Consider the following 72,089-nt stretch of genomic DNA (forward strand, 5'->3'; position numbering starts at 1 on the left):
CTCCTGCCACTGCCAGACCCTTCCAGATGCCCACTCAGCAAGTCCCCCCATGTGGGGAGCAGCTGGGTTCCAGGAGAGCTCCACCTGCTCCCTAAAGTCCAGCCACGAGTTGCAGGGCAGCAAGAGGTGCCAGCCCCCAAACTGAGGGGCATGTTAACCTCCAAGGAGAGAGGCCTCACCACAAAGCCAGAGATCCTGGGCCCCACCTGACAGAGATTGCAAGGACCCAGGGAGCCAGCATCCCTTGCCCTTGGGGGGGAAGTGCAACTTTGGGGTACACACACACTCATTTGTCCTCCTGGCACCAGACGCAGGAAGCATCTTTGTCCCCACCTCCATGATGGGCAACAGAATTGGGGGCCAGAGAGAGTGAGACACCTGTCCAGGTGGCGCAGCCAGGAGAGACGGAGCAGGCCACTAACAGTAGCCACTGGCCAGTGATGTGGGCCTGCTGTGGGTCAGGCCTTCCGCTTCCGTAACAGCTTTGGGAGGGGAGGGCTAACTGTCACCCCCATGCTGCATAGGAGAAAACTGCTCACGGAGAAGCTTGAGGACTTGAACAAAGTCACTCAGCGAGAGGGATAGAGCTGGTTCAGTGGCCAATGTGTGGACCGCCGCCCTGTGGTGGCCTTTCAGCACCCTGGACAGGGCTCAGCATTCCCTCCAGATTGACAAACTGGTGCAACCTGCCTTTCAGGATGACAAGCTTCAGGTGATAGCTACTCTCCTCCCCCACCCCCACTCCTCACCTCCCACCCTTGTGCGGGAGACACAGACACACACACTGACACACACTATTTCTGCCAAGTCCACTTCCTCACTTTTCTAGAATGTGCCAGCCCTTTCCTACCTCAGAAGCAGGGAGGAGGGTCTTGCCTTTGTAGCCCCAGCTGCCAAGATGCACCCATTCCCCTCCCCCTGCTCTCAGACACCCCTCCCCCAGGTGAGGGAGAACAGAGGAGAGGGTCACATCCAGGGATTCTGGACTTTCTCCCAGGAAAGCAGCTGGGGGTGCTCCTCTTGGGCACTGGGCCAGCAGGGTTAATTGCTCATACAATTTCAGCTTGCACAGGGGCCTCATTCATTACTGAGAAGCATTTCCTTGGGAGTGTTTACAAACCACCTGGAAAACCAGTGACAAAGAACCAACTCCCCACATTTTCCTACCCGCTTCCCACAGAAGACAGAACCAAGGATTGAGGGCAGATGGAGTCCAGAGCTGATGAGGGATGGGGGGAGGGGGGAGGTTTCTGCTCCAAAGACAGCTGACCCCAACAGGAACTGGGGCTGCCTTAAGGACAAGAACATCTTGATTTCATCAACCAGGGGCTGGATTTTGGATGATGGTTTGGATGAGACAGAAAAATGGTGCTTGTCCAGTTCAGTTGTAGTGGGGGAGGGGGCAGAACAATAGTAGGAATGCAAACAGGGGGCAGAGATGAACCCCAGGGAGTGGACTACCTAGACATTAGAGACCACCGAGGCCTCTCACCAGACCTTGTTACGGTCACTCTCTATAGGACATCACCCTGTCCTTAGACTGCTCTCATCACCCTGTCCTTAGACTGCACACATGTCTGAATTCCACTGGATCAGGAAATGGGGAAAGGAAAGGGACATGGAGGGAGGGGAGAGGCAAGGAGAGTATGGGAGGGAACGAGGTAGGGCTTCTGTCCTTGCTGGTGAAAGGCACATTGTGGAACTACTCTGAATCATGATTGACCATTCTCATTCCAGAAACTCACTCCCACACCCCCCAAAATTATGTGCCCCGGGAAATGTGTCTAAGAAAGCTCACAGCAGCATCATTTTTAAACAGAAAAAAAATCTTGGAAACAATCCATGTGTCCACCCACATTAGAATGGACAAATAAATAATGGTATATTCAACCAATGGAATTCCATACAATCCTGAAGATGATTGATCTGCAGGTACACACATCAATGTGAAAGAATCTCAGAAACAATGTCACCCAAGAGAATGAAGTCACAGAAGAATGCACAAGTCTGGTTTCATTTATACAAAGTTTTAAAAAAATGGAAAGCCTAAACAATATGTTGTTCAGGGTGCATTCCTAGGTGGTAAGCTCTACAATACACTGGGGTGATTAACACAAACTTGACAATAGCGGTTACAGGTTGGGGGGTACGAAGCAGGAGCAGGGAGGGTGCACAGAGGACGCCAAAACCTAGGAATATTTCTATTCATTATACACTCATTTTAGTATTCTTTAAACCACACATATACATTCTATACCCTTGACTGTGTGATATATTCCATAATAAAAATTTTTTAATAAGAAAAGAATATAAAACTGGGGGTGGTTTGAAGAAAAGTCAGTATCAGGAGGGAGAGGAGCAGGGGAGGGGAAATGACAGAGACAGAGCCCAAGGACTACAAGGTGCATACACACACACATACACACACACAAACAAGATACAGGCAGGCAGCCTTAGAGGCTGAGACATGGTCTGGTCCCTCTTCTCTCTCACCTGCCTTCAGCCTATTTACTGCCAGCATTGGTGTCTGAAGAACTCTGCCCACCACCTTCCAAGCCAATCCTCAGTGTGTAGTGGCCAGGCTTTCCTACCTACCCCACCATGATGCAGTGATTTCAACTCTGTGTCAGCCCGCAGCTCCATCATCACCTTCCCCTACCCTGCTTGCTTGCTTCCTCAGCCCACCTCCCAGCAGGGACACTATCTGAGGACTCCTGCTGTGCCATGCACCTTCTCCTCCATGAAACCCCTTTAACTATGGATGTCTACTCTGGCTGGGCCAGCACTCCACCACACCTGTTCAGCACCCCAATACTGGCACCCTTAACAATATTTAAGGAATGCCTTAACCACATGGATGGTCCTTCACCACATGGATGGATGGTGTCACTAGAGAAGAGAAACAGCTTGCCCCACATAGTGAGTTACAGGCAGCACTCGTAAAGCCACATGACTCCGTGGACAATGATCCATAGCAGGTAGGACTGGAGCCCCCACCGTGCCCTCTTCAGCATCAGAACTCCAGCAAGGAAGGGAAACCACAAGATCTCCAGAAGGCCAGGCTGAAGGGCAGGAGGATCAGAGCAATCTTCCCACCCCCACACTAGCTCAGCCAGCGACCCTTGGGCCTCTGGGACCCAGAGTCACTCCTGCTACTGCTCTCCTCTCTGTCAATGCCTACCCGTTGTCCTTTGAGCTATGGCATAGGAGCCTGAGGCAGCATAGTGTGGGTCACAGCCATGTGGTAACATTTGACACTATAGTCCGGCCAGCTTTGGCCTGCCTCTGCTCTGCACAAAACATGTACCTTGGCTGACCAGCATGTGCCCCATGCAGGGATCCTAGGGAACAGGCCAGAAGAGCACGCTGGCTGGTGAACACCCTCAGGGAGCCCAAGGCATCCCTACTCCACCTAGGAACCAGCTTCTCCCCATGTGGCCTGAAGCTCCTGTCCGGGAGGCCCACATAGGTGGGCCAATCACCAATTCCTAGTTGCCAGCAATGTCCAGCCTCAGGGCTACAGTCTGGGATGACTGTTGATTGGTCTAGGTGGTTCTCAAGAAAACTCTTACACAGAATTCAGGGCATATGGAGTCAGGCTAGACTTGAGTATGTGTAACAGAGCTCCTCATTTCTTAAGGAGAGCCAGTGGCTCTCCTAGATAGCCACTTCTACCCCACTCCCCAGATAGATGGCTACAGCTGCAGAAGGAGTCTGGGGCCTTGGCCTTATCTGTTTGCTTCTACAAGGAACTGCCTAGCACCCCAGAAGCCTTGACACTTGAAAATTTATCAAGATACAACATGCATTAGTGCACAAATCTTAAGCCTTTTCTCATATAGAAACTTACATGTGTGTACACTCACATAGCAATTGCCCAGGTCCATATTTAGAACCCTTCTGGGCTCTAGAAGCGGCCTGTGCTTACCTTCCCACATGTTACCTGCTTCTGAACACGATATAAACGGAATCAGGCTGAGTGTGCTTTTGTATCTGGATTATCGTTGCACATCATTCCTTCTGAGGCTTTCCGTGTCTCCTGCAACAATAGGTCAATCTCTGTCACTGCTGTGCAGCAGGCATTGCATTGTTCCATCCCAATCAACTTCCCCATCTTGCAGTTGATGAACATTTTGGTTGCTTCTATTTGGTGGCTCTTACGAATAAGGCTGCTAAGAATATTTTTGTCCATGTTACTCTGGTGAAAAAAATGCATTCACATCTTTCGGGCATATTCCTATTGGTAGAATTGTATGTCATATAAACACACATTTAATTTTAGAAAGAAATGCCGAACAGCTTTGCAAAGTGGTTGTATCATTTTACATCCTCTCCAACAATGGAAGAGCTCCAGTTGCTCTGCATTCTTGTCAACACTTGGTATTGTCATTTTTTTTTTAATGGAGCTATAATTCATGTACCATATGATTCATCTTTTTGAAATATACAAATCAGTGTATTTTAGAATATTCACAAAGCTGTTAAGTTGTCACGACCATCTAGTTGAAAAACATTTTATCACCCCAAAAAGAAACTATACCTGTTAACAGTCACATAGAATTGCCCCCTTCCCTAGCTCTTAATAATATCTAATTCTTTTTTTGTCTCAATCATGGATATTGTATATAAATGAAGTCATATTATGCATGGCCCTTTTTAACTGACTTCTTTTAGTTAATGTTTTTGAGTTTAATCCATGTCATAGCATGTATCAGTACTTCATCCATTTTTGATGGCTAATTAATCTTCCACTATATAGATATACCACACTTTGCTTATCCATTCATAAGGTAATGGACATTTGGGGGTGCCTGGGTGGCTCAGTGGGTTAAGCATCTGCCTTCAGCTTAGGTCATGATCCCAAGGTCCTGGGATCAAACCCCACATCGGGCTCCCTGCTCAGCGGAGAGCCTGCTTCTCCCTCTCCTTCTGCCTGCTGCTTTGCCTACTTGTGCTCTCTCTCTCTTTCTCTGTCAAATAAATAAATAAAATCTTTTTTAAAAATGGACATTTGGGTTGTTTCACTGTTAAGCAAGTGAGTGATGTTGCTGTGTATGTTTATGTATGAGTCTTTGCATGGACATACATTTTTGGTTCTCTCAAGTATATACTTAGGAGTGGAAATGCCAGATCATATGGTAACCCTATGTTTAACTTTTTGAAGAATTTCCAAACTGTTTTCCATAGCAGCTGCACCATTTTATTCCCACCAGCACTATATGAAGTTTCTAATTTTTCCCCATCTTCACCAGCATTTGTTGTCTGTCTTTTGAATTATAGCCATCCTGTTGGGTGTGAAGAAATATTTCATTGTAGTTTTTATTTGCATTTCCCTTATGGATAATGGTGTTGAGCATCTTATCATGTGCTTGCTGGCTATTTGTCCATCTTTGGAGAAAAGTCTATTCAAGCCCTTTGTCCGTTCTTAAAAACTGAGTTATTTGTCTTTTCTGTTGCTGAGTTATGTTTTTTAAAAAATACATTCTAGATACATGACCTCTTTCGTATATAGTCTGTAAATATTCTCTCCCATTATGTAGGTTGTCTTTCCACTTTCTTCATATGTCATTTGAAGCACAAAAGTTCTAAATTTCAATGGAATCCTATTTATCTATATTTTCATTGGTTAAAAGCAACCAAAGCAAAGACACTTTAGTTGTCATTGCCAGATCTAAGATCACAAATATTTACATGTTTCCTTGTAACAGGCTTCTAGTTTTAGCTCTGATATTTAGATCTTTGGTCCATTTTGAGTTAATTTTTGCATATGCTGTGAGGTAGGGGTCCAATTTCATTGTTTTGCATGCAGTTGTCCCACGATAGTTTGTTGGAAAAAATGGACTTGGCACCTTTGTTGAAAATCAATTGGTATTAGATTTAAGAACTCATTTCTGGACTCTCAATTCTAATCCAGTGGTCTATATGTCTATTATATGCCAGAACCATACTATCTTGACTACTGTAACTTTGTAGAGAGTTTTGTAATTGGGATGCTGTGAGCCTTCCTCCTTTGTTCTGCTTTTCCAACATTGTTTTGGCTATTGTTTCCTTGCATTTCTATATAAATTTGTGGTGGCTAATTTTATGTGTAAACTTGACTAGGCTGTGACACCCACAGTACCCAGTTTTTGTCAAACACCAGACTAGGTGTTGCTGTAAACACAATTTTTAGATGTGATCAACATTCAGATCAGTACACTTTGAGTAAAGCAAACTATTTTCCATTATGTGGATAGTTTTCATCCAATAAGATTCAGGCATTGAGAATAAAAGACCAAGGTCCTCCAAGGAAAAAGGAATTCTGCTTCCAGACTGCCTTCAGGCTCTCCGTACAACATCAACTCCTCCCTGAGTCTCCAGCCTGTGGGCCTGCCCTGCAGAATTCAGACTTGTCAGCTCACACAATCACATGAGCCATTTCCTTAAAGTGAATCTCTGCCTCAATAGATAGGTTGGTAGATAGATAAATAAATACTGGTTTTTTGGTTTCTGTTTCTTGGAGAAGCCTGACTAATACACTTTTTGGATCAGCTTCCTAACTTTTTCAAAAAAGACAGCTAGAATTTTCATAGAGGGATTATGTGGAATCTGTTGAATCTATAGAAAAATTTAGGAAATACTGCTATCTTAACAATATTAGGTCTTCCAGTCCATGAACATGGGATGCCTTTCCTTTTATTTTGATCCCCTTTAATTTCTTTCAACAGTGTTTTTATAGTTTTTAATATACAGATCTTATACTTCTTTTGTTAAACTTATTCCTAGTGTGTTATTCTTTTTAACGCTATTATAAATGGAATTTTTCTTAATTTTATTTTTGAGTTGTTTACTTCTAGTGTATAAAAATATGTTTAATCTTTGTAAATTGATCCTATATCCTATAATCTTGATGAACTTTATCAGCTCTAATAGTCACTTTGTGAATTCCTTAAGGTTTTCTATATGCAATATCACGTTGTCTATACATAAGAATAGTTTTACTTCTTCTTTTACAACTAGATGTCCTTTCTTTCTTTCGTTCCTTTTTTTCTTTAATTTCCTTGGCTAGAACATCTAACATAATGCTGAGTACTAGTGGTGAGTGTAGTTCCATCCTTTTAGTTCTCACCATTGTTCTGGGTGTGGCAGCTTCTCATTATAGCTTTAATTTGCATTTCCTTGTTGGCTATCACATTTTATCTCACATCTCCATTGGATAAAAGATTTGAGCGTGCACATCAATATATATACATTAATATATGCACATCAGTATATCTTCTGATGTCTACCTAAAGCTCAATTTATGTCATTTTGTGAGAAAATTCTAATATTATATTTCTGCACCTTCACAGAGTGTGAAGGTCCTCCTAGGCACACCCCTCTCAGAGGCTTCTCAGTGATACTGTGTTAATAGCATGATCCATGGGGGCTTTCCTGAAGGAAGCTGAGTACTCTGTAGTGGAGACGAATGGTGGAATCATCCCAACTCTCTCATCTGAGCTTTCCCTTGTGAGGTGGATGGCTGATTGGACTTGGGTTGCTCAGACCAGAATCTGGCCCCAGCCCAACTCCATTTGGCTCCTGGAGAGTATTCTCTTCCTGGCTTGCAGACAGCCACCATCTCACTGCCTCCTTAAACAGCAAAAACAGAGAAACAGAGCTCCAGCCCCTTCTTCCTCTTTTTCTAGGAACGCTAATCCTATCATGGAGGATCGCCCAAAGGATCTCACCTAAACTAGTCACCTCCCAAAGGTCCCCACATCCGAATGCCACCATGATAGGGGTTTGGGCTTCAGCCTATGAATTTGGGGAGGAGGTACATGATCATTCAGTCTATAATAGCTTAAAAGAACAAAATCATCAAATTTCAGTCTCCTTATATGGAAGACAGGACTGAGAAGCTGCCCACCTCTGGAGATTAGCTGGGAGGACTGGAGGTTTGGATTGGAAGTTTTGTGGAATAGCTGCTGGCCAACTGGCACTCTGCTGTTGGCTGTGCCCTACAAGCCAGCCACAACAGGAGCCCCAATCCCTCATGTTCTTGCAGTGGCCTACCAACACTCTTCCCTTCAGCGGGTGGAGGAACCACCCAGAGCCTCACCAAGGTCCAGCTGACAGCCGGTGTCAACCAGCAGACACAGGAGGAAGTGAGCCTAAGATGATTCCACCCCAGCCCCCATATGACTGCAACTGTGTGAGACCCTGAACCTGGGCGGCAACCACGCAAAGGAGCTCATCCAGCCACAGAACCAGGAGAGATAAGGATTAAATGATTTTATTCTTTTTTTAAAAAAAGATTTTATTTATTTATTAGAGAGAGAGAGAGCGAGTGAGAGAGAGCAGCCACGTGAGTGGAGGAAGGGGGGAGGCTCAGGGTAGAGGGAGAGAAGCAGACTCTCTGCTGAGCAAGGAGCCCAATTATGGGCTCCATCCCAGGATGATGACCTGAGCTGAAGGCAGATGTTTAACTGACTGAGCCACCCGGGCACCCCTGATTTTGTTCTTTTAAGCTATTATAGACTGAATGATTATGTACTTCCTCCCCAAATTCATAGGCTGAAGCCCAAACTGCTATCATGGTGGCATTCGGATGTGGGGACCTTTGGGAGGTGACTAGTTTAGGTGAGATCCTTTGGGCGATCCTCCATGATAGGATTAGCGTTCCTAGAAGAAGAGGAAGAAGGGGCTGGAGCTCTGTTTCTCTGTTTTTGCTGTGTAAGGACGCGGTGAGATGGTGGCTTCCTGCAAGCCTGGAAGAGAGTCCTCTCCAGGAACCAAATGTGCTTGCACCTTGATCTGGGATCCTGGATCTCCAGAACTGTGTGAAATAAATTTCTGTTGTGTTAGCCACCCAATCTAGGCAATTTATTATTGCAGCCGGAGCTAAGACAGGAGCTGTTAAACATTGGGATGGTTCACAGATAGCCGGAACAGTAAGGGCTAGATATTGGAATACTGGCAAATGGCTGGGGTTTATAATTTTAGCTGTACCACTTGCAAACACCAATTGGGCGAGAGACTGAGCCTCTGTTTTCTCACCTGTAAAAGGGGGTAATAATTGTTCTTCTCACATCGCCTGATGGGAGGGTAAAATGAGTGAATACGGGTCTAGTGCTTAGAGGGCACCAGGCACATAGGAAATATGCCCAAACAATGTTAAGTTGTGACGGCGGATGACACAGCGGGAGGTGTGAGCAGCAGCAGCCTCACACGGATTAGAAATGATGTGTGGACGTTCTTTGAAATCAGTGAGTGCCATGATGAGGGGACCAAGCATGAATGATAGGGTGAGGGCTGGGTAGGCAGTTTCATGGAGAGGGGGAGTAGAAGGACGCAGGCTTATAGGGCAGGCTCAGAGGGAGGCTGGATGGTCCAGCCTTGGCCCAGGGAGGTGGGAGTAGGGGGTTCTCAGGCCAACCTGAGCCCCAGACTAACTGTCCTCTTGGCTATCTCCTAGCTTTCCTACTGGCCTTGGGAGGGGGCATACCTGCCCAGCCTGAGGCACAAAATAGGGCAAGAGACCTGTAGCTGGCCCCTGCTCCGACCTGTGCCCCCAAATTCAGACGCCTGGGCCAATCTGACAACCTCTGCAGCAGGGGCTTGGACAGAACATCTTTCCTGGGACTTCCTGCCAAAACCTCGGTGACACAGGTGGCCCCGGCAGGAGTCTGGAGGAGCAAAGAATATTTCCAAACCTGCAAGTAATTTACTATGTTTATTAAGTGGTTATTGTAGGTTAAATAACCAACCCTGCCTTATTAAAAATACTTGAAGATGATAATCACCCAAGTCTACTGTTTGCTCCCGGCAGCCAGAAGCAAGCTGTCCTGCTGGGAGCGTCTTTAATAATGACTCGGCACAGAGCAGCATCCAGCAAGACTTCAGGAACCTCTGTCTCCGTCTGTCTGACAGCTTTATGCTCCATAAATACTCAGAGATTATTAAAAACATATTTATTTAAGATGAACAGCTCTCCTGCAGATACAAATCTAAGCCGATAAGGCTCATAAGCCCACTTACAATAATCAATGGAGTATTTAAACACCTGAACAGCTTTGCTTAAACTTGAGGCCCCAGGCTTCACGGGGCAAGGGGAGGCCAGGCTAAGGGCAGGGATTACCCAGAGGCCAGCAGATCCCGGGAGACCAAGCCCAGCACCTAAAATCCCTCCTCCCTCGCCCCCTGACCATCTCATCTTTCAGGGCCTCCGTTGCCTCATCTGAAGTGAGGCCCTTCAGCTCTCAAACCCTATCAGCGGGAAATAAAGGCTACCCAACAGAAGAGTGATGCGGTTAAATGAGGACATGGGTATTAAAGCCCTCAGGGCTCTCCAGGCTCCTCCCGAAGGTTGGGTCCCCTTCCACCTCCCCATATTCATCCCACCTTTCTGCTTCCAGGCAAGACTGTACACACATATACCTCTCCTCCCTAGAACACCACCACCATCACAGTGCACACCTTGCCTGGCGTATACAAGTCACCTTCAGATCCCCAGCAAAAACCGCCTCTTCCAAGAAGCCTTCCCGGGCACCTCACCCTACCACTCCCTTCCTGTGCAGCATGCCCACCCCATTTTTTTCATCATGGCTCATTATCACCATTTGAAAGTGGCCATACAATTACTTTGTCCCCTGTGCTGGGAGCTCTGGGAGCACTGCGTGCAAGCTCCAGGCCCGGGGCTGGTTGGGCAGTCGTCACTCAAGCCAAGATCCCTGCATGATGGTAGGGCCGAGGCTGCTGAGCACACAGAAGGGCAGCTTTGTTAAACAGGGACATCCGACACCTGCCTGTGCCAGGCCTGGGAGGATTTTTAGACTCGTGTTCTGTGCCTGTGCCTGTCTCTGTCTCTTAATGACCGTAGCTTTGCAAGGTGCACTGTAATCTGTTAGGGCAGGTGGGCCCTCTTTTCTCAGCCTTTTGAAAATAGGCTTCACTATTTAAACAATTTGATCCTTGTAGATAAATTTGAGAATAACTTTGTTATGTTCCCTAAATATTTTGCTGCAATTTTTTTTTGTGATAGGTCGTTTTTTGGTAATTTTGTGTTTTGTTTTGTTTTAAAGAAGTTGGACTTCAAGTGTAGAGGGTTGTATTAATGACACTCCTTGATTTATAGCTAATTAGTATTGTCAGGCCCTAAAAGGCTCCTCTCTTTCGCTCTCTTTCGGGTTATGGATCATGATTCCCTTCCCCCCTTTTCCTGCTTCACTACCCGAAGGTGACCAGCCTGTGTTTAATGGACATTGTACATGTGCTTTCAAAATGAGCATTGCTCTTTCGTGCATATTTTTAATTTACAGAAATAGTACTATGTTTAGATCTCATGCTGTCTTTTTCCCCACTCAGCACTATTTTTAAGATCGTTTCATGCTCATCTGCTGTGACTTTCCCCCTGCCCCATCTACCGCCTACGTGCGCATGTGCCCCATCGGCATGGTGTGAGATCTCTCTGAGATGTGTACCAGGATCGGCTTGCGGGCTCGAGTCCTGGGTGCACATGCCACCTGACCAGGTACTGTGAGATCTCCTTCCCGCGAGGCGGCACGTACCCGCCTTCCCACCTGAGGTCCGGGGAGCCCACAGCCCCGCCACACTCCGCAGCACCCAGCATTCCCATTTTTGCCGGTTCCGCAGGTGAAGGTGACCTCTTCCGTTTTAACCTACGTTTCTCTGCATGGTGGTATGAGCCTGCTTGTGTCTGAATTTCCTGTAATTCTGGGTCATAGCCTTTAGCTATTTTCCTCTTTTGTTCTTGTTGATTGGCAGGGCTTTCCCTTGGCGATACTATACAGTCCGGCTGTGCACAGACCAGAGTAGATTCTCGCCTCTTGTCAGTTTCAGACATTGCGGGTATCTTCTTCCGGGCCACTTCCTGTCTCTGAGCTTTCCTTAGTGTCTTTCAATGAACAGAAATGCTTAATGCGGATGTTAATATAGTCACTCGTTTTTAAGAATCTTGCAGCCTGTGCTTTTTGGAATTGGGTATAAGACCTCACGCAGCCCTGCGTCACAAAGATATGCACCTAGATGGCTCTGAACTTAACAGATTTAAGGATAACTGGTATTTTTTCAGTCTTAGCGATGCCACCCAGGCCTGAAGTCCAGACAGAGGAAAACAGTGTTTTCAGCTGAAGTTATTAAAGGAATAAGAGATCCTGTAGCTGCCCCACCTGCCACCACGGACCCTGGCCATCCCTGCTCTGGACAGCCCAGTGTGGGCTGGGAAGCTGGCCCTGTCCCCAAGGTAGCCTCTCACATCTTTGCTCAAACAGAACTTACTGTGTGCCCCACGGTGATGGGGGCATTGTGAGGACAGAGAGCTGGCTTGGCCATTAACAGGGAGACAGACACTGTTGAAAAATAATAAACACGAGGAGTATAATTTCAGATTGTGTTGTCCATCTTGACAGAGGCATATACAGAAGTCTGCCCACGTCCAAAGTCTCCGAGCTGTACACGTAAAATGTGGGCCCTTTCCTATATGTGTATCATTTTTCCATTAAAAAAAAAAAAGTTTAAGCGCTCTCTCCCACCAAAGAGGTCACTAACAGGGAAGACAAGTCAACAGAGACTTCCAGAAGAAAACAGAACGAGAGACTCTCCGATGCCAAAGCCTCAGAGCGCCTGGATCCCAAAGGGTTTATGGAGTCCTACACAGAGGCAGCTGATACAGGGGTGGGAGAGTCAGGCTGGGAAGTCATGCCCACCTGGACTCCAGTCCCAACTCTGCCGCTCAGCAAGTGTGATCTCAGGGGAGCTGTGTAACTCCCAGGGCCTCAGTGGCCCCGTCTATGTAATGGGCTAGTGCCATCTCCATTCCAGGTGACTGAGCTGAGTGTCTTCCACAGGAGCAAGATGAGCTGGGGATTCCTCCTTAAACGGTGACATTTCTGCCACAGCGGACCCTCCTTGTCCCCTTGACACCCGATGTCCTGGCAGTCTTGCCTCACCATAGCAAACAACTCCTGGTGTTAAGAAAGATGTTAAGAAACATAACACATCAGCTTCATCTACAGAGGAACCACTCAATAACTATGTGATCAGTCCCTTTCCAGAAATAGCCTCCCCAGGTGCATAGGCTTTAGGGCAGGGTCTTGCTTGCATACTGGGCCAGGCATGGCTGGGGAAAGCCGACAGAGGCTGTGAGAGTTGGAGCGGGATGCCCCACCAGCAGAGGCAGCTCTCCTCACTCAAATGTTGCCCCAGGCAACAGAAAACAGTTCCCAGAGCAAAAGACCATCTTTCACAAGTTGCTGAAATATGGCTTTTTAGGAGAAATCTCCCTATTTTAAAATTTTGGCAAGTCATTGAAATTGTTTATAACACTGTGGACCAAACAAAACCCATGTCTGGGCTGCCAGATTGCCACGATAAAATATGTCTCTACCACCCCTATGTTATAAGGGACACACAGAAAGAATGGCCATCTGGGCCGGGGTTACACAGTGAGCAAGTTAGCAGACAACTGGTACCTAAAATCTATCCCTCCATCCATCACCCATCTATCCATCCATCATCCACCATCCATCCATCCATCACCTGCCTTCCATCATCATTTGCCATCCATTTATCATTTATCCATCATCCACCCATCATTCAACCCTCCCTCTCTCCCTCCCTCTTTCTCTCCTTCCCTACCTCCATCTAACCAGCCATTCAACCATCCATCCATCATCCATACATACATACATACATCAACCATTCATTCATTCATTCAGGTATTTGTTGAGTGTCTACGGCATGCCAGGGTCCTTAGGCTAGAGGCAAAGAATACAACAATGAGCAGATAAATGGATGAAAATGGGCAGATCCTTCTACCTATGCTGTTATTTTCTGGGGGAAGCTGACATATAAAACATTAAGTTATAGTGTGTATCAGGAGCAACGATGTGAAGAGAAATAAAGCAGGGAAGAAGTAGAGAGTGGAAGGGTAGAGTTGCAATTTTAAATAGAGTGGCCAAGGAAGGCCTTGTTGAGACATGGCATTAGAGGGAAGACCTACAGGAAGTGAGAGAGAAGCTGGCAGGGGAAACACTGAGAGTGAGTCCCACCACCGCACTATGGGGGGAATGGTAAGGAAGCTGGGTAGAGGGAGGCAGCAGGGGTGGGGTTGAGGGGGGGTGAAGGCAGGAGTGTACAGATCACACACAGGTGTTGTGAGCATGGCTTTCAGTAGAAGTGGGACTTGCTTTAAGGTGTGACCAGGATATCTGTGCAATGGGAAGATGGGATAGAAGGGAGCGGAGGGGAGGAGGAACCCAGGGAGGAAGGACAACTGGTGTGTGTGACAACTGGTGAGAGAAGGCAGTGGCTGAGAAGATGGTGGAGCAGTGGAGGTGGGGAAATTAGAGTCTTGGCAAGGTGAAGATGCCCAGCTGTGGACGAGAGGAGGCAAGGGTGGCATCAAGATGGCATCAAGTCTTCAAGCCTGGGCATCTGGGGGCAGGGAGGTAGAGCAAGGTGGGCACATGGCACAGCCATGTGAAGGCAGAGAGGGCAACCTGGTGTTCCAAGTAGAGCCGTTCAGGCAGCAACGGGCACTCAGGGAGAGCCTATGTCACATTCCCTGGGCCTCCCCCTGGGCTACCACACAGTGGTGCTTAATTAATTCAGCTATCTCCCCAGGAGGCCAGGGCACCAGCTCCCCCTTCTTCTCCAGGCCAGCCAGCATCAACTCTTTGCCCTGCTCAGGGTGGCCAGATTTAGGGGACAAAAACCCAGACACCCAATTCAAATTTCACAAAAGCAATAAAGAATTGGATCGGATATTCTTCTACTAAAAAAAAAAAAAAAAATGCTCTTTGTTGATCTGAAATTCAAATTTATCTCAGAGTCCTTTGTCTGGCAATCCTACCCAGAATCCCCAAGGGGCATGACACACAGATGCCAGACAGTGGTGGTGCTCAGTCCCTCCCCAGGGTCCTCACAAGGACTAGGGTAGGGACATCATTTTTCTCTTTTGAAGATAAGGAAGTTGAGCCTCAGAGAGAGGGCAAAATCTGTGAAGTCTTCACAGAGGTGAGGAATAGGAGAGGGACCTGGGTGCAGGGGACCTGTCTCTAAAGTCCAGGTTGGGCAGCTTGCCTGCACTTAGGGATCCCAGGTCCTACACGGACCTCTCCCCACTGTTGGAGGTGAATGGCTACGTAGTCCTGCACACAGAATACAGATTCACAGGTCACTGGCAAGTGCAAAGGGGCTGCCCAGGGCTCGGTCGGCACCAGGAAGGATCAGTAGAGACAGTGAACAGGCATTTGGGAACTGTGGATGCCTCACCTAGAAACACGAACATGGAGAAGACCAGTGTGGATCTCTGAAGATCTCTGAAGCTGCATTTGTTACTTCCTTTATAGGTCCCATCCACAGTTCCAACGCAGTTGTGTTCTTAACTGAGTTCCCCCTGTCTCCAGACTGTCACCATTATGCATGACATCAGGGTAGACTATAAAAACGGCTCCAATCTTCACCCCTTCCTTCTAACCTGTCCTCTGCAATGGGATTGTGTAGCTCCTCCCATCAGTTTCCCCCACCCCTTTAACTAATAGAATATACTGGAAATAATACTGGGCCTGTTCTAAGCCAAGGCCTCAAGAGGCTTACATGTTTCTGATGTCAGTCTTCGAAGTCGGCCACCAGCATGGGATGAAGCCCAGGACAGCTCCCTGGGAGGTAAGAGGCCCCATGGAGAAAGTCCCCACCATCACAGCTGAGGCCCCAAAAATGTGAGTGTGCCTGCCAAGAATGGATCGGCCCAAATGGTCAAGCCACAGAGTTATGAGCTAAATAAATAATGGCTATTTGAATCCACAGAATTTGGAGATAGTTTGTTATGCAGCAAAAGCTAGCTGATACAGCCTCTACCTTCTCTCTGTTCCTCGGGTTCAAAACTTTAGATTCCTCTTTGACTGGCAAGAGCCCTCACTCCATCTCTCTGCTACCAGGCCTCTCCTTCCCACTCCAGGCTGAGAGTACTCCTTTCTCTGAGTCAGCCGAGATCACACAGCTGGCCCTGAGCCAGCTAGGATTCACTGCCCCACACTCTGTCTCCAGAGCCGCCCTCCTGAGTGCTCTCCAAAACCTGCCGTGAGGAAAGGCTGTGCCCTTGATGTGCCCTTACGTTCCCCAGGAGACCCTCAGCTCTGCCAGCCAGGGGGAGGACTGATCTTGGTCATCTCTGTTGCCCCAGGAGCAAGACTGGGGCCAGCTGTGTGTGCAGGGGGAGGGGGCTTCAAGGGATAATCATACTAATGATACATCCAGGTGGAGTAGTGGGAAAGAGCAGGGGCAACAAGCTGCCTATGTTCAGATCCTGGCTGTGCTTCAAAACTGGGTGCCTCGGGCAGGTAGCTAAATCCCAGGGCCTTGGTTTCCCTCTCTGCAAAATTGGGAACCTAGTGTCTTCATCACAGAGTTGTTTTTAAGGGGTAAATAAAGGAAATACTCGAACAGTGCCTTGCACACAGCAAGTTAGTTCTGATGGTTGGTGTCTAACAGTCAACCCTGTGGCTGGTGAAAGGTCTTGTTCAAGTTCACTCAGCAGTGGCAGAGGCACGTGGCTCTTCATGGCTCCATCTCATCCTCATTTCATCCTTGGGGACATCTTGAAATATGGGTCCTGCTTTTGGGTCCCAGCTGTCGTGAGTCAGATCTCCGGACAAGGGCCCTCTCCCTTCTCCCCGGGGGGGGGGGTGTGGCAGCCCTGGCCTCCCCACTGCTTCCGCCCTGGTCCACTGCTGGGCCCTGGCTGTCCTCCCCTGCTCCCTCAGCCTGTCAGCCCCCCTCTGACATCCTTCCTCCCCTCCTGTTCTCACCTCCTCCCAGGAAATGTCACTGCGACAACATTGATAAATATTTATAAAGGCAGCCGAGGAGATAGGGCGCAAACAAGCCAAATAAATAAGCACATTTTAAAATACTGTGCTTGACAGTTGACTTTCCCCAGTTGAGGATCTGTGTGTGCGCACACGCGTGTGTGCATGAACACACGTGCACGCATTCACACACAAGCTGCACGTCCTCACACATCAACTCACAGAATGCTGGCTCCTATGAGGTCGTCCGTGGGGACCCATGGGGGTTGCTCCCTCCACAGACGGGGAAACTGAGGCCTTGGGGGGAGGCTGCCCAGGATGGCTCAGCTGGACAGTGGCAGTGGGGACCTATGCCAGCTTCACGCGTGCTGAGGTCCCTGCTTGGCCTGGTGTCTCTAAACAGAGAACAGCTGTTAGCAAATGCATTAAGGGGTTTCGTGTTTACTCTGCTCTTCTCTGCGGCAATGACTGTGGGTTTAGGGGAGATAGCCACAGTCTGTTCCGCAGCCCTGCCTGGCAGCCGGCGGCCGCACTGGAGTCTGTGCGCACGCCCAAGTTGCCTGCAGCCTCCCAGCAGGGTTTTTTCAAGGAAGGACAGTTCCCAGTAGGGCTCAAGGCCGGATTAGCCTTCTCATGGGACCTGCACGCAGGCTTCCCTGTGCTTGGGAGGAGGCCTGGGGCCTTGGAGAAGTCCTTGCACCTGGGTCTATGTTTTCCCATTAGCTGGTGAGGTTTCTTTCTTTCTTTCTTTCTCTCTTTCTTTCTTTTAAGGATTTTATTTATTTGACAGAGAGCGATCACAAGTAGGCAGAGAGGCAGGCAGAGAGAGAGAGGGGGAAGAAGGCTCCCTACTGAGCAGAGAGCCCCATGAGGGACTCAATCCCAGGACCCTGGGATCATGACCTGAGCCGAAGCCCGAGGCTTTAACCCATTGAGCCACCCAGGCGCCCGTAGCCGGTGAGGTTTCTATAAAGACACTGAAGCTAACAGCCTCCGTGTGGGTTCCCTAATTACCACTCTGTCCCCACCCCCACCCCAAGAGGAAACCCAGGTCCATCTCCGTCTAGTTCACATCAGATACTAGTCTTTGGGCTCTGTGATACCCTGCCACCCAGACCCCACCCCGCAGCTCAAGGAGAGGCCCGGCAGGGAAGGCGGGGTCACCTCTGACTGATCCTGATGAGTGTCCCGTGCCAAGCTCGGCACAGGAAACTCATTTACAAACACTCTGCGACCCGGCTTTATCATAACCAACCCCCACCCAATTAACAGAGAGAAGCCAGGGACTCTGAGATCCTCCAGGGACTCAGCCCCCAGCGGCAAGGAGCCCGGCAAGGATGGCAGGCATGTGTGCCCAGAGCTTAGGGGGTGCTCCTGAGTGCCAGACCCACACGCTGGCCCGCTTCCCACCTGAACTGAACAGGGCAGAGAGACACGACCATCATTTGATCAGGTTTTATAGAAGACAGCCCGGCCTCCAGAGTCTGGGTCATTGGACAGGTGGGGTGGGGATGCCGATGCTCAGGCTTCCTGGGCAGGAGCGGCTGCCCTTTGCTCGTGGATAGGAGGGCCGGAGCCCGAGATGAGCTGTGTGGGAGGTGCCAGCACAGCTCTGGGGCCAGGACAGGCAGGACTGTAGTTTGCTCTGTCCTTCTCCCCAGATGTGAGACACAGGCTCTCACAGCACCTCGCCCCAGACTCCACTCCCTCTGGCCGCGCGCCCACCAAGTTAGCCCGCCCTCTGTCCCCCACCCCATCCAAGGCACCTGCCACGCAGAGACTCCCTAGCACACACAGGCCCTCTCTAGCTCGCCCGCCAGCTTGCTCGCACCCGCCCTCGGCCTGCAAGCTGCACCTCCCCCTCCATCCCTCCACCCACCACCACGGGACGCCGGTCCTGACCCCCATTATCTTGATTTCCATTTTTTCTTTGTTTTTCTTCTTTCAAGATTTTATTTAAATTCAAGCAAGTTAACATACAGTGTAGTATTATTTTCAGGGGTAGAATTTAGTGATTTATCACTCACATCGAACACCTAGTGCTCATTCCATCAAGTGCCCCCCTTAATGCCCATCACCCAGTGACCCCCACACACACACCTCCCCTCCGAAAAACCGTAAGAGACTCTTAACCATAGGGGACAAACTGAGGGTCGTGGTTTTCTTGCATCTTCCCAGCCTGTCTTCACCGGGACAGTATTATTCTGGGTGTAGAGATGTGGAAAGGGTTTCAGGGAGGCGACCAGCAGCCCCAGGGAGCTGGGATGGGGATGGGTGGGGAGCAGGACAGGTGGGACAGGGACTGGGGCAGCAGAACCCTCCAACCTGTCCAAGCCAGGCCACTTCTGAGGTACTTGCAGGGACAGCGGGCTGGCGGGGGGCACAACACCCCATGTCACTTGGCTCCTGTGACTGGGATGTCCGCAACAGCGGCCCTGGCAGAGGCAGCCTAAACCAGGAGAGAGACAAAAGACCCGAGCAGGGGAGGAAGGGGGAGAGTGGAGAAGGGGAGAAGGGAGGAAGGCAGGGAGGGTATATGCCCTGGGCACTGGGCACAGGACCCTTTTTCAGTTCTGGTTCTCCCGGCGCTTGCTGGACTCCTTTGGCCTCCTCCTCCCTCGGGCCTCACTCTTCAACTCCCCCCCTCTCCACAGCACCCTGAAGTCCCTCCTCCGGAGTGCCCCCTCCTGCCCTTCACCAGGCTGGGGTCCAAAATGTCCCATGTCTCCTCCCAAGGACCCACCTCCCCCCCCCCCGCCCCCCCCCCCGCTGCCTTTGGCTTCCTGTGGAAAAATGCAAGGCAGCTAGCTTGCTCGTGGCCTCGCCCACCCATCCATCCAGGGACTGTGCTCAGAGCCCTGTCCTGGGCCGAACCTGGGCCCCTAGACATAGCAGAGGCTTAGTGGACACACTTGGCTCCCGGGTCTTCTCTGTTCTCAGGATGGGGGAGGGCATGTCCTGGAGGAACTGCCCAGAGCTTCCCCTAATTGCCCCTGTACTGGGCCCCCGGGGCGCATCCATACCCTGGAGCATTAGTCACTGGGGTTTCCTGCCCAGGAGCTCCGAGGCCCACAGAGCCTGTAAGCCTGCGTCCCCAGGCCCAGGACCCTCAGTAGGCCCATGCTTTCAGCTGCGGCACAGCACGCGGCTGCCTCACGAGCCCCTGAAGGCCCCAGTCCTCGGGGGAAATGAGATTTTCTTTTATTTCTCTTTTATTCCCTGATTTCAGAATGATTTTTTATGTTTAATAAAGAGGTTATTTTAAAAGGACAACAGCCGTGGGAAGACCTGGCTCTGAGCTTGCTGGGACCCCCCAGGCAGGCCCACCCCCACGCTCCTTGCTGGGAAGCAGGGCAGAGCCACCCGGGGGCCCCCATATGTTCCTTTGTGCAGCAAATGACCTTGGGGCCCTGGCGCAGCTTTCCTAGGAACCAGCCCTGCAGGGGTCTGCTGCAGTGGCTTTGCTTGGGGACCTGGAGGAAGGGAGGGAGAGGGAGGGAAGGGAAAGGGCAGAGGAAGAAGCTGGGAGGGACAGGTTCCAGCTACATTTGCCTTTGCCAGATCTGTGGGAGCAACGGAGCCTGAGATGGCGCAGAGCCGTCCCGGACGGGGATGGTACCACGTTTGGAGTCTCGAAGCCCAAACCCCAAACCAGTCCATAACTGGCTACACACCATCCACCCCGCAGGAAGGACGGGAGTCTCAGTGCCCCAGAGGCCTCTCAGCAAGGAGGGGCCTATCATCCCTGACTGAGGGGAGAAGGGGCAGCCGTGAGCTTCCCGGGGATGGGCCTGGGGCACCACCAGTAGCCACTACTGAGCCCTCCCTATGCCTGGTCCCGCCTGTCCCCAGGTCTCAGGGAACACACACGTCCCAAGGACTGAGGTGGCAGTGGGGCATGGAAAGGGAGGCGATCCCTGCTGTGACATTTAACAGAGGCCGGCCAGCTCTGCAGAGAAGGCCTGACCCCAGCCCCTTCGCTCCTTGCGGTGTGGTCCACGTGGTCCATGCAGCCTCCCAAGCCGCTCCCCTCCCCAGAGCTGTGAGCCAGCGGGGTCACTGAGAAGCAGTGCCCAACTGACCGCCCCCAGGTGCCTGCACCCAGCCCTCCCTGGGGGAGACAGAATTCCCTGGCACTCATCCAGGAAGCCTTCGGCAAAAGGAAGACACACACAAAGGACACACAGAGAGGATGCCACAAAGCTCAACAACTCTCACTGACCACGTGGCCAGGACTGGGTGGGCCAGGCTCAGGGGAGCTGCGCGGGCCGCTCGAGGGCTGGGCCCCAGCAGCTGGTGGCCAGCAGTGACCCCCTTGGGGCTCCTATCTGTCTATCCCCAAACCCAGGCCTGGGATGCTCTGAACAACCAGCTGTGGCTAGGTCCGGCAAGGTGAGCCAAAAGCCCAGGTGGTCTCCTTGACCCCGCCGGCACCCCCGCACCCTAACCTGCCCCACCCCTGCCTCCTTTCAGCCCCAGCAGGGATTCTGCCTCCTCGGTCTCCTCATGCCTGGCCCCTGCAGTTGTCCCTCTTGGCCTCCCCGCCTCCCAACTCTTCCCCCTCTAACACAGCTATAAGAGAAAAGGAGCCCATGCAGACCATGGCTCAGCCCCCGAGGAGCCCTCATCTGCTCCCTACTCCCAGGCCCACTTTCCTCCCCAGCCTTGCTCCCCACACCAGGCCCAGAGCCCATGCACTTCTCTGGCAGAAGGGGGTCATGCTAGAACAGGCTGCCCAGCCTCCTTTTGGCTTCAGCGCCCTTCGGGAAACCTGCCAGGTACCCAGGTACCCAGTCTGCAGGACTCCCTGGAAGGTGCTTTCCGCAGGCGAGATCCTGTGTTTGTCTGTGTTGCTGTTTGTTCAGCGGCTGCCTTCTTTCCCCCCTAACCCCGGCAGGCGAGGAGCTTCCCCTGTGGCTGGCCCGTTGCCCCCCTTGAGCCTGGTGCAGAGAAGGGGCTGCGAAGATGAGGGTGGCTTGAAACGTCTGCCCTTTGAGGTCAGAGCTCCCCTCCTCCAGGCCCCTCTAGCGTGACCCAGTGTGACATCAGGGTCCACATAAGGGCACACTGTGGGTGTGCCCAGGATGTGGGTAAGGGACTCCAAGCTTGCCATGGGGCCGGTCCAGGTGGGCCAGGATGAAGCAGGAGCTCAGAGGAGGGGCTGGCTGATCAGAAGGGCCATGATCTCCGTGGGGATCCAGGGAGCACCAGCTGTCTCGGGGCCACAGCCAAGTGACAGGCCTCCCACTGCTACATAGGATGGGGCCCTCTGCACCAGGGAGAACTCCAGAGATTCAGGACATAAACACATACACGTAGACATACACGCCCAGGGCACAAACCTCACCCACAGAAATAAATACATACACAGGAACCAGGACACATGTCATAAAAGCACGTTCTCGGAGACACACAAATTCAGACACAAACCCATAGACACACCTAAGGCACAAATGTACTCATGCTCACAAAACACACAGAAATAAATAATATACAGGCACATGCCTGCAGGATACCAAAGACAGAAAAGCATACACACACGTGTGCAAATGCATGAATAAAACTTGGCCGCAAACCTAGGCAGATCCACACATACACACACCTGTACCACGTGGACCTCTGTCTCTTGCTCCCCTCTGTCTCTCTCCCCAGCCCACCCCCTCCTCCGCTGCCCCCACATCCACACTCGCTCACCATTGTCATGAGACAGCCCGGTGCCTCCAGTCTGAGCCCAGAATAGTGTCCCCCACCTCTGGCTCCCCCTCCCCTTCCCCAATTAGCCCTGGAAACAGGGGCTGCAGGAACAGCCAATTCAGCCTGGGCCTTGGGCGCGCCTGGAGCTAAGAAGCACCTGTCACTTGGAGGATCCCTCTCTGCTCGCTGACATCTCCCGCCCCAGCACAGCCCAGAAATGTTCATGGGGCCAGAGCAGCTTCAGAAAGAGAGGCAGGAACGCTCACTGTGGGAGCCCTTCCCAGCCCTTCCACAGCCCAGAAATCCTCCCTGCAACTGTCTGCCCATCTAGCATATATTTACTGGGCACCTACTGTGTGACAGGCACTCACCAGCCTCTGGGGACAAGACGGGGAGCAGAGACAGTGCAGCCCTCACAGAGCTGACGGTTTAGCGCAAGACGGACAAGCTCATCAAACCATCACAAGAGCGATGGTGGGATCACCACTGGGCCTGGAGTGACCCCAGCCTAGGGGAGGTCAGGGTCGCTCTCCCTGGGTCTGAAGCACCACCTGGGTGAGGAGGGGTGAAGAGGATGCTGGGAGATCCTGGGAGGAGGTCAGCGTGAGTGCACAGACCTTGACCTGGTTTGGAAGGAGGGAGAAAACTGGGCAGCCATCTCTCTCTCTCCTCGCCACTCCTCAGAGCTGCAGGCTAGGCCTCATTTTGCATCACAGTCCTGTTCTTCAAGACCCTCCCCACCTGGCCACACCTCTCTGGTCCTTTGTGATCCAGGAGCTTACCCCAGCTTTGGGAGCTGGATTGGAGGCTTGGAGCTGGGAGATCCATTGCAGAGATGTGAACACTGAGACCCTGAAACCCAAGCGCCAAGGCACGAGGTCACGGCAAGGGAAAGAATCATCTAAGACAACAGAGCCAGTTAGCCATAGTGCCTTCTGAAGAAGCTGGTTCAGTCTCCTTGTGCAGATGGGGAAACTAAGGCCACATCCACTCTCCCTCCCTGGACGACAGGTGTGCAGCAGGGACACAAGTGAGACTGGCTGGTATGGGCCTCGTGGGATGGAAGGGGTCCCAGTGGAGCACATATGTGGGTACATGTGTGCACGTGTACGTGACATGGCATGGAGGAGCCAAGGACATGAACAGGCTGGCTTGATCTGATTGGTCCGTGCTCATACCATGAACTTGCTCCACATTTGGCAAAGCACCCCGGTCCCAGGTCAGAGAGTGAGGGTCTAGGGAACCTACTGCCAGGGCATCTGGCCCCTGGGCCAGCTGAGACAGGGAGTCGTGGGCCCTCAGCGGGCCGGGCACAGAGCATGTGTGGGCTGCCATGTTTAGGGCTGGTGCTGAAATACACAAGCCCTGCAGAGGTCACATGTGGGACACTTTCTGAGTGGACTTCCCTGGAAGAGTCCTGCTGGGCTTCTGTGCACCCGGCACAGGTGTGAGATGTGTGGCAGAGAGGTCCTGACTGCGCATTGTCCATGTCCCCTCCTAAGTGCACAGAACCTCTCCTGTAGAATCAGAGGGTCCCCGGAATAGGCTGGAGTTCAACCCCACATGGGGACAGGGCTGCCGGACAGTCCCATGGGAGTGGTACTGGAAGGAGGGGGTGTCACTTGCCTTGGCAGGAGGAACAAAGACTTCTCCTGGGAGCCCCTTCTTCTCTAGGGTCACTGCTTGCTCGCTGGGCACAAACACAATGCAGCAGCTAGTTTTTGCTGTGTAACAAATCATCCCAAAACTCCACGTCTTAGAACAATGACCCTTTCTTATTTAGCATTCCACTCTGCTGGTAGCTGGGCGCTGGTCTGACCCCGCTCTGCCAGGCTCTCCCAAGTGTCTGTGATTAATACCAAGTTCAAGAGTGGCTCACTGCCATGTCTGGTTGGTTGCCGTTCTTTTGGCCATTGCACCTTGCCTCTCCATTGGCTTCTTAGTCTCTGGCTGCAGGTTAGCTCAGGCTCATCCCCATGACAGTCTTGGGTTCCAGGGTAGCAAGAGAGAGCCAGCTCTAGCATACAGGTCATTTTCCAGTCTCTGCCAGCAGCACGTTTGCTGCTGTCCCATTGGCCAGACAAGTGATGGGACTTGCCTGCGTTGCAGAGGTGGAGAAGTAGACCCTGGCTGGACAAGAGGAACCACAGAGTCTTGCTGGGAACGGGCAGAAGGAGGTGGGACTTGTGGTCATTGCTGCAATCAGTCAATTGGGACCACACTAGAGGAGACAGATGAGATGAGACGGCCCCTTTCAGACCTCCTAGGGGTCGCAGCCAGATGCCCAGAAGAGTTGGGCTGGCAACGCTCTTGGGGAAGACGTGTCAGGCATGGCACCAGAAGAAGCGGCAGGGACTGTGGCTTAGCTGGGTCGCAGCCCTACTGAGAACAAGGCCCCGGGCTGCCTGAGCTCTGGTGTCTCGAGAGAACACGGAGACCTGTATTTTTATGTGAAATCTACTGAACTGTCGTCAAGCGATTAAACATTCTTAGTAGACTGCAGAATGCATTCACACATTGAGATCCTTACATAACAATAAGGATTGAGGCACCGGCCCCCCAGGTGGAGCTCACAGACGTGATGTTTACTGAAAGAGCCCGGGGCACCTGCTCCAGAGCACCTCTGGCCAGATCAGCCTAGCGGCTGGCTCCACTGGGCAGCCACTTCCCTGAGACCCTTTCGAGGGGCAGGCAATGTCCCCTCCCTCGATCGGGCTGGGCGTCCCCCAAGGGATACACACGTGGAGCATCAGTGCATTTGCTGGAACTGACACCTTAATAAAAACTAAAAATACAAAGCTCGTTCTACCTGGGAGGCTAAGCACACCTTCAGACTGGCCACGACCCAGGGAGCAGCCTGTCCTTCTGCTCTAAGCTTGCGGCAGGACGGGGTCAGAGAGGGCGGGGTTGACTAGCTGGAGGCCACAGAGGGGAGTTACATATGGTGGTGCCTGGCAAGGAGAGGCGTGGGACAGAGGAACCGTGACGGAAAGTTTACCACGTGCTGGCAGCCTTCTTGTAAGTGCAGTTTGTGAACTCATTTAAGTTGGACTTCGCAACACTGGGTGAGGAAGGATCTATTATTACCATCATCATCATCCCATTCTACAGAGGAGGAAACCCAGGAGAGGGGCAGGGAGGTGAGCTCATAGGATCTGGGCTATGGCTGAAGCCTGTTGCGCTTTGCCTCTCTAGTCAGGGGCTGACATATGCCGTATCGGCCCGGCAGGGGTACTGAGGTGGCCTAAAGGGGATAGCTCTCCAGGGACACACCAGAGGGACACAAGGGATGGTGCACAGGGCCAAATCTGGTCCCCCTTGCAGTTGCCCTCCCAGCAGGTTGGGGGCATTGTTCTGGTAGGAGCAGAGGGATAGGACGAGGCAGGGTGTGGAGGCCCAGAGGGCAGGTGGGAGGCCAAGATCAGGGGGCGGGGGGTGGGGGGGTGGCTGAGTTAAATACCAAGAAAGTCCCCAAGTCCCTAGCAGCCTGCACTTGGAGTCTCACCCAGTGAGGCCTCTTGGGAGATGGGCATGAGGGCTTAGTCCAGCTCCACTTCCAGTACCAGGAGTCCATGCACCAGGAAGCAGGACATCTAACGCCGTCCCCACGGCTCTCCTGCGATGAGGCCATGCACAATGGGGCTTAACCTGGTTTCTGGGTCCCAGGCAGCCCCAAGCAGGCATCGGCCCTCTCATGGCTCCCACAGGTATTGTAGTGTTCCTGGAGCCCAGCCCCATCTAGGACAAGGGCTGCTCGGTGCATCCTGCAGGAAGGCAAGGGTTCGCTGGCCTGGGGAATGGTGCACATTGCAGGGTAGTATGGGTTCTGGGGAAGGGACAGGGTCCCCCTGGGGAAGTAAGAGTCTCAGAGGCCAAGGAGATGGGTGGGAGGAGCCAGGGAGACTAACTGCCAACTTCAGGCCCCCTGGCAGGAATAGAGAAAGCCTCTGGCCAGGCCATCCTCTAGGAGCTAGTAAGGATCCAATACCCGCCCCCCAACCCCTCTCCTGGGGAGAGGGCCCAGCCACGCGGAGGAAGACAAAGTGCTTTTGTTCCTGGTCATGTTCATCAGGAAGCCAAAGTTAACCTGAACAAAGCAGAGAGGGGCGAACCTCCCACAGGGGACCCACCTGGGTATCACCACTGTGCCTGGAGCTTTCCATTTGTCACCTGGGCAGCCTCATGACGGCTTATCAAGCTCAGGCAGAGACCCAGGAGTTCAAGGCCTGGAGAAATGGCCCCAGGGCCCTTGATCTGCCCCCAGGACAGCTGGCTTGCCATCCCAGACCCCGTCCCAGAGCAGGGAGCAGCCTCTCCCTCAACCATCTCCCACAGTGGCCTGGGGGGGGGGGGGGGGCGGAGCAGGGGCTCAGAGCCAGCCTACTCCGAGTTTGAGAGAAAATGATGAACAGTGGAAATTAGGTCAGCTTCTTAAGGAGGAGGAAGAGAAACCGGAATCCGTGGGACTGCGAAGGGGCGAGAGGCGGGCGCCGCGTTGCAGAGACAGCGGGTAATGGGAAAACTTTCTTCAATTATGTGAAGAAGAGCGAGCGTGCGTCAGCCGGGCTACAGGCGAGCACGGAACCGATAACAGATGACTGGGAGAGGCAGCTGCTTAATGGGTTTTTCCCTCCATCAGTTAACCCGAGCCAGTGGCCCCGGTGACAGCGAGGGGCGAGGCGCTGGGGGAAGGGCACGGGCTCAAGGGCCCCTCATGCTAGCTGTTTTCCTGTCCTCTGCCTGGTGACAAGGATCTCACGGTGGGGGGACATGGGGCAGGGTTCTCGTGTTCAGCACAGCATCCCGGGAGGGGGCGCAGGGCTCGGCGGGAGGGGGCTGCCAGGGCACCCAGGCTCCCTACCTGAGCTGAGCGCACCTCCCCAGGGCCACACACAGATGTGACTGCTCCCACCCAAGTCACACATGCACCAACCTTCACACACGGATGCCCAGACCCAGACATGTAGACACACAGCTGGACAGGCAAAGCACATCTGCTCATACTCTCTCGTGGCCACACACACGCTTGTTCCCAGATAGTCACTCAGCATACCCAGACACCAAACACACACATGCTCACAAAATGCCCCCAGACATAATGCCCACGAAACACTCTCAGACCCGGCCACAGAGATGCACAAGCAAACGCATGTGAATGTACAGGGACGCAGATCACACGCATGCACACACGCATACCCAGATGCTCAGACTCTAACCGGCAGAAACATAGACACACTTATGTGCTCACAGAGCTCACCACACAATCAACATTCCTAAGTACACATACACGTCGTACCCCAGACACACATTCCTGAAGTCCCCACTCACATGGGCACAGGGACCAAAGCACCCTCCTCATGGGCAGGTCCACAAAGCCACGTACACCAGGTGCCCGGAGCCCACAGTGACTTGCACCCCTCACTGACCCGTTTAGCGCATGGTCCTGAGGACCTGTCAGGTTCCAGGACTATATTCCGGTCCGGGTATGTTGCAAACAGCAGGGGCCACACCGCACCTCATGAGACTCGCATTCTGATGGGGAAGACAGTGTGCGGGAATCGAGACACCGAAGGGGAACCGAGCACGTGAGAGGAGCCAGTTGCACTGCAGAAGCGAAACGGAGCAGCTGAGGGAGGGCCCACAGGGTGGGGGACCAGATGCTCCTGAAAGGCCCCCCTGAGAAAGGGGTAAGGGGTTCCAGGCAGATGCAACACCAGTGCAGAGAGCCAGGGGGCCACCCTGGGAACATGGCGGGCTCAGCCAGAAGGAACAGGCAGTACCCCGTGGGAGGCTGAACGGCCGCTCTGAGGGTCTGGCCACAAGAGACCAGCCAGAGGCTATGGTATTAACCAGTGCCAGTGACGGGAGTGACTGGGTTCTTGGTAGATTTCCATGGCAGAGCCAAGAGCTTTCCCTGAGGGCCTGCACAAGAGCAGCAGGGAGCAAGTGGAGGGAAGCTGGCGGTGGCCATTGTCTGAGAAGAGGAAGAACTGAGGGGGACAGAGGACAGGAGTTCCCTTGGGACACTGGGGCAGGCAGAATAAGGCCCCCTGCAAAGCTATCCTGACCCCCAGAATATGTCACCCCCCAGGGCAAAAGGGACTCTGCCAGTGTAATTCAATTAAGGGTGTTGAGATGAGGAGATTATTCTGGATTAACCAAGTGGGTTCAATGGCATCACATGGGTTCTTGAAAGGAGGCATAAGGCGGCAAGAGGGTCAGAGTCAGGAAAGGAAACCGAGAGAGGCCGATTGGAAGCTGCTTCCCTGGCTTTGAAGGAAGGAGTCCAACAGCCAGGGAACACAGGGGTCTCTAGAAGCTGGAAAGGCAAAGGAACAGATTCGCTCCTAGAGCCCCCAGAAGGGATCGCCGTCCTGCTGACACCTGGATGCTAGGACTTCTGACCCCTAGAACTGTAAGAGAATAACATATCGCATAAGCCACACCATGTGTGGTCATTTGTTACAGCAGCAGGAGGAGACGAAGGCAGACGTGTTCAGCAGGAGAGTAAGCAGGACCTGTACGTACAAGTGCGGGGTTCCTGGGAGGGGGCCTGGCAGAAGCTGTGAATCTGGGAGACCCTGCAGCATAGCGGGGGGGCGGGGTGTTGGGAGGCCTGACACTGGGTAAGGCTGGGGCACCCGTGTGATAGGCATGGGAAGGGGATCCAGCCGGAGCACGGCCCCAGCGTGAAGAAGTCAGAAAGGAAAGAAATCAGAGGAGGCGGAGAAGGACGTTTTCTCCTGTAAGCCAAATGGAGAAAGTGCTTCAAAGAGAAAGAGGAGATGAGAGAAAGTGTCGTTCATCTGTCTGTGCGGCAGAAACGGCTTGGCAACAGGAAAGACTTCACTACCGATACAAGCCACCCCCTGGGTGAGCCTCAAAACCACGGTGCTGAGCGAGACAGGCTCTAGGCAGGGGAACGCGTGCTGTGTCGTCCCATTCCTGTGCTGTCTGGCACACACAGAGTGTCCTCCAGTCACAGAGCACAGACCTGCGGCTGCTGGAGCTGGGGTTGGGGTCGTGGGAGGGGACTTGGGGGGCCGATGCAGGCCTCCTGCAGCTCAAGCATGGTGGTGGTCACTTGGGCAAATGCGTCTGTAAACACCCATGAACTTGCGCACGTCTGTGGGTGTAATTGCTTACATGTAAATGACACCTCTGCGAAGTTAACTTTTAAAAAATCAGCAGAGGGCACGATCCCTTTCAACTGCTACCGGTTGAGAAAGCAGGATGAGGCGAAGAATCCCTAATCCTGTGCCACCCTGTGGTGGATACAAGCCAGAGGGAGGGGGATTGTGACTGTCTAGGGCCATCAGGACAGTCTGTCACGGGGACTGGTGGTTGGCTGAAGCATGGGCCTGGGATCCAGCAAGGGGCACTGCTCTATGGTGTTTCTGGAGGAGAATCTCTCCTAGTATAAGACCTGGCAATACAGGAAGTTCCCACCTTTCTGTGCCCTGGTGGGGAAGCTGTCAGACGAGCCTGGATACCTACTGCTGTAGCAGACACCTTCCGACCACAATGAGAAGGCAGAATTTCGGGGACTCTGACACACACTGTGGTTTTGCAGATCCCCAGAACAACCCCAGACTGGTGTCCCTCCATTCTCCAACCCCTACCCACACTTTCTGAGCCCAGGAGGCCCACCCCACACACCCCCATCAGCTCAGGGCCCTCCCAGTGACGCTGGCCCATGGGAGGTAGGGAAAGAGATCAGAGAGAGGTACAGAGGTCAGGATGTTTCTCCCGCTCCCTCCATTCTCTGGGCTCTCTTACCTGGAGTGGCCGCACCCCTCTTTCCCAGAACACATCTTCTGTTGAGGACTCCTCCCACCCTCCCCTTCCTCTGGTTTCTGGCAACATGATTTCCTTCCCTGGTCTTTTGGGCCTGGAGGAAGTAATAGCTCCCAGCTCCCGCTAATTTTTTGATGACACTGTGAGTTCCTTTGACCCCGTCCATCCCACAAAAAGTCCTTTCAATTCAATTCCACACAACTGTCTGTCTCCAGACTTACTGTTAGCTAAGATCGTCAAATATGAGTATGTCTCAAAGCGTGGCCACGAGCGTTCCTAACAGACTCACCCAGTTAGGTCCCCCACTAGTGGGGAGACAGACCTTCAAGCAGGTCATTATAACATAACATATGAACAGGGCTGAGGATGTCGACCCAAGCCCCCTAGACCTGGTCTCATCAGAAGCCACCGCATCCCTGCATCGGCGATTAAGAGAGCCAATGCATCCACTTGGAATGAAGGCACTCTGTTCAGACATCTGTCTCTTACAACCAAAAACACAAAAAAATTCTGATAGTTGTTTTAAATAGGGGGACCCCAAAAGTGCTATGTTTGATTACTGAATCTGGCAACTAGAAAAGAAGGGCAAAAGAACAGGTCAAAAAAGCTGAAAAGAGTTAAGCTAAAAACAGAACACGTAAAGTCCCCCAAACCTTGAAAGACATAAAAAGCAAATACAATGGCAATAAAATGTGAAGGGGAAGAAAAAGCAGAAACCAGAAAGGAAGGTGACAGCAGCGAGCCTGAATTACTAATTACAACAATACGAGTTTAACTTCTTGTTTTACAGTAAGCCTAAAGCGCACCCGAATATAGAATCCACTTTTCATATTGAGCAAAACAAAATCAAGCTGCACACTGTTCAGGAGAGACCTTTCCAAAGCAAAGTTGCCAAAGATAAATATATACCAGGGTATAAAATCAGGAAGAAAGCGTGGGTCAAATATTAATTTCAGATGTAGCCACAGATAAGACAACAAGCATTACATGGACAGGGAGCACCAAACTGTCGTGAAATTTTATGCACCAAATTACATCGCATTTAAATATAGAAAGTAAAAACTCGTGGAAATATGAGGGAGTTTGGTGAATATACTCGACTAATTGAGGACTATAATTCATTTCTCACCATCTTGATAGACCAAGCAGGCAGGAAGAAAGAAGGCAATAAAGATTCTGAATAATATGATTAACAGCATGTGTGGGTGTGTTTGTGGAGAGGAAGAGGGTGCGTGTGATAAACCTTGAACCTCACAAACAGAAAACATGTCTTCCTTTGCAACACCCCTGGAATTAACTGGCCAGATATTTTACGTTCAGAATTTGTAAACAAATACCTGTTAAAAAAGCCAAAAACAGAGGAACCATAGAGACCACCTTCCCTGGTCTCGCTGCAATGCAACTGAAGTTTTCGTTTTTAACTACAAAGGTTTCCAGAAAGATCTTTCAGAAATTTTATTTTTTTTTTAAAGATTTTATGTATTTATTTGACAGAGAAAGACACAGAGAGAGAGGGAACACAAGCAGGGGTTGCAGAGGAGAGAGAAGGAGGCTTCCCACCAAGCAGGGAGCCTCATGTGGGACTCGATCCCAGGACCCTGGGATCATGACCCGAACCGAAGGCAGCCGCTTAACAACTGAGCCACCCAGGCATGCAAGATCTTTCAGAAATTTTAAGGAAGACTTGAATACATAGAGACATGTGCCTTATCCTTGTTTGGTAAGATTTAATCTTTGTGTGGTATTTATATAAGTTCCACCCAGACTGACCTCTCAAGATGATACAATTCGACTTGAAATCCAAATGAGATTTTTATCTTTTTGACTTTGAAGAAATCATTGTAAAGTGGACCCGGAAGATTTCGCTCATGAATGGACGGGGGAATGCTGAAAAGAAGTCAACTGAGGAGGCGCTTGCTCTCCCAGATATTAAAACCTGCCATAAAGCCGTAATCTATGGATGTCGTGCGTTGAAGCAGAACCATGAGGCCCATGGGACGGGCCCACGCATGAGGAGACTGCCGGCACTCACACGGTACCCCCGGTGACACGGGGCCTTTCTGGGTGGGGAGAAGTGGGGGTCTAGGCAATAATCAAATGAAATCAAAATGAAATAAATTCCAGGGAAAAAAAGACATAGTAACTTAAACCATAAAATATCAATGAGCATCTGTAAACCTTGGGGTGGGAAACGCTATCTTAAGCATGAGACCAAAAGCAGAAATCACAAAAGATTCACAGGTTTGACTACAAAAATCTTTAGCTTCTGTATGTTTTAGTTTAAACAGATGAAATGAACAAAAAGAAAAATGACACAGAATGAAAAGGAGGGGATGAATTTGGGAGAAGAATTGCAATCTGTGTATCCAGGTAAAGGGTTAATGTTCTTAATATACAAATAATCCAGCCAGTATTAACATACAAATAGAAAAATGAGCAAAGAGTATGAATGGTTTTCAATAGGAAAAATACAAATACCAAAAGGCATTTGAAAAAATTGTTCAGCCTCATTAGTATTCAAGTACATGCAAATTAAAGCAACAAGCTATCATTTTTCACCTATAAAATTGGCACTTTATTATTACTATCATTATATTCAGCGTTAGCAAGGGTATGGAAGTATGGGCGTTTGTACTTTCTTGGTGGAAACACAAAGTGGCCGAGTTTTTTAGAGGGCAATTTCATTTTCCACGTCCGAACGCATTTTGCCTACCTTTTGACCCACCCATTCTTCTTGGAGAAATTCGTACTAAAAAAATAATTAGCTACAAGGCTGTTGATTGCAGTGTTTTTTGAATGGCGAAATAAGGAGCCTAAATGTCAACTAATAGGCAATCATCGGTTATATAAAATCATGTATTTTCAATACAATGAAATTCTCTGCCGCCATCAGTAATGGTGTCATACAAGTATGGACACGATCGCTGTATTGTGAAGTGAAAAGAGTGAGTAATAAAATAGTATATACCAGCAATTTTCTCATTTTTGTAAGGAAAGTAAGAAAGGATATACATTAAAATATTAACACCAATTACTCGTGGTTGGGGAGATTGCAGGCGATGTATACTCACTACATTGTGGTTATTTTAATTCTAACACTTTCCTACAATACACACACATTAATTGCTAAATAAAAATAAATGTTTAAGGAGCGATAGGGGATTGGGTAAATTATAATACAATCACACCGTCACAGTCAACAGCTGGGAATATTTGTGTGGCAGAATTATATTCGTTGATATGAAAAGATGGTCATCATACATCGTTCAATGAAAATAATACATTACAAAACAGTGTGTGCACTATAATCTCATTTTGTTTAAAAATAGAAAATGTGTCTATTTATATGCATAGAAAAATGGGAGAAGATTATAAAATGAAATATTAAGAACAGTTATCTCTGGTGGGTGCAGTGGGGTGAGTCTTTTTTGGGCTTTGTGGATTTCTGCATTTTCTAAGTTTTCTGCTGCTACAACGTATTAATTTAGTTTCTAGAAATTACACTTATTTTTAAGAAAATGTTTATACTCTCACATCCCATAATTCTAAGATTTTCATCCCGAGGAAATAGCCTGTCCTTCTACTTGTTTCATCGAGCCAGCAGTTCCGACCTAGGAGGATAGCATCCCCCAGGACAGGTGGCAGTGTCTGGGACATTTCTGGTTTTCATACTGGGGGATGGGAACACTAGTGGCACTCAGTGAGGGAGGAGGATTGCAGCTAAACATCCTACAATGCGCAGGACCATCCCTACAGCAAGGAACGATCCGGCCCCAAATGTCAGTGGTGCTGAGGTTGAGACACCTGCTTTATACCATTATTTCTTCTTTTATCACTCAAAAGACAAAACATGCCTCGCCACCTTGCCTCAAATCTTTCAAGAAAGTCACATTCAGAAAATCCCAGAAGCTAAAGGCATCTAAAAAGTCTGCCCAAACTTGGCCTCCATCCACAAATGGGCTTCCAACGGCACTGGTTCATAACCCAGGGACACTTCTCAGAATCACCACCCCTTCTATCCCATGTGGACTGCAAAGCCAGCTCCCCCATACCCACCCAGGGGCACCCCAGGTCTCATCCCATCCCTCCCCAGCTCTCTGCCAAAGTGGCCCACTTTCCCCAGCATCTCTGGCTCTACTCGCTTCTGTTCATGCTCTAGATCCTTCACCACACAGATAGAGCAGGGAAGGAAAGACAATACTTTCTTCTTTTCTTGTCTTTTTACTGGAGGGCAGCAGGCACCAACTGTGCATGACAAATGAAACATCTGGAGATATAGGACCCAATGAGTAGGCAAGAAACGAAGCTTTGCTAATATTTATATGGTTGACTTTAGGATATGTATGTAATCTATGCATAAATGTATATACGTTGGAGGTGTTGCACTCAAGAAATCATTTCTGGTGGGCACCTGGGTGGCTCAGTGGGTTAAGCCTCTGCCTTCAGCTCAGGTCATGATCTCAGGGTCCTGGAATCGAGCCCCACGTCAGGCTTTCTGCTCAGCAGGGAGCCTGCTTCCCCCTTTCCTTCTGCCTGCTTCTCTGCCTACTTGTGACCTCTCTTTCTGTCAAATAAATAACTAAAATCTTAAAAAAAAAAAAAAGAAATCATTTCTGGTGAGTTGTGCAGCTCTAATTATTTAAGGGTGACAGGGACAGAGGAACAGGGAAAGGAAGGCCTCTGCTCTTTTGGCAGTTGACTGGGATAGAAGGCAAGAATACAAAATAATGTAACTCTTGTCCCCATCACAGTGTGATTCTCAGAGTAATTCTGAAACGTCTACAACTTAGCCATAGTTAGTACACATTAATTCTATCTGCTTTGCCATTCAGAAATTATTTCCTCTAGCCCCAACGCCATCCTGGAACTGAGACCGTAGCTGGTCTCCTCGGACTGGTGGCCATGCCTGGGACATTTCTGGTTTTCATGCTGGGGGATGGGAAGCCTAGTGGCACTCAGTGCCACCTGTGCGTTGAGACCAACTGGGCCATGGCTGGTCCCTTCCCCCTAGGCTGTGTATGGGATGAGGGAAGGTGACTTCTGAATGTAGCTGTGGACAAATCAAGTTTTTGCTCATCATTTTATCCCTAGCGCCTAGCACCGCAACAGCCACTTAGGCATTCCATACGTATTTGTTGATTGGGTGGCTGGATGAATAGACATGCAGGTGGTTGGATGGGTGGAACAATGGATAGATACACAAAGGGAAGAATGGGTGGATGCTGAGTGGACAGGCAAATGAGTGGATGGATGGACAGATGAATGGGTGGATGGACAGGTGGGTGGATGAACAGACAAGTGAATGAGTGAGGGGCTGAATGAATAGGCAGATGGATCGGCAGACAGAAAAACAGACAGACAGTTGATGGATGGATGGATGGATGGAAGCACACAAGCAGATGGGCAAATGGATTGTCCCGAGCATTCGGTGATACAGATACAGTCCTGAACACAGACCCAGACACACAGTAGGCCCACAGTAAATGATCCCTATAAGGACAAGCTGTGAGAAAATAAAGGGAGCCTCTAGTTGCAAAGGTGGGTAGAGGACTCCTGAAGGAAGTGATGCTTGAAGGATACGTAGAATTTTCCAGGCATGTGGGGTATTTGGGGGAGGCTGCCCCAGGTAGAAGGAAAGCCTTTGGGAGAGGGGGAGGGAGCGCAGTAGAGGCTGCTGTCAGAGAGATCTGTGCGGGTCCTTGCAAGGCACCAGTTTAGGTGGTTGGTTCCCCCATCTTTTCCAGAATGGGACCCCGTGAATAATCTAACTCAATCACAGAGTCCCATTCCCTTGCCAGTGACTGGTTTAGGATGGGATGGGTCACTCTAATCTGACCGGTGAAACTTGAAAAATCTGTGGGAGGATAGAGGTACTGCTGGAAAACGCTTTCCCACTCCTAACGGGTACATACATGTGTATCTTCCCCCTTGAGTCATTCTTGGGTCTGGCCATCAAACTGGGACAATGAAGATCCACCCAGAGGGAGGGCACAGCAAAGAAAGGGAAGACCTGAATCCTCAGTGGCTTCCCTGGGCTGCTGAATTAACCAGCCTGAAACTAACTCGACCGCTAGATTTCTTTCCACCTACAATAAATTCCAACATTGTTTCAGCTACCGGGAGCTGGGAGCCCAAGACATACAATCTACTACACCAGACTCAGGAGTCAGTACTTGAACCCATGTATGTCTTCCTGCAATCTCCTCGCCGCCGGTTCTAAGGAAGGTCTTGTTCTCCCCAAAGCATCAGCTGTGGCTCGTGAATAAATATACAGTTATACCTCTGGCCATCTCTCCAGCCAGTCCGAATGGACACACAGGTTCTGCGCTGAGCTGAAGCCCTCCAGCTAGCATGCAGAAGTATCCGTAACCTGTGGCCAAGTTTCTTGTCTATCATGTGGTCATTTGAGAATTTCCATGAAGTCATAACTTATCTTCTCCTGGTCAAATTTTGGACTTGTTTCTTGGAGGCTACTGGGCTCTGAGAACAGCAAGCAGCACAGGGTAATTCTTGGGGAGAACAAGCACCCTCTTGCGAGGAGATTGGTTCATGGGAGATTGTTGTAGGTTTTCCAAGAAGGGAAGGATGCGTCTGTTTAGACAAGGAGAAGTGGCTATTTTCAGGCTCTTCTGAGTTCGATAAGATCCCCCCGTTCCAATTCTCAGTGTTCCTCTCTTTTCCAATCAGTGCCTCAACATTTATGTAACAGATCTGTCACAGCTGTTAATTCAGTTTATGCTGTGATTCTGCAACCCGTGATCAAATTTGGAGTCTGATTTTCAGCTATCTCAGCCCTTCGGCTACAAAGGAAGAGAGATTGTTTTAGGGATGTTGTTGAAGCTCTCTAATTCTTTGACTGTGTCTTGAGCTGAGATTTTTAAAGCCCTGATCTCGTCGCTTTCTTTCCGTAAGCCTCCCTGAGCAGCCAGGGGCAGCCAGGCAGTTGCAGAATTCTTGTGGCCGTCGCTCCCGTTCTCCAGGCCCAACAGCTCTTTAGTCCCCACAGCAGGGCCCTCACCGGGACCTCATCCCAGGAAGCCACATCCATTACCTGCAGGTGACTTGATGGCCCATTTTTTGACTTCAAGACTGCTTTCTCTACCGCCGACAGAAGGTAAGTTCCATGAAAGCAGACACCCTCTGTCATGTCTACCCTAAAATAGTACCACCTACACAGAAGGCACTAAATCAATGCAGAAACCCATTCCTAGCCAGCTGACGGAGGAAGGGGAGAGCATATCTGCAAGAGCACAGGGGAGCTGGCCTGGAGCATTCCCCGATCCCGGCCCCCGGAAGCACAGCGCATGCCCTTTGCCCGCTTATCTCCCCTCTGGGGGTGACACAAGGACTGTGTGGGCCGAGGTGTCCCAGGTTCCCCCTGATGGGCGATGTACCTGCTTCTGCATTCAGAGGGACTCAGATTGGCCCAGCTTGAGCCCAAGACACTCCTGGACCCCACAGGGAAGTGGGGTCACGTCTGAGCCAGGCCCCACCGCTGAGGCCAGGACCGTGGTCCCACAGAACCTCATGCGAAGCAGTGGGGGCGGCTCCCAAGGAAGGGCTCCTGTTTGAGCAGAAGAGAAGAGGGGATACTGAGCATGTACGTACAAACACACACACGCACACACACATGCACACGCACACACACACGCTTGCACTCACTCGCACACAGCGTACAGACGCACATACACAATCTTTGACTCCAAAGAAAGAATCGGAAGTGATACGACTATTCTTCAGTTAGGGGATTGTTAGAAAATTATAACATATTCTTAAAAAGAATGTGAGAAAGATACATTGAGATTTAGAAAGATCTCAGAAGCATATTGTCAATTGAAAAAATATCAAATTAGAGAATAATAATGCGATCCCATTTATTTTTCGAACTACAATTATATATGTATATATATGTGCATTTAAAAAAAGGTCAGGACAAAAACAGATATTTAAAAAAAAACGATCAAGCCAGGGAGAGAAATACAAACCAGCAGAGGGAGGGAGAAGAGGACTTTCATCTTTTTTTCTAAAACTTCTCTGTTGCTTGATTTGGTACGGTGAGTGGGATTCAGGTATTGTTTTTAAACAGAAGAATTTTCCAGGCACACTCGGTGCATCTGAGCCTCTTGTCTCCAGCTTCCCTCTGTCCTCCCCCTTTCCTTGCTCATCTTCCCCCATAACCCATATCTTTCAGTCGAGATTGGCCATATCAAGGGAACAGAGCATATTTCTTCTGTCACTGAACAACCCGCAGAGAGCTCTGGGTTAGCTGTTCTTCCTGCTGGAAGCAAACAATTGGGCCTTTTCCTGGTTCTTCACAACACAAGACAGGGCTGCAGCTTTGCCTAGTGTGGCCCCAGGGGTGTATGTCCCCTCTGCTGGTTTCCTGGGTCAGGGGGAGGAAAGATCCCCCAGTGACTGGCAGCGTGGGCAGCCCCAGCACCGTGCGCGCCCACCGCGTGCAATGGGAGGAGGGTCTGTGGGGCTCCACCTCTCTGGGGAGGGGACAAGGAAGGAGGCCAGGCAGCCTTCCTGAAGCTCTGGCAGCAGGGGGACTAAGCGGAGACCAGAGGCTCAGCCCCGACCCCCCCTCCACCGCAGCTGAGAGCCTCACAGGATGAGGGCCAGGCCCGGCTGAATATGCACAGAAACCAAGAACCAGGGAGGGAAGAGAATTGCCCAATCACGGCGCTTGTGCAAACAAAGCCCATGAGTGATGGATCTTTTCAAGGACCCTGCACGCTCTCTACCCTTCCCAGGTGGTCTGGCTTGCATCTGACCTGCCCCATGCCCCCACACTCCAGCCACAGCAGCCTCGCACACTGGTACTGCCAGGAAGCCCCTCCCCATGCCCTCCTGGAAGCTCCTCTGCTTTCCAGTTCACAGCCTCCAGAGGCTTCCCAGCCCAGCCCACCTGGTGCTCCTCCTTCCTGCTCTATGGCACTTCCACTAATTTGCTTCCCAGCACTCACTTCCAGAAGTCTTTGGTTCACTTAGTTGTGGGTCCATGCTGGCGGCTCCCCAAGGGCAGGGCCCTCTTATCTTGCTCACTGCTCACTCCTGCACCTGAACAGGGGCCAGCACACAGTAGGCGCCACATCACTGCGGGTGGGGCTAAGGGGTGACCTCTGTCCACTGCAGCTCATCACCGAGGCTCAGAGAGGTGGGCAACCTGCCCAAGGTCCCGAGTCCCGGGCTGTCATGAGTACATGGACTGGTTACAGTGACGCCCTCTGGGCAGGGACCCTGGGTCCAGGCTGCCTGCGTCTGCCTCTCAGCTCTGCTTCCGGCTGGCAATTCACTCAGCTTCTCATCTGTGAAATGGGGTTGTAGAAAGCACTCATTTCAAAGGGTTGATGCAACAGTCAGAGGTTGATGTACATTAAGTGAGTGGTACGTAGGACGTGCCATGCTTACGACTCGCTCTGTGCAGGCGTAGCGTGGTGCAGGCGTAGCGTGGTGGTTAGGCAACAGTAGGAACTGGCTGGGTTTGACTGCAAGGTCCTTGCTCTTCTCCCGTCAGGGGAACAGCAAGGACTTGGTGTGGAGTCATGCATGGCTCCATATCAGGGTGATAACGCTTGTGGAAGGGGTTAATAATAAGCAAGGCGGCCAAAGGTGGGGCCAGACCAGATCACCTAGAGCTTGACTTTGACCCTGAGGCAGGTGGTGATGGGAGACCACTAGCGGAGTTAAACAGGAGATCAGCTGTGTGCTTTTCAGAGATTCTTCAAGGGGGGCAAATTTGTTGGGACACATTGGAAACAAGCCGTGCAGTCAGACGAACAGCCTGGTCCCCCAACTTTCCAGTTAACCCTTTTCCCCATTCAGGAAACCTTCTCCAACATTCAACGGAGTGTTCTTCTTCTCTTGATGTATCTGCTTAACTACATAGAGCACCCTATCCTTCCTCCCTTCCTACTCAACCAGGATGGACATAACATGGGGCCAAACCAGGACATCCAGGAGCACCCCCCCCCCCCAGGAGAGGACACCTGTCATTTCAATCTGCCCAGCATCCTTCCTCCTTCCCCAGCAGCAACTTCCATTCCTCTTGGAGTACCCCCTTTCCCACTCACAGCCAGTGGTCCAGGTGCAGCTAAACCTCAGCTCCTTCTGCTCTCCTGGTCAGCAGCTGGTTCGAGGATGGGTACAAGACCCAGGCTCATTTCTAGGAATGTCTCTCAATCAGTTGTGTAGGAGAAGTTCTCTCCTCCTGCTCTGTTGTGAGTCTGGAATGGCCAACAGCCAACTTGGCCATGAACCAGAAGAGGATGAGCAGGGCTGAGCTATGGAAGGAGACAGAGGACCAACATCTTTTTACATCAGAACATCTTTGCAGAACATCTTTGAAGCCTGACAAGATCTACCCTGCGACTCTAAGTAACCCAGACCGATATAAAATAATTCTTTCTTCTCAAGAAGTTTCGAGTTGGATTTCTGTTGCTTTTCACCAAATACATCTGATTAATAACGTTCCATAGTGCAACACCATGGAATGGACCAGGATCCTGAAGCTTGAAACTCCAGACTATCCAAATGTGTCCATGGGGTCCTGGTGGAGCTCCAGTCTTCCCAGATCATTTATAAGAAAGTAGAGATGCCAAAGATTTGGTTGGGGATCTCTATGCAGGGGGTCCACACAGGGATTGGCTCTCAGCCACCAGGGGACAAGTTTCTCAGAACCAGGTCATAGTGGAGAAGGAAAAAGGCCAGCAGAGAAGAAGGAAGAAGGAGGAAAGTGTTCCCGGTTTCTCAACCAATAAAAGTCACATCAGACCTGAGCTGGGCAGCCTTAGAACACAGAACTCCCAGGCCAGCAGGTGCCCCTCTAGCCATTGCACTTCCTGGGCCTCGTGGAGGCATGGAGGCATTGCACTCTCATCCCACCTTCTTTGTTGTTAGGTGAGAAAAATTAGGCTCAAAGAGCAGATAGGACTTCTTAAATCACACAACACGCTGACTCAGACCTATGGCCAGAACCTGGTCCTAATCCCACACCTGTCCCCTTACCCCCACCCTCTTGGCCAATTCCCCAGCCACTACTCCTCCAAGGTGTCCCAGGGTCCTCCTTCTTTTCTCTGCAAACACTCCCCCTCCCATTCTCCATCCAGTCCCAGGACTTAAAGGAGACTTTTTCACTTTTTGCACTGCAGGTCCAAACAGCCACAACAATGCCGCCGTGCCACTCAGAACCGACCTGGTGTACAGGTGGCCAGTGTGGCACTTGATCCAGGTGCTTCCTTTCCCTCGCCTCAGCCTGGGCACTCAGCCCAGCACAGGGGCTGGGTGGGACACAAGAGGCCACAGACTGCAAACACAGACACAGTAGGTAGGCAAGTGTCCTAGGTCAGCGAGATTTTGCTGCACAATAAGCCACCCAAAGATGAGTGGCTTAAAGCACCCGCCATTTATTTAGCTCATGATTTTGTAGGTCAGCAATTTGGGCCGGGCTTGGCCCATGGTTCTTTGGCCTCGTCTGGGCTCGGCGGGCCAAAGCTGGGCTTGCTCATTCACCTGCAGTAACCAGGACACTGGCCCGAGGAACTGGAATGAGGACAGCTTCAGCTCCACCCGGGTCTCATCCTCCAGCCGGGGATCCTGGCTTTGGTCACAAGGCAGCCGGGAAGCTCCGCGAGCCGCAGTGGAACATGCAGGGCCTCCGGAGACCCAGGCCGAGAAGCAACGAGAACACCGTTACTTCTGCCACATCCTACCGGCAGTTTCCAGGCCAGCCCGGAGTCCAGGGTGGAGAAAGGGATTCATTCCACCTTGCGTCACATCACAAACATGCAAGGGTCTAGAGAAGGGAAAAATTCTGGATATTTTTGTAAGCAATCCACCACAAATTCTAAATATTTGGTGAACATCAAGGATACAAGCATTTACATCAGGGCTTTAACCAACCATCTGCAGTTTCATTTTGAACAAAAACACGACTGAGGGCCAGATCCTGCTCGGGGTCGCCAGCTTGAGCCCTCGGCAAGACACAGTTAATGAATGTTTTTGAGTGAAAAAATGAATGAAAGCACTTCCCACTTTAAAAGTGGCTCGGAGACTTCTGGTACCAGCCACTTGGCAGACAGTAAAACCTGAAAATCCCCCTGCTGCAAACACACAGAAGTAGTAGATAAAATATAACAAATATTCCTTTAAAGCCAAAGGGGAGGGAGAGAAAAAGGGACAAGAGCTAGAAACGGGAAAGCCAGCACACCAAGCAAAGGAGGAGAAGGAGCCGACACAGAAACTATGTCAGTGGGGAGGCTCGGGGGTGTGAGAGGCGATTTGGCATCAGGGGAGCAGAGACCCAAATTCTGATTCTCGTTCAGCAAGAATAGGAGTGGGACTGTGGGCTTGACACCGAGACCCCTCTAAGTAAGACACTGAAGATAAAAGCAGACAATGGTCAGCTGTATATATGGCACGCAGCCCCCCCAACCTGTAGCACCCAGCCCAGAAAGCTGACCCATCATCTAGACATCAGCCCAGGGGGCCAGACTCCTCTCTCAAAATCTCAGCAAGTCGGGTTTGTGGAAGTCAGACCAAAATCTCCAGCAAACTGTCCAGGAAGCTAAACAGTAACTCTTGTAACAATCAACCCCAAATGGGCAGGACTTGACGAATAACAGACAATTTCTCTAATTTTGTCCCCACTTCCAACTTAGGACCAACCAAAGAAAGTCAAAAAGCTCCCCTAACCAATCCCGAGGATGCCTCCCTCCAGTTAGCTCCCCTCCCCCTCCCTCAGGCCAGCAGCCGCCATCAGGGCACGCCTGAAGGCCTCCCTTTTCCCACTAGAAGGCTTGCTTGCTCCTCTACCTGCCTTTGAGTCTCTGTCAAAACACAAAGGATGGTGGCCGACTCCTCCGACATAGGAAGCGCTGAATAAATAACTTTTGCTTTTTCTCGTTTGCTTGGTCTTCCTTTATTTCCAGAGAGGGAGAAGCAAAAACAAAAACCAAAAACCTTCATAAAGGCTGAGTCACTTCCAGATACTTTTTCCAGATATGAAACCCAAGTAACTCTCTTCCAGCAACATCGTAATGTTTGCATCAGAAACAACTATGAACATATTTCTTCTCAATAGACTAAAGGAGAAACCATAGATCATCTGAATATATATGTGGAATTATGTCCATTCACAACAAAGATGCTTAACAGAACAAGAATAAAATGGAAGTCCTAAGTATGATACAAAGTATGTGTGGAAAACCCACTATACACTTATGATTAATGATAAAACATTAAAAGCATCTAATAAAGGTCAGGAACGTGACAAGGACACCTACCATCACATCTATTCAACATTTTACTAAAAGTCCTAGCTTGTGCACTAAGACAAGAAAAAGAAATGCAGTGTATAAGGATTGAAAAGGAAGAAGCAAAAATTTTACCATGCACAAATTTTAAGATCATCTACACTGAAAGTCCTACAGAACCTACAAACAGCCTACTACTACTAACAAAGATTTGAGCAAAATTGCTGGATACAAGGTCAAAATACAAAGACAAAATGCATCTCTAGAACACAGCAACTAGCAATCAGAAATTTTAATTTTAAAAAGACACCAATAATTATAACAATACATTTATAGGATTCAAAAGAAACCTTAAAAAGAGATGTGCAGAACCTTTGTGGAGGAAATTATAAGACTTTATTGAAAAACATAAAAAAAGACCAAAGTAAATTAGATAGATATGCCATGTACATGGGTGAGAAGACTCAGTATCATAAAAATGACAACTCTCCCAAATTGAGCTATAAATTTCATCTCAAATCCCAATAGAAAATTTTATAGAACATGACAAAGTAATCCGAAAATTTATGTGGATGAGGAAAGGACTGAGAGTAGCTAAGACACTCCTGAGCAAGAAGGTGGGAGAACCCATCAAGATAGTTATTAAGATCGACCACGAGGCTTTAGTAACTAAAACTGTGATATTGACACAGTAAGAGAAATACACCAAAGGGACAAGGAAGGGACCCCCAAGACACAGACTCAGACACAGAAGGAAAGAACTAGCACTGCGGGACAGTGAGGAAGGTGACAAAAAACAGAAAGAGTTGTCCCTACCAAAAAAAAAAAAAAAAGTTAATCCTTAATTCAAATCATACAATATAAAAAAAAAGACAGCTACATTACAGAATTAAATGGTGAATAAAACTATAAGACTTATTTTTTTTTAAGATTTTATTTATTTATTTGACAGAGAGAGATCACAAGTAGAGAGGCAGGCAGAGAGAGAGAGAGGGAAGCAGGCTCCCCGCTGAGCAGAGAGCTCGATGCGGGACTCGATCCCAGAACCCCGAGATCATGACCTGAGCCGAAGGCAGCGGCTTAACCCGCTGAGCCACCCAGGCGCCCCAAAACTATAAGACTTATTAAAAAATAGGAAAAAATACGACTTCTGGTGGAGAAAGATTTATTGAATAAGACACAAAATCACAAACTACAAAGGGAAAGATTGAGAACTTTGCATACATTAAAATTTAAAGCCTGCTGTAAGACAAAAGACACAATAAACAAAATAAAAAACAAGCTACAAACTGGGAAAGATATTTGCTATGCACAGAACTGACAAAAGATTATTATTCAGAATATGTAAAGAACTGCTACAAATCAGGAAAAAAAAATGCCTTCCTAGAGGAAGAAAAAAGAATGGGCAAAAGATAGAAAGGAGTATTTCACAGGCAAGGGAAGTGGGGTGGACAGTTAACATATGGCAAGATACTCCGTGTCAGCAGTAACCAAGGAGTTGTGAAGTAAATAGAATCTCATTTCATTCCGTGCATACTTACTGAGCACCTATTGCAGACCAGACATATTCTGCCATTTAAAAGTCTGGGATTCCCAGACAGGACTGTTTTCTACGTAAACCTAGATCAGATGTTAAAATAGATCTGCGGGATGCGTAAGCTTCGAAGTCAAAGATCTGTGGCATATAAGTAAGATGGGGGTCAAGTGACTGATACCACATTCAAATCTCTGAGTGTGCGACTGGGGCTTCTTTGAGTGAAGGGAGAAGACAGGTGGTGCTGCTAGGATCTTAACAAATCTTTGCATCATGAATCCAGCACCCAGACTCCAGTAACGCGACTGTTGAGGTCAGGTCCTGCAGGGGTTTACTGGGTGACCCTGCCTGAGACTGATGCTCTCCTAGAGTAACATGGAGAGTCACCTCCTTAATGTTCCAGAACCTCCCTCTGTGGGAGTGAGAGGCCTGTCCCTGTACTTCTCTGGGCAGTGCTGCAGACTCTCTCCCAAATCATTCACTTAGTGGGAGTGGAGTTGGGATAAAGGCCCCTGTGCGTCTAGGCCTGAGGGTCATACCCACCCCCCCCATTAAAATGAATGAATGGAAACATCAGTTTTTGGTGATAATAGAGAGAAAATGGAACTCTCTTACAGTGCCTACTTTTTGACAATATCTAGGTAGAGCTGCTGTTGCCCTGACCGCATGATCCAGCAATTCATCCCCAATTCTCAAAATGGAACAAGAAGACAAGGACAAAAATTTTCACCGCAGCTTTGTTTAGTATGAGAAAAATGAGGAGCATCCTGGCAATGTTTATCTGCCAACCAGATAATGAACAGGGACTGTGGTCTATTCATCCATTGGGACACCACGCAACACTTAAAATTAAGGGAACACAGTTAAATCTAAAACACACGTTTAGCAAAAGAAAGGGAGATGCAGAATTGTACGCATAGTCTATTATCATTTATGAAATTTTAAAACATGTAAGACAATCCTATAGATTATTTAGAGGTATAAGAACATGTGCAGTAAAAGGAAAGGAGAAACACCAAATTCAGAATAGTAGTTTCTGCTAAGAAGAACGAGGTACTAGGATGCGGAAGAGAGACTCTGGAAGATTTATCTATATTGGTGAGGCTTTTACTCCTTGAAGTCACACACGCACGGACACAGACTCACAAACTGAAACAGAATGCTGATAAATCGTGTTGTTTACCAGTGTTTGTTGTTTTATTCTCAATGATTGTCTATGTGCAAGCAATACCTATAATTTAAAATATTGTAAGTCAATTGTGAATGCATATGAGACCCGATAGGTGAAGCATCCACACACTGGGGTGACTTATCTGAGAGTGGACACCTGTCTCTTGGCCCGGAGCCATGCTCATCCAACTACCTCCACAAGCGATCTGTGGTCATCGCTAAGACAAAAGAGGGCAGGAGGTTGTATGGTCACTTTAGCTCATCAGACACCAGATTTTCCTTACTGCAGGACTTCTCAGAGCCTTTAACACGCTAATTAAGATGATGAATCTCTAAGAATGGGGAGGATTTTCCAAACCTTTTAACATCAAGCCCGTTTCTTACAGAACACCGTGTAGAAAACGCTGGTCAATGGATGAGCACATTCTCACATTTTCCAAACACCCAGCCCTAGGGCCTTCTGTGTGTTGGGATCCACAGTTCTGTGGCCACCAGTCATAAAGCTGTCAGGTTTCCATCCTATCCCTTCACCATCCTAGCTGGCATATGACTATTCCCAACAAATCCAAAATCCCTCCAGAGGTGAATGGGTAAGCAAACTGTGGTGCAATGGAACACCACTCAGCATGCAAAGGCGTGAGCTGTCAGTGTGAGGGGCAACATGGGTAAATGTCAAACAACCATGCTAAGGGGAAGTACCAGACAAAACAGGGCTCGTGCTGTCTTGTTGGAGTTCTATAAAACGTTGGGCAATTCAAGCAAATCTACAGTGGCCCAAAGCCGATCAATGGTTGCCTGTGGGTGGGGGCAGGGGCAGAGGGAAGGATGACGAAATAATAAAGGGGCATATGGAAACTTGGAGGGTGATGGATATGCTTATTATCCTGATAGGGGTGATAGTTTCACAGATATATATTATGTCAAAACTAATCAAATTGTACACTTTAATTATGCACAGTCTTGTATGGCAATTATACTTCAATAAAGCTATTTTTAAATGGATTAATTTAGGGCCTGGCAAGGAGAAGGGGGTCCCTTTGATTTGGGGCCATGGGAGACCAATTTGTCTAAACTTCTGCTTTTCCTAGGACGGGGTCTTACTCATCTTAGTTACTCAGTGAATAGGTGTTAGATGAATGGATGGATAAACAGGGGAATAAAAGAATGAAGAAATCAATGGATTAGCCAAGATCTGAACAAGAAACAGCAGACTGACTCAGCTGAGGGCCTGCTTTGGGGTCTAGATGGGACAGGGGTGAGGGTGGGATGCGAGAATTCCGCGGCTGGGAGCTGCCCTTGAGAACAGCGATTCAGGGTGGAGTGACGTCTGGCCGGCAGGGAGCCGTGGGTGAAGCGGAGCACAGACGCCCGAGCAAAGCCAAGAGCTGGACTACCAACAAGAAGGATGCAAAGCTGTCACTGGGTGTGGTCCAAACAGTGGGACCTGGTAATGCCATTCTGTGGATTCCTCTTAGAGACTGATTGGTGCCCCCTAAATTTGTATGTGAAGCCCCAGCCTCCAATTTGATGGTATTTGGCGATGGGGCCTTTTGGAGGTAATTAGGATTGATGAAGCATGAGAGTTGGGGCCTCATGAAGGGATTAGTGTCCTCATAAGAAGTGACACCACAGAGCTTGCTCATTCTCTCCTCCACGTAAGGACAGAATTAGAAGGTGGACTTCTATAAGCCGGGAAGAGAGTCCTCACCAGAAAACAAATTTGCCAGCACCTTGATCTTGGACTCCCAGCCTCCAGAATGTTGAGGAATCCATGTCTGTAGTCGAAGCCCGCTCACTGTGGAATTTGTTAGGACAGCACAAGCAGACAGATACAGCACCTGATGGTTTTGCCTCCCCAGCATCCGGCTGGTAACAGCACCCTGAGCTCTTTGGGGAAATCATCCCCCTGGTTTCATTTCATGTAGTATGAAGGAAGGGGAGATCCTTCCCCAGCCCCGTCCCACACCCTCTCCAAGGAGAGGTACGTGGTCTAGGGCTGAACTTTCAGACTCACGCACCTGGTTCAGTGATGAACACAGAACCCAGTGTAGACCAATGAGAGTTAGCCTGGGACTGGGTGGTGGCAGGGGGTGGGGGTGGGAATGCTTTTCTCTGGGTTTGGTAAGTCAATAGAACGGAAGCCGTGGCCATCAGGACCCAAAGTGATGTGAGCCTATTTGAGAACAAAGCTACACAGAGGGAAGGACAAAGGGAGAATATGGAGAGACTCATTTCTACAGGGGCCAGCCTGGCCCAAACCCACCTGACCAGATTTCTCAACATTTTCCAGCTATATGTGCCAATCACATCTGCCCTTTGCTTAAGCCAAGTCAGATTTCTTTCCTTGCAGCCTGACACAGGACCCCTAGCCAGAACAGTCAGTGTCTAGTCAAGTCAACTTGGAAAACAAGGCCATTCCCTCCAGCATCTCACCTGTACTTGCTTCGTGTGTGCAGGATCCAACCCCTCTCCCTCTCCCTTTGGACTTCATCAAGGTGAAGAATCACTATTCCCATTTCAAATTTGTAAAGGTTAAGGAAAAACAGAGAAACAACAGGTGTTCAGACTTCTATAACCTTGCTCCCATTCAAGGCAGCAGGTACCCTCCGGGAAGTGTCTTCCATGACCTGATCTGCTGATTCATTTCCTAAGGGCTAGGCCTCCTACACTCCTCTAAGAGCCTTCTTCCTCCTTGACTGGGTAAATTCCCCTTTGCCCTTCCTGACAGCACTCAGGCGTGCGCGACCTACCTAAGTTCCTATCCTAGACCCCTCCCAGACCTCTGAATGCTGACTGATGCCCAGATCCCAGACCCCACCAGTCTCAGAGGTGGGGGCCACCCCACACAGGAAGGCAGAACCCACATAACTCACTCAGGTGTATGGGAAGATGGTGGCCTCGCTCCAGGGTCAGTCCCAGGCCCACAGAATCAGGCGGTCCTGAAGAGCAACCCACAGGCATCTTCCCTGGACCCCCAACCAGGTTCGGACAGATGAGACTACACCAGCTGTGTGGCTGCTGGTGGCAGATTTAGTCTTTCCTAATGGACTGACCTCCTTGGGGAATTAAGTGCAGGATGCGCTTAATAAAGTCATTATTCTGCCATCCAGCTGTGCAGGATAGGAAGATGACAGGGAGAAGCGGGGGCTTACACTGAGAGGTCTCCAGAGTGGGGACAGAAAACTGAGTTGGCTAATTGCCAGAGCCACAGACTCTTCAAACCTCCAAATGGGAAGGGGCCCAGGCCTATAGAAGGGGACCTGCAGAGCACGGGACTCATTAAACGGAGCAGGGACAGACAATGAGGCGCTGAGAAGCAGGTCTTTCCCAAATTCACCTGCTCAATACATCCAGATTCCTGTTCTGATATCCAAGCAGGTTTCCGTGGCTTGAAAAGAAATGGGGAGAAGGAATACTCACTATGGTAAAGAAAGCATAACTATAGCACCCACTTTCTGTCCTTCCGATTGCTGCTGTCTGAACACTGTTGGTGGGGAACCAATCTGATTACAATTGTATGTCAAGTTAGAGTCAAAAAATCACTCAGAGAGGTGGCAGCAGTGAAAAATGGCTAAGTAAGGACATCCAACATTTCTCTCCTGCATAGAAACAATGAGAAATCTGGCAAAAATGGTGAGAATCAACACTTTGGAACTCGAAATTAACCAAAGACATGCAGCAATCTGAAGAGGTTTAATCAAGAAAAAAAGGCTGACTCTCAGTAAAAACGATGAGCTTTGTGCTATTTTAGCTTATCCTAGCCCATTTTTCCCTCCTCATAGTTCCAAGATACCTTAAAAGCCAAGAACCCACAATCCTGGTCAAAACCAGCAGCCTGGCAGCCAAGGAGGCAGCAGGATAAGATGGGGGTTCGTTTAAAGCCCCAGTCCCAGGGGCGCGTGGGTGGCTCAGTGAGTTAAAGCCTCTGACTTCAGCTCAGGTCATGATCCCTGGGATTGAGCCCCACATTGGGCTCTCTGCTCAGCAGGGAGTCTGCTTCCTCCCTCTCTCTCTGCCTGCCTTTCTGCCTACTCGTGATCTCTGTCTGTCAAATAAATAAATAAATTCTCTGGGGGAAAAAAAAAGAGAACTGTCATTGTTTGGTCTATCTGGCTATTCCCTGGAAGACCCCACTTGCAAAACAGTCTTATTTGAACTGACTTGGAACTCACCCAGTGTGAATAGCCTGTCTCCTGGAGTTATTTGTCAAAAACCATCAATGGCAATTGTCATGCATTGTGGATACCTGGAAAACAGTTGCAGAAAATTATATATTAACCAAAGAACTTAAAAGGAAAAGCTGAGGGGTGCCTGGGTGGCTCAGTTGATTTTCAGACTCTTGATTTCAGCTTAGGTCAGGGCTTAGGGTCATGAGATCAAGCTCCAAGTTGGGCTCCACACTCAGAGGGGAGTCTGCTGGAGAATCTCTCTCCCTCTCCTGCCCCTCCCCCACTGACACCCTTTTTCTAAAATAAATAAATAAATCTTTTAAAAAAATAAAATCTGAGGAATGAAATGTCCAAAAGGGCACTGAACCTACAGAGCACTGGGATTCTAGGAGGCCATGAAGGTATGCAGGACCGTGTGGATATTCAGTGCTAAAAACTTGCTCAGAAAAGACCCTTAAGGAGCCTTAAACTCTTACCTCTGGCTAAGTTTGAGAATCTGCACAAGCAGGAAGAGAAGGCTAAGATGGAGTTGTAAACTGCCTGTGTAAGTGGTGAAATAACGGCATGTCCCAAAACACACACACACACAGCTCCTCAGCAAAAAGTACAGGGCGTGATGGTTCCAGGTATTTAGAAAATCTCTATCCAAACATTAGCTGCCCATTAAGCTAGCCCAACAGACAAATCAGTGAACACACATGACAAAGAATACAAACATTACAGAATTAGTTCAGAAAAGTAACAAACAACAGTTTTTAAAAGCCACCAGAAAGAAAGAAAAGAAAAGAGAAAAGAAAACGAAACGGTAGTAGAGGGAGAATATGATTTCCGAAGGTGCCATATACATATATGTATATGTATATCATAAATATGTATATATAAAACAAAGCACAAAATGGCAGAATTGAATCCCACATTATCAGAAATTATCTTAAATATAAATGGAAAACACTCCAATTAAAGGACAGAGGTTGACAGAATGAATTTTTTAAAAAACACGATTCAACTATATGCTATTTATAAGAGATATACTTTAGATTCAAAGACACAAATAGGTTGAAAGAATGATGGGCACCTGGGTGGCTCAGTCGGTTAAGTGTCTGACTTTGGCTCAAGTCATGATCTCAGGGTCCTGGGATCAAGCCTGCATCAGGCTCCTTTGCTCAGTGGGGACACTATTTCTCCCTCTCCCTCTGCCTGATGCTCCCACTGCTTATGTCCTCCCTCTCTCTGTGTCATATAAACAAATAAAATCTTAAAAAAAAAAAAAAAGACAACCCCTACCTCACACCATATACACAAAAATTAATTCAAAATTGGTAAGACCTAAATGTAAGAGCTAAAACTATAAAACTACTAGAAGAGAAGATAGGGATAAATCTTTGTGAGCTTGGATTAGCCAATGCTTTCTTAGATATTATACATAAGGCACAAGCAATCAAAGCAAAAAAGGTGAATTGGACTTCATCAAAATTTAAGTTTTTATTTCAGAGGAAAAATGTGAACAGACAATCCATAAAATTGGAAAAATATTTGGAAATCATATATCTGATAGGTTCTAGTATCCAGAATATATGAAGAACTATTATAGTTTAATAATAAAGAGACAAATAGCTTAATAAATAATGGCAAAGGATTTGAGTAGACATTTCTTCAAAGAAGATAAACCTCAGCAGGTTTCTCCTAGGTCTCACGGCACTCAAGTGTGTGGGCCATAAGCTACCCAGGTGCAAAGAAGACTGGGAAATAAACTGCTCCTCTTTTTAGCCCCTACTGTAGACCACTAAAAAGGTGATTGGGAATGGGTGTTGATTGGACCCATGTCTTAGGGAAAACCTACCCAGTTTTCCACCTGTGTGTCTTCCTTACTACTCATTTAGAACACTTCACTTCTACTCACCAAATGTGTGGGGGATCTTGCCCACACTAAGGAGTTCTCTGCGTCTGACAATTTAACTCAATTCTGACATTATCTGCCTGAAGATGGCATCACACCCATCAGGTAAAGGGTTCAGTCCTATAAGACGGCAACCTCCACTCCAGATGCCAGTCACAAGCTGAGACTATCACCCGTGCTTCCGACCAAACAACAGAAATCAGAGGTTCCAAAGACCCCCTACTTGTTTGAGTAATATGCTAGAATGGTTCCAAAAACTCAGGGAAATGTTTACTTACATTTTTCAGTTTATTAAAAGATATGATGAAGGATATGGATGAACAGGCAGATAAAGAGATGCATGGGGTGAGGCGTGAGAAGATCCTGAGCACAAGAGTTTCTACCCCTATGGACTTGGGCTATGTCACCTTCCTGGGTGTGTTCTCCAAACTGGAAGCTCTCTGAATCCCATACTACCGGGGTTTTTATGGTAAAACCCCGTGATACCACCTCTGTGATACCACAGAGGTGGTATCAAATATTAACTTTATTTCCAGCCCCTTTCTCCTCTCTGGAGGGTTGAAAATGGGGCTGAAAATGCCAAGCTTCTAATTATGGCTTGGACTTTCTGATGACCAGCCCTGATCCGGAAGCCATCCAGGAACCCACCCAGAATCACTTCAGTAGAAGGAAAGATGTTCCTAGTGCTCTTATCACTTAGGAATTCACAAGAGTTTTAGGAACCCTGTGTCGGGGATGGGGTCAAAGACCAAATGCTAAAATAAGAGATACTCCTAATGTTCTTATCACATAGGAAATTACAAGGGTTTTATGAGCCCTGGGCCAGGATCTAGGGGCAGAAACCAATATCTTTTTTTTTTTTTTTTGTCAGAGAGAAGGAGAGAGAGAGAGAGCACACAGGCAGGCAGAGGTGGAGAGAGAAGCAGGCTCCCTGCCGAGCAAGGAGACCATGCGGGACTCGATCCCAGGACCCTGGGATCATGACCCAAGCTGAAGGCAGCGGCTTAACCCACTGAGCCACCCAGGCGTCCCTTGGCCTAGAAATTCAGGGATGGTTCAATATTAATAGCATCACATCAATAAATCAAAAAACATAAAAATCATCTAGATCAGGGGTTTGAAAACTCATTTTGTAAAGGCCCAGATAATAAATATCTTAGGCTTTATAAGCCCCATAGAACCTTTATTGCATATATATTATCTTTTAGTTTTGTTTTTCATGAGAAAATATACCCATTTTAAATTAAAAATAAATGTCATTCTCAATATTCAAAAACACTCTTAGAGACATTTCCACTGTACAGAAATGAAGTGAGGATGTCTGCTATTACTAATATTATTTTAAGCTGATCTGAAAAGTCTAGTCAGCTAAATAAGATATGAAAAATAAATTTTAATTAGAAAAGAGGTACCTAAGTTATTTTCTGATCATATCAACTGGATTACTACTGGAAACATCACAAAGTTTCAGTGGCATAGTTACACAAAGTAAACATGTAATAAAATTGCAAAGCACAATAGAAAAAAACTCCCCAAACCATAAATTATGTAGGAATAACCTTCTCACAAAATGTATGTGAGTAAGGTGTGTCTGGGTGGCTCAGTTGGTTGAGCATCTGCCTTTGGCTCAGCAGGGAGTCTGCTTCTTCATTTCCCACGGCTCCCCCGCCCTCATGTGTGCTGTCTCTCTTTCTCTCTCAAATAAACAAGTAAATCTTTAAAAAATGTACGTGAGGTATGACCGTAAAATCACAGAGCTATAGTGGGCATATTAAAGAAGTCATCCACTGTTCCACTAGGGGAGGGGTAAATAGTCTATGGCTGTCAGTACCCTTACAAATTAATTTCTAGAAGAAATTTCATTTCAATCAGAACTAAATTTTTAGCAAAGTAATCTGCAAGTATATTTTTTGGAATAAGCAAATTAGGACAGCCAAAATATTTTAGATTTTTAAAAAAGTCGTAATGAGGGGATTCCTGTTATGAAATAACAGTGACGAGCGTGTCACCTGGAAAGAACATAAGGAACAATAAAAGAACACAGAAGAACACAATAGAAAGTCTGACAAAAAGGAACTTGTTAAAGATAAGAATTTACTATAGGCTAAATATGACACTTGAATTCAGCAGGGAAAGAACAAATTATTGAACAAATGGCACTGAAACAACGGGCTGATAATTTAAAGGAGAAAAATGAATGACCTATTCACCTTCTGCTGTGCGGCAACATGAATTCTGGATGGATACGGGAGTTAGATGCATACTGGTTCAACAACGGGGACTGATGTAATTCACCCCTCACCTTCCCACACCCATTTCTATGGATAAGATCAAAGGAATATGGGCCCAGGGAAGTAAATATCCACCCTGGAATCTACCCACATGTTAGGAACAGCCACCAGGTTAAAATCACACCTTCTGTTTCCACTGTATCTTCTTAAAATGGACCGTAGCTTTCCTCAGGGAAGCATGGTTGGTTCCATCCATCCTCCCCAAGGGTCACACCGCTGCATACATTAGACAACACTTCTTAGCATGTAATGTACGCCTACTCTGGTTCCACCCAATCTCTCCAACTGTATTCAGTACTGCTCTCTTCTGGAGACCCCATAAGTACTCTGTGCTTGATCCAAATTAAGCTTCTCTCTGTTATTCAAATGTGCCCATTTTTCCTGCCTCTGAGCTTTGGCTCATGCTATGAGCTCTGTTCCACTTGGAACACTCTCCTCCCTTCCACTGGACTTCAAAATATTGCTTATTTGCCTGTTCCATGCTACCTTTTCCATGAAATCTTTTCTGGATCCTCACACCTGAGGAAACTACTCCAAATTCACCCCCATGGTATCTGTTTCGGACAGGATTCTATAGGATGTACGTGACAGATTCTCAGCTCAAAGTGGCTTCACCAAAACAAGGAATTTATTGACTCAAGGAACTGAAAACCTCAGGCATAGTTTGATCTTAGTGTTTGAACAACATCATCAGGAGTATTACAGTCTCTTTCTGAGTCGGTCACGTTTTCGGCAAGCCCTCTACCAAGTGCTGGCAAATGTGACTTGCCCAATCCTACATTCTTACCAACAAAAAGAGAACTTTCTTTCTTGACAATAGATGTCCCCAAATTGCATCTCATCAGCCTAGCTGAAGTCGCATGTCCACCCTTGAGCCCATCACCATGGGAATGGAGGAGAACAGAACGTTCTGCTTGTCTAAGCCCGTGTGATGTGCTCCCGTCTGGACACTTGGAGGGAGAGACAACCCTACCTCTACCACAAAAACTGAGAGTAGAGAGCTTGTGATTCTGTACAGGAAAATCAAGATGCTGTGCCCAAGAAGAAAGGAGAATCCATCCAAAACAGGAAAAAACAAGAGAACACAATCCAATATGTGGGTCGTTCCTCTCATATGACACACTGTATTTTGTTTAATCGTCAAGATCTTAATTGTATCCTGTCTTTACTGCCTGCCAGACTGGGAACTTGTTTAGGGCAGAGAATGCTTGACTCTTCTGTGTCACTCATTGCCTAACAGTTTCTTCTCAGAGGAAATAATCAGTGGATGGGCATCAGACTAAACCAGACCAGACCAGATCAGACCAGACTAGATCAGACCAGATCAGACTAGAATTCCCTCCACTCAGCCCTTAGGGCCTGTGCTAGGATGCAGGATCCCAGGACCAGATTGGATCCTGAAAACAGATACTCAAGAGGTCAGAGGTAGTCCAACGGTCATAGGGGGATCCAACTCATAGTATTTTTTTTATTTGGCCCACATAAGGCTGTTGTCCTCTTCCTCATCACTGAACTACTGTTGATATTGAAAAATCAGATATTACCCAGAAGTCTAGATTTCCAACCTCTCAATAGAAAAGAAGCCCTGCCGGAACTGAGCCCACATTGCCCTGTGACAAGCACGGACCTCAGCTGCCCCTTGAATGGGCCGCACTCTCCATTTCACTGCTCCTGGCTGTTATGGAGTGTCAGACTTTGCTCTGTATTCCCTGCCCCCAGTGGGCCTGTGAGATGGTGCTTCCTGTTGAAATCAGAAGATGAATAAGGGTCCTGGTCACTCCACTTTTGCCTTTCTCACTGTGATGTAGAGACCAATGCAGATGGAATGCAGGAGTCAAGAGCAAAAGTGTGGGCGGCAGCAAGTGTGAGCCCAGAATCCAGGCCAAGACCCCAAGAAAAGGCTCAGGGACTAGGCAAGCCCGAGGCCCTAGACTTCTCTTGCCCCTGCCCAGAAGGGCCTCAGGAATGCCTTCACCCCCCTCAAAGATGCAAGGCCAAGGTCATGCCCACATGTATGCCCACATGTCTAATCCCTTCACTGCTCAGAAATGCTGATTCTCTGCTTCTCACAGAGCAAGACCAGGAGCTGGGGAGTGTCGGACAAAATGGGGCTCTCAACCGGCCAGCCCCTCCTTGCAGAAAGGACTGTGGTTGGCAGCTGTCAGTTCATCACCGGCCCCTCACCAGTCCTCCCATGGAGCCAACCTCGTTTTCTCTCACAATGGCACCTGCTTGCTCACAAAGACCCTGGGCCGCAGAGGCACAGGACCCCTCCCCTCCCTGAGGGTGGTCAGTTGCTACATATGCAGTGGGGACTTTTCTGTAGTGAAAGGGTGCCAAGGACCCCAGCAACCACAGCCCCTTCCTAGGACCCGCTGACAACAGTCCCTGTTCCTTACATTCAAGAACCGTCACCTTGTCCCATGGCCTTCGGTGTCACAACCTCCAGTCCTGCTCACCAGAAGCGCCTCTCATTCTTTCTATCTCTTCTTCCCAACTTTGTTGGTGACAGCTCCCAGCGGGCAGGCGCCACCCGGTGCGCCCAGCAGGTGTCAGGTGGGCGCACCACAGGGTGGGGGCATCGGCAGACACTACCGGCCGTCTGGCCCCCACTGGACAAAGGGGGCTCTTGGTTCTCCTTCCTGCTTTCCCTCTCTGCCCTTCTTCTAAGGCTGTGTGATAGCAAGCACTAATTATTCTGAGGCTGTAGGATTCGGGATCCAGCACGGCCTTTGATCAGCAGCTTTCTCTCTGGGTTTCCTCAGGCAGCGCCCATCCCCCTCCCAACAGGTACATACATTTGCATACAATTGAGCTGCTTTACAACCTGGGCTCAAGCTGCTACAACCAGCATTCTGCTGAAGGGAGCTATTCCTTTTTCTTAAAGGAGCAAGGCAGATTTCCTTGTAATGAATCATCTGGACGCCTTTGGGTGTTTGTGTTTGCAGAAGGACAGAACAGTCACTCCTCCCGCCCCCGCCTCCCAGGAGCATGGAGCAGCTGTGGAAGTGACCAAGAATCTGGGCCACTCCTGACCTTTTGTTTCTAAACGGCCCTGTCTAGAGAATGAGGGACCCTGCCGACCCTGGGGTCCCTGCTGGGGTGGGATCTGGGGCTGGGCAGGCAAGCTCGGACCAGCTTGGGCCTCAGGACTGGAGCCGGCTTTGCAGACCAAGGGGACCCCCTCCCACCCCATTGCAGCCCTGGGCCACCGCCTGGAGTGAAGGACCAGAAGAACAAATTTCCAACTGACCGCTGGAGCCCCAGAAGCAGGGATGCCCCCTAGGACACGGGGCCAGGCCTGTCCTTTATCTGTGCAGACCAGAGATTGGGGGGAGGGTGGCCTGCTTGTGTGGCAGGGATATTGCTGACCCAGGTCTTGAATCCTACCTGCTCACCCCACACCATTCCCTGTACCAGGGCTCCCCGAACTTCCGTCCCCGCAGCTACGGCATTAGAATGCATGCCGGGACCGCCGGCCTCTGTCCATTCCCGTTGCTCTTATTTTTGCTCTTGTGCACTGCCCACAACTGCCCAACCAAAGAGCCAGCTCCTGAGCCCTTGCCTAGCCCTGCGCATGTGCTTCCTGGCAAAATTCCATCGTAGAAAAACCCTGCCACGTCAGCCTCCTCGGAACCCTCCCTCTCTCCCCCAGCCCCCAGATCTGATCTGGTTCCTCTTCCAGAACCCCCTGCTAGGCTCTGTCTGCCCCCCACCTCCAGAAGGGCCAGACTTCAGCAAGAATCCCCATTTCTCCTGATGCTTCCTTTTCCTCCTTTCCCATCCGAGGACCAGCCCCGCCCCTTGGCTGCAAATCCCCACTGGCCTGCACTCTCACGCCTATCTCCTTGCTCCTGAGTGAAGTCTGCCTTCCCGTCTTTTACAAGCGGTATCACACATTTCTGCTTTAACGTGACCTCAATACCCCAAGGAGCAATAGCCCTGAAATCCTACTGGGCATGTGGGCCTGGACTGCTAAAATCTAAGCGCAGGAAGTCACCACTGTTGAAAGATATTTCGAACCCCAAACTGCCCTAGGTGTCAAGACCAGTGGGGCTGGAGGCCAGGAGAAGGGCCACCCCTCTGCGGAGAGCCTTGCCAGCATTCCTGCCTGGCTCTGGCCTCACCCACGCACCAGCCCCAGCCCCATTCCCGTCCGTCCTGACTCCTCTCAGTCTCACAACTGCTAACTCGGCCTCCTGTTTACTGCCTTCTCCCTTCCCAGCCCAGCCCGCCCAGCGTGTCCTAGAAGCAAGGCTGAGGGGGTACCAAGAGACATGACTTTTAAGGGAGGGCTCTTATAAGAAAGAAAGGGAGACACATAGGATAGGCAGGGTCACATGGAGCAGGCAGGATCACACGGCCAGACAGGATCACATGGGACAGGTAGGGTCACACGGGACAGACAGGGAAGAAAAGGACGGTCTCAGCTGGAGCCCGATCCTCACAGAGATCCAGGGCAGGACCACAGCACAAAGCTCTTCCTAACTTAGGGCTGGCCTTCTGCACCCCCACAGTGGTCCAAGTCGTTGGCCAGGAGGCTGCTGAGCTGGAGGGAATGTGACATAACCCCCAACCAGCAGCGGCCACTAGCTCCAGGGCCCTTCTCCTGAGGGTGGGGGACAGCTGCTCTGAATGATTGGCAACACCTGGTCCCCTGCACCGGCAGACCCCATAGAGCCCCTGCCCTGACTCCCCCACTTACACAGAATCCAAATGTGACCTTGGCCTTGGGTGTCCTCCAAACACATCCCAGACTCCAGGCCTGATGTGTAGTCCATTGAACGCTGACCTCTGTGTCTGACCGAGGAAGGGTAGGCTGGGGACAAGGCTCAGACAGACAAGAGGACTCGGGACAGGCAAAGGCACGGAGCAGGCAGCAGTCCCTGGGATCGCTGACCATGTGATGGAGTATTTGACCCCTCTGGTACCTGAGTCTGTGTGTGGGCAGAAAGCAGGCGGTGCCAACCACGGAGGAGACGGATCTAGCAGAGATGTTGGTGTTGAGAATTGCTAAGGGTGGAGAGGAAAAGCCGCGGTCGGCCTGAGAACGGTGCCAGCTTGTCCGACCCGCCCCTGGAGGAACCCATCACAAGTCGTGTCAGACTCGGTCAGGGCTCGGTCACACACACGGGGCCCCGGGGGACGTCACAGTTGACCAGCGTCTGGGGGCCAGAGCCCAGCGACGCTCGGCACCGTAGGCGGCAAGGCTGTGGGCAAGATGAGATTGGTGACAACCAAAAGAAGAAAAAAATGAAAGAAAATCAACATTTCCATCAGGCAGTGACTGAACCAGTTGGATTTCCTGGAAAAAAGGTATTGACCTTATACAGAGGTGTTTCTCTCAACCGTGCTCTATGTTACCGTTTGAATTCAGTTGCTAGGAAAAAGTCATAGCGATTGAATTAGTCATCAGTGTCGTTTTGGTTGCAAGCAACAAAATCCCCACTTGAACTTGCTGGGGCAAAATGTCCTTGTTAAATTGAGGACATTGTGATAAGTGAAATCAGCCAGTCACAAAGGACACCTGCTGTGTGATTTCACTTACATGAGATTCCTTGAGTCACCTTGTAAGATTCCTAGGGACAGTAAGTAGATTGGCTGGGGGGGGGGGCGGTGACAGGGGCTAGGGGAGGGAAACGGGGAGTTAGTGTTTCATGGGGACAGAGTTTCAGTTTGTGGAGGATGAAGAGTTCTGGAGATGGGATGGCTGCACAACTTGAATGTCCTTGATGCCACCGAACTGGACACTTAAAAATGGTTGAAATGTCCAGTTTTATCTCATGTGTCTTTTTAGCACAAGTTTTTAAATTCAAGTATAAAATAATTTTAAAATATTTTTTAAAATTTAAAAAGATAGTTAATAGAAAGATCCAGGTGTCTCATAAAAAGAGGGACGGGGACACATCAGGGACCAGTGCACCCTGCCACGGGGACACCCCGCCGATTCCCATGTGGGTGCCTCTTCTGATTGGTTGGGTTCCTGCTCCCTCACGGCAAGCTGGCTTGTCCCACACTGTGAGATGCAGGGCCGCTGGCGGCTTCTGCTGCTCCTGTTGAGTTCCGGTTTAACAACCTCCCAGGGCAGCTCTCTGTTCGGCCAGCCTCAGGCCAACGACCCATCAGGGCACCCACCATGCCCAGCATGGTGGGCTCATATAAAAACACGGCCGCCGCTTTATAGTGGAGGGTGCTCAAGACCACAGCGACAAAACCAGTCAGCGCTCATGGAAACAGCTGTACGGCGAGTACATAGGATTTGCATTTCTTTCGGTCTTGCTCTGTGACACACGTCCACGTTTGTGTTCAGCATGAAGCATGTGCCTGTTCAATGCCGCTGGAGCTGCCCCTCACCCGCCCATGGGAACCCCGCCCAGCACTGAGGGTCGTGTGAGGAGTGCTGGTGCCTCAGTGGGCGCTGATGACATGGCACGAGCCACGGTCTCCTTCCCTATTGTCTCATCTCCAGAGTCGTAAAGACAGTCACCCGCGGGTGTCCGCTCACCAGGGAGGAGAGCAGGGCATCTGGGGTGCTCATGAGATCAGGGGAGATATCCCGCAGCACCGTGCCTGGCTCCACTACGTGTTGAACCTCTACCTTGTGGTTAAGCCGCGACTGGCGTGGTCATTTGTGTCACCACAGCCAGCTCCGCACTAGAACACGAGCCCTGGATTTGTCTAGTTTATCTCTGTATCCCACTGCCTGTAGGAGCTTACTGTACTTATAACTGCCAGACGTTAAAATGTTTCTGCCCCCCTCCCCCTCCACTCAGGATTTTTTACCACCAACACAGTCCCATTCTCAAGTGAAGCGCGCTCCAGCACGAATCCCACCTGCCGACCCACTTAAAGTCTTATAGAAATGTGGACAATTCGCCAGTGTGTAAAAACGTGAGGTCTTTGTTTAAAAATTGGAATCATCGATTTCTTTTGAAATAGCCAAAGATTTATGCCTTCCCCCCACAGTGTGGTAACAGTTGCCTGGAAACAGCAGGGGTTTCCCTGTTAAGTCAAGTGTTTACTACAGTCTCCACTATTCCCTATAGTCTCCCCCACCCATGTCCTTTGTCTGTGCCACCTACTGGCCCCTGCAGGCAACTTTTTTAAGTCCTGAATTCAGGCATCATCCACTATTAAACCCAGTGTGTGCGTGCGTATGTGTGCGTGCGTATGTGCGCGTGTGTGTGTGCGTGCGTGTGTGTGTGTGTGTGTCGGTGGGTAGGTGAAGCATTCACACATCAAGCTGTTATCCCCACTGAGCCCCAGTGTACTGAATTTGTGATTTCATTTTTCAATTTAGCTCTCATCTGAGAAGGATGGTGGGTAAAAGAAAACAAAACTGGGGGCTAGAGGGGTTGGCATGAGACAGGGGCTTGTTTCGGTGACCCTGATAGAGGGTATGACATCTTCGTCCTATACTGCTCCCGATCCCCACCTTTCCAGTATGGGCCTGCTGCTCTCCCAAGTGGCAGAGGCCCCCGATCTCATCTCCTGCAGGGCGATCCTCTGCCCGCAATTATCCTATCTGTTTCCTGCATTCGCTTTCCCCGGCGCCTGTAACTCTGAGCACGTAGCTTCCCCTCTCTGGCCTCAGTTTCCCATCTGTAGCATGAGAGGCATGACCTAGCTGGATCCTGGGGTGAGCCATCGATCTCAACATCGTCCCCGGGCACGGGGAGACTTCGGGGAGAAACGACTTAACCAGCACGTTTAAAATCTGTGGTTCGGGAGAGCCGGGAACAGGAGCAGACGGCTCTTCCCTCAGCGATTCTCTGCCCCCGCCCCAGGACTCCCAGCCCTGGGTTCTGACACACCAGGGGGCCTCCAGTTATCTCCAGAGAGTTTGCAAAATTGGAGAATTCCCGGCGCAATAGGACTTCTAATTCACTCTGATTATAAAACACACACGTCTGCCCCTCCTTTGTGGGTGTGCTGGGGTCTCGGCTGAGGTGGTTCTGCCCCCCCGCCTCGGGCCCACCCAGGGGGATGGGGAGTCAGGGGCACGGGGGCAACCCTGCCCTCTCGTCTCAGACTTGCGCAGGCCTGGCCCTGGGATGCCAGAATCTTCCTTGAGTGCCGCAGCCGTACCCCACATCTAAGGGATTCTTGGATCGCGTGGGAGTCAAAGTCATCTGCTCAGCCAGCCCCTGTCCCCAGAGTGCTTTCAATACTCTTAGGAGACAGTCACTCGAGTTACCTGCCTAATTATCTGCCTTCGTAAGGTGTCTGCGTTATCTCTACATCCCCAGTGTCCAGAGTGGATTCTGTTCAATGGCCCCATAGAGCCTTGAGAGCTGGTTCTGGATGCTCTTCAGGGTCTCCACAGGCCTCTTCCAAACTCTACCCAGACTCCCCGCTGCTAGGGTCCTGGCTCAAATGGCCATCTGCCACCTGCTTTGCACAGGCTTGGCCCTGTACCCATCCCCTCCCACCAGGTAATGCTAATTCCCTACACCTGCTCAGTCACTGGTCAAACCCATGTCCCATACTGCCAATGGCCTCCTCTCAGTTCCCAGAATCCAGACGGCAGCTGAGGAGCTGCCCTGATGGGAGGGCGGGGTCAGGAGGACGGGTGACTATGCACTCAGGAACGGGGAACCACGATGAGACAAAGGCTACATGGCAAGGCAGGAACCCCAACAAAGCAGCCAAAGATAGAGCAGCACCAACTTGATGCCAGCTGTGAACACCTCCTCTGGGGGCCCACTCTCAGGGCTCATGGCCCAGGTGGAACTGACCCAGCCCAGTTCCTGACCCATGCCTGTTCAGTCAGACCATTGCACACCCCTGACCTCAGTGACCAGTGGAGCATTTTCATACTTAGCCCACTGGGAGCCCTCTATAGGACTCTAATGGTAGCTATTGGGAAGGAGACACCTTTTTTCTTTTGGAAGACTATCACCGTGAAGTTACCAGTCATTCCCTTGGCTACTACATGGGGAAAGCCTGCCTGAGAATGAATCCGACCCAGAAGAAAGCAGAGCCAAGAGGTGGAGAGACATCATTTGAACACCTGGATCCAGCCATGCCTGAAGCCAAAATCATCCTGGACTTTCAATTCCATGATCCAATAAGTTTTCATTTTTGTTAGCGCTAGTTTAAATGTTCTCTCACAGTCCAAGCAGCTTTGAAAAAAAATACAGGTTTTATTCCAGAAAGTGATCAGTAGGTAAATACAAATCAAAACTATGTAGAATAGGGGTGCCTGGGTGGCTCAATGGGTTAAAGCCTCTGCCTTCGGCTCAGGTCGTGATCTCAGAGTCCTGGGATCAAGCCCCACATGGGGCTCTCTGCTCTGTGGGGAGCCTGCTTCCTACTCTCTCTCTGCCTGCCTCTCTGCCTAGTTGTGATCTCTGTCTGTCAAATAAATAAATAAAATCTTTAAAAAAAAACAGCTATTAAAAAAAAAAAAACTATGTAGAATAGTGATGAACATAGAAATAATGTATGACCCAGCAATGCTGTTCCCTAGAGCAGTCAGATTCCTAGAGACAGAAAGTAGAAGAGTGGTTGCCTGGGGCTGGGGGAGGGGAATGGGGAGTTCATGTTTATGGGCACCGAGTTTCAGTTTTGCAAGATGAAAAAAGTTCTGGAATTGGTTACACAACGGTGTGAATGTACTTAACGTTATCCACTTAAAAATGGGTAATATGGTAATTTTATGCTATGTAAATTTTACCACAATTAAAAATTTTGAAAAAAAAACAATAATTAGGCATGTATCTTTCTTTAGATAAACCTAAGGACAAAAGAACTACACAAGATAAAATAAAAATAAATAAACAAATTAACAGTAAAAAAAAACTACCCACCGTGGGGCTGAAACTCCCATCTTTTATTGAAAGAAGGTTGCTGGGGGGAGGTGGGGTGCACAGAATCAATAAACCTCCAGGCTGGTAGGCTCTTCTGACACAGGAGAGGGACCTCAGGCAGAGGAGCAGAAAGACACAGGCCCTGCAGGGGGTAAGCAGTCAGTGTGCACGTGTGCCACACCAGGCACCCCCAGCCCCTGGTCCACGCAGATGGTGGGACAAGGACGGGAGCTGGGTCCACACCTGGCACTGTGCTCTCTCAGGCATTCTCAAGAAGCCGCTGCTCACGTGAGGAACCATGCTCAGAGAGGTTGAATGATTTTCCCAAGGTCACACAGTCAGGAAGTCATAGGCTCAGGGTCTGATCTCAGCCTCCATGCTGTGCTGCCCCAATGGATAAAGGCTCTGGTTTGGGGAGGAAGGACCAGGGATACCCAGCCAGCGTGGGTCTCATGTTGTTTTGTCTACAGCCTCATGGCACAGCCATGGAGACAGCCCCACACTGCCCAGCATGTCACACAGACATGCCGACCAGGAAAAGGAGCTGGAGTATCCAACAAGGTGGGTTGCCAGAAAGGGCAATTCCGGGACTCATTTGTTCCCTTCACAACCAATGGATCAGAAAATAACAATGTAGCATTGCCACCGTCTGTGAAGGCACAGACCCCCCCCGCCCCCCACCCCGGGGAGGGTCAGCTGGCCATCCCATGGCGGCTCTGCTCACCAGGCTGCCGGGGCTCCTCCGAGCAGCACTCTGTTCTTAATTAAAGCGTGCCAAGCTTGGGGTGTGGCCAGGGAGGTCAGTGCCTCTGAGGTTCTCAGGCAGGCTGCAATTAAATCTCTCTCCTGCTGTCTCTCAAGGCTCTTTGAGACAAAGAGAGACACACAGCAGCCCTAGGAGGTAACCGTCCCTCCCACCGAACCAGGCAGTGGCATGAGGGACAGGGAGGGGAAGGCTCAGTGTCACCCACTCCCACCCATGGAAGGGCTGAGCTGTTGTGCCCCAGCCCCCAGGGGAACAGAAAGGCCAATCCCCATCCTAGCACTCAGGGAGCAAAGGTCTCGGGGTCCGGCAGGAGTTCAGACTGCCTTAACCCGAAGCCCAAGCCAAGAGCTCACCCTCGGAGCTGGGGTGGCCAGCGGCTGTCCCAGAGTGAAGTCTCAGGTCTACCAGGTTGGCGGGGGGACCCACTCTCCTCCGTCCCAGCCTCGGATATTCAGGGTGGATGGTGACCATAGTGCTGGGCGGGGTTCCCTGAGTCAGAGGCCGTGTTTGGAGAGCCCGGACCTCCATCCACTGCCCCCTTAACCTTGCGGGAGCAGGTGCACTGAGGCTTCACTCACTGCCCCCCACCCTGACACCCTGGCCAACCTCGGGCTCCTGTTGCAGCTGAAAACATGGTGTAGTCCTCCTCACCCTGAAATGAGACAAGATTTCATTTCTTCATTTAGTTCCTAGGAAAAAAAAAACAACAGTCCTTGAGGACACATTTCTTTTTAGTTCATTATATACACACACACACACACACAAACACACACACAAAACACAACACATATTGGCCTCAGGGCCCTTGCACATGCTATTCACTCTGCCTGGAGCTCCTTCCCCTGACACATCGCCTCAGATCTCTGGTAAAATGTTACCTCCTTTAGAAAATCTTCCATGACTGTCCTTCCCCAAGACCAGGAAAGGTCTCCCTTAACAAGTTCCAACAGTACCAGGCATCAATCCTTCCAGCACTTAATAATAACAGCAAACATTTTTTAGGCATCAACAGCTTCTCAGACACTGGTTTACGTTCCTTACAGGGACCATCTAACTAATTAACTCCTTGCCATGAATATTAGGGTAGCAGATTGTGTCTTCCAATGGTGGTCACACCAACATCCTCTGTCTTACAACGTGACATTGATATGCAAAGGTCAAACAAAGGAATACAATAGAAGTGACTCTTTGTGTCTTCCAAAGCTGGGTCTTAAAAGGCTGTGATGCCAAAACAATGAACACTGTTATGCTGTAAATAAACAAATAAAAAATAAATAATAAAAAATTAAAAATTAAAAAAAAAAAAAAGGCAATGTGGCTTATGTGGCTTTTGCCTGGCACTCTCTCTCCCTCGGACACTCATCCTTGGAACCCGGCCACCTTATCACGAGGAAGCCCAGGCCATATGGAGGAGGAGAAGTGATAGGTAGGCATTCTGGCTGAAAGCCCCAGCGAGGCCAGCACCAAGCGTCCAGTGGGTTCTTACAAATTATTTTGGCTCAGATAGTGGGCACTGTGCCCCCAGAGAGCACACACTTCGGGAGCCAGTGACTAACAGGGACCAAGCTGGGGGAATGAGCAAAATGGCAAAAGGATGCCTAGAATAGGGAGGGGCTGGAGCTGCCCAAGGGATGCTGGGTCTCAGCAGAGGTTTCCCAGGTACAGAAAGGGACAGCGTCCTTGGAAAAGGTACAGTGTGAGGAGTGGAGAAGGAGGAAGAGGGTGCAGGAGAGGTGAATGGGCTTAACTGCCTGACTTTTATCCTGAGGATGCTGGGATCTGCCGGGAGTTGATGCAAGATCTTTCACGGAGAGGATCCGAGGCCATCCTGACGAAGAAGGCTGAAGGTGAGACTTTTATTGGGATGTAACATTTTTAACAGGGATCAAACCCTCAAGTCAAAGAAATGAAACACTGATTGCAGAAAGTCAAGCATCCCATTGAGGAGCTTCTGGGTGGGGAGTTCTGCCAAGAATCCTAGAACGTACGTAATATGCCAGTTCGCACAGTGCCCCTCAGTCATGTCTGCAGATTCCTCAGCTCCTAGTGAGAGGGGGGCCCTGGGTCTCCACTCTGGATGGGCTTGGGACGGACTCAACCAATAGAGTGCAGGAAGGGTGGTGCAGCATGGCTTCTGAGTCCCAGCCAGGGGAGGCTTGGAGCGCTGGCTTTCGGAGCCTCGAAGCTCTACGAAAAGGTCTGCATCCCTGAGGCCACCACATGGTGAGGGACTCCAGGGCCCATGAAGCAGCCCTGGCTCACAAGAGTTCCCCACCAAGACATGTGTAGGAAGAAGGCTCCAGATGAGTCCTTCCAGGTTCAAACTTTCCGGCTGAGGCCAGACATCATGGAGCACCTGTCTTGTGCGCCCTTCCCGTGGTCAGATCCAGACTCTGGGAGCAGGATAAAATGGATTTACACCCTGACATTTGGGGCGGTAGGTTATGCAGAAATAGCAACCCGAAAGGGAACAGAATTGTCCTCAATCAGATACTAGAGCTGCCTGAGAAGAGATGACATGACATGAGCCCCAGTCCCCCGCCCTGCCCCTCTGAACTTCTTCCTATGGTACTGACCCTCCCTGGGGAAGGGGACAGAGCTGGGCTGACCTGTGCCTGGGAGCAGAGGAGAGGAAACTATTAGCATCTTCCCTCTTCCTCCTGGGGGCCTCAAGGGGACCAGACCTGCCAGGGATCTCGGTGAGCATTACCTTGACAGGAGCACCGTGAGCTACGCCCCCAGTGGACGGAACCAAACTTAGCCTGCTGTGGCATTTCGTCCAAGTCTTCTGGGAGCTCCTGTGGTGCTGTCTGCATGGACAGTCCCTGACTCAAACACTCACTGGCCCCATTTCACAGATGAGAAAGCTGAGGCTCAGAGAGGGATGAAATATGCCCAAGGCCACTTGGCTGGATGTGGAGGGGCTGCGTCAGAGCCCTGGTCCCACCTCTACTGGCCTCAGTCTCCAGTGGCATGATTGGTGCCATTGGAAGAGGAGCTGCCTATGCGTGTGACCCTTCCCAGCCACGACCTCTTTGCTTGCTCCCTACCCCCAGCCCCTCCTCCCTTCCTTCCTCTCCCCACTGCCCCAAATTCATTGCCTTCACATCTACCACTCCTGCTGCCTGGCGCTCACCCTCTCACCTGTCAAGCACATCTTCCAAGACTCTCCCCCGTCCAGGGAGCCTTCTTGGTCTGCAGGCTGGGTCAGGTCGCAGCAGGGACCACCTCCCACTGTGGGTTCTAATAGTCTGTGTCCATTTGTGTGTTCACCAACCCATCCCCCCATCCCAGGCATTCCTTGAAGGCTGTGTCCACCTCTATGTCTGTAGCCCAGCCTGGAGCTCGGCACAGAGCAGGCAATAGGGAGAATGAGCCAGAGACCCCAGTGGGCCACTGACCAGACACTGGGGTCAGACACTGCCTGCAGGACTTAGCAGAAGCTAAGACCCATCACAGATGTGGCTTGCAGGACCTCCAGAGGCACAATGAAGATTTCAGAGTGAGACAGAAACTCAGGGACTTCTGGGTGGTCATTAATCAATGCAAATGGTGCCACTCACATGCCGAGAGTGGGGACAATATGTGGACGTGCAGAAGGACCCCCACGGAAACAAGGAGGCAGGATGTCGGCTGTGGGAGGCCATGGGAGCTGTTGGGAGAAGGTGCTGGCAGCCAGCGGGCAGGGGACATGGGCTCAAGGGGGTGGGGCTTAGCCTGTCACCTCTGGGCCAGGATTAAGGCCAGCAGGAAAGGATAGCCGCTTGGGGCATCTGCAGGGCACTCGGAGCTCCAGCTTCCAGCCTGCCGCCCGCCAGCCTGAGGACCACTGCGCAAAGGATTGTGTCCCCTGGGCCTGGAGGTCACCTCTATTGCCTGCTGCAGGACCTGGAGGTCAGTGGTCTGACACACTGGGGCCACTCCCAGCGGCAGCCCCATGATGTCACTGCCCCTGCTCGGCATGCGGGTCTACACACCCGGGACCCGGGAGGAAAAACAAGACACTGAGGGGATGGGGCGCCTGGGTGGCTCAGTGGGTTAAAGCCTCTGCCTTCTGCTCAGGTCAAGATCTCAGGGTCCTGGGATCGAGCCCCGCATCGGACTCTCTGCTCAGTGGGGAACCTGCTTCCTCCTCTCTCTCTGCCTGCCTCTCTGCCTACGTGTGATCTCTCTCTCTGTCAAATAAATAAAATCTTAAAAAAAAAATTAAAAGACACCGTGGGGGTGACAGAGAGTGAGATTTGAGGCCACCCCTTCCCCAGAGACTTGCTGCCCTCAGGGAAGGTGGGAAGACAAGAACTGGCCATTTCCTGAGCCCAGCCGGCCAGCACCTGCTGTGGGGACAGGACGGCCTCCCCAGGGACCCAGGGCTCAGGAGAGATGGGGACCCTGTGAGCTATCTGTGCCTCCCCTCCTCAGTTCTGGGCACCCCACAGCTCACAGAAACTTCAGGAGTCCTCTGTTCTCAGAAGGCCAGTCAGTGTAAGGACTGCAGGTCCCACGACCACAGGGCTGGCCCCCAGACCCTAGGGCATCCCCAGGTGCCAAGCCCAGCCCCCTGGCTCCCATGGTTCAAGGGAAGCCAGAAGTTAAGACTTGTGTGAAATACGCGAAAGTCTAAATGTTAGCCCCCAATCCCAGACAGACAAAGCATCAGGACTGGGGGGGAAGGAGGGGACAGTGGTGTCCGGCCGCCAGTTCACAGCGTGGGGCTCAGGGAGAATGACCATCCAGATGTGGGTGGCTCAGGGGCTAAACCAAGTACAGCAATCCAATCAAGAGGGGCCCAACTCAGGTTGGGGGACAAGCCTTTCCACATCTATAGTGCCCATCAAGGCTGGCAGAGTGCTGAGCTTGGCTCCTGCACTGCCTCACTTACTGGTAAGAGCTGTCAATGACCCCATTGCGCAGATGAGAAAGCGAAGGCACCAAGAGGCAACTGCTCAGAGTTCCAGCCCCCAGAGGCAGGCAACTTTTCCTATTTAGCAACTGGCTCTTGGGACCCAGAATGAGCATCTCAGGCACGGCAGACAGGCAGCCTTTTGCGTGCATGTGGATGTGTGTGTAAGCACGTGCACGTACTTCGGGGAGGGACTACTTTCCGAGTCCCCGTCAGAGATGCCTGGTCTGAAAGGAGGGCCCAGGCTTGGGCACAGAGAAGCAGCAGAGAGCCCCCTGCACCCCTTTCCCAAGCTACTCATGAGAGCCTCCCAGCGTCTCCTGGGATCCCCACCACACAGAGAAAGGGGAGCTGGTCCCTGGAATGGCTGAAATGGGATCATCCATCCTCCTTTGCCCAAACCAGATTCAACTTAACTTTTTAAAAATTAACATTTGTTTCTCGAGTCCTGCAGCAGGACGCATGCCTCACTGTGTCCTGACCTGTGTCCACCCGTCCTGACAAGGTGACAGGGGAGGGAGGTCTGTCCTCACCCCCACTGTGCAGCCCCAGACTTCAGGGTGCAGCAGGGGCTGGAGAAGGAGCCCACGCCTTGTGGGATTCAAGGTCAGCAGGGAGTGGAGGGGCCAGGAGCACCCCCCAGGGCCAGTATGGGGCAGGGCGGTCAAAGGCTGCGGAAGCCACAGGCCAACGCACGTAGGGCTCCGACAGACTCCGGCCCAGAGGCGAGGGTGGCAGGATCCACCCGGAGTCTGGGGCGTCAGATATGCCCGGCTTCAGCTCTTCTAATAAAATCGAGATCTGGGGGGGTGGATTATAAAAGGAATTCATATTCAACACGGCAAATTTGAAAATCACAGGGAGAAAAATAAAGAAAATGTTAATTGCCCAAAATAACACCAACCAAAACACACTGTCCATGGTTTGGCATATTTCCCACCAGTCTGCAGTTTTGTTAATTTTCACAGTCAAGATAAGACTGGATATATAATTATATAATCGGCTTTTTTTCCCCAGGTAAACTCTCATTAGTCGTCTCCCTGTCATAATAAATAATTTGTAGGCATCCATTTGGAATGGGTGTTCCACCAGACAAATTACCACGCTTTATCTCGACAATCCCCTTTAATTGGACAGTTACGTTGCTTCTTATTTTTTGCACTCATGAATAGCACTGAGATGAACACAATTTTCAAAAGACTGTTCTCTTTTTATTGTCTTTAAAATTAAAAAAAAAGTATATGGTAAATACTTCCAAGACTATAACAGAGTATACAGAAGACAGTAAGTGTCCCTCCCGACCTTGATCCCCACTTCCTTAGCCTCTAAGGAGTGGTACCCACCAACCGGTGGTACCCAAATTTTCTGCTTCTGCCAGGAGATCCCACCCACCGGTAAACACAGACATGACAGTACGCCCTCTGTTTTCCCCATGGATGGTAGCACACAGCTTGCTTTGCTCAGTCAACAACATACACTGTGGAGTGTTCTTTGCTGGTATGTGAAGAGGAGCCCCACTGATAATGGGGCTACGGAATACACCCAGGGAGCCAGGGGCGCCAAGCCACGCCAGCTTTGAAAAAAGATCCAAGGCTCTGACTTGTAACATCTGCCGCTTTCAGTGGTGTAAATACGCCTCCTGTGACAATGTCAGGCGACCAACAGTTTAACAGTTGGCTGGCAAATTTCCCCGAATATCTAACAATTGTTCCTCAAGAGCCGAAATACACTAGCTCACGCAACAAACATACAGCCTCTTTTTTGGGATTGGGAAATTTTTCCTTAAGATTGATCCCCAGACGTGGAATTTCTGGGTCCACAGGTGTAAAAGTCCTTACGGTGTTGATCCATTTACCAAATTGACCCCCGGAGTGGTGAGCCCGTTTTCCTGCCTACCAGCCCTCCTTGCGCATGTCCGTGTGGGCACCTGCCCTCCTCCAGGTTTGTCTCCAGACTTTAATCTTGCTGAGTGGATGTGAGTTACCAGTGTCTTCTGTGGCTTTAGGTCCGTGG

The sequence above is a fragment of the Meles meles genome, chromosome 20 (genome assembly GCF_922984935.1).
Source record: "Meles meles chromosome 20, mMelMel3.1 paternal haplotype, whole genome shotgun sequence".
In the NCBI taxonomy this organism is placed as follows: domain Eukaryota; kingdom Metazoa; phylum Chordata; class Mammalia; order Carnivora; family Mustelidae; genus Meles; species Meles meles.